General features: G+C 53.5%; 5 protein-coding genes across 7 annotated transcripts; 3 read left to right on the forward strand and 2 right to left on the reverse strand.

Annotated features, from left to right (window-relative positions):
* Positions 1-1,368: 1,368 nt before the first annotated feature.
* TPGS1 (tubulin polyglutamylase complex subunit 1) lies at positions 1,369-6,983 on the reverse strand (the record flags this gene model as incomplete). The annotated part of the gene is made up of 2 exons (XM_080935345.1): positions 1,369-2,255; positions 6,610-6,983. 2 exons carry the CDS (start codon positions 6,981-6,983, stop codon positions 1,718-1,720), a joined length of 912 nt encoding a protein of 303 aa, XP_080791471.1. The 3' UTR covers positions 1,369-1,717.
* Positions 6,984-8,131: 1,148 nt separating this feature from the next.
* MADCAM1 (mucosal vascular addressin cell adhesion molecule 1) lies at positions 8,132-11,030 on the reverse strand (the record flags this gene model as incomplete). Of its 2 annotated transcripts, XM_080935904.1 has the most annotated exons (5): positions 8,132-8,262; positions 8,915-9,346; positions 9,908-10,234; positions 10,479-10,745; positions 10,976-11,030. In XM_080935904.1, 5 exons carry the CDS (start codon positions 11,028-11,030, stop codon positions 8,132-8,134), a joined length of 1,212 nt encoding a protein of 403 aa, XP_080792030.1. The 2 variants fall into 2 exon arrangements, with proteins under 2 accessions (XP_080792030.1, XP_080792031.1); XM_080935905.1 differs by lacking the exon at positions 8,915-9,346.
* Positions 11,031-26,173: 15,143 nt separating this feature from the next.
* Positions 26,174-31,495, forward strand: CIMAP1D (CIMAP1 family member D). The gene is made up of 4 exons (XM_080935781.1): positions 26,174-26,416; positions 27,306-27,413; positions 29,173-29,286; positions 30,629-31,495. Exons 1-4 carry the CDS (start codon positions 26,290-26,292, stop codon positions 31,111-31,113), a joined length of 834 nt encoding a protein of 277 aa, XP_080791907.1. The 5' UTR covers positions 26,174-26,289; the 3' UTR covers positions 31,114-31,495.
* A 487-nt stretch (positions 31,496-31,982) lies between these two features.
* On the forward strand, positions 31,983-54,627 carry SHC2 (SHC adaptor protein 2). 2 transcript variants are annotated; one of them, XM_080935531.1, is made up of 13 exons: positions 31,983-33,568; positions 40,313-40,383; positions 41,766-41,826; positions 41,952-42,071; positions 44,711-44,764; positions 44,867-44,918; positions 45,012-45,138; positions 45,520-45,685; positions 45,784-45,847; positions 47,993-48,157; positions 50,179-50,489; positions 51,546-51,679; positions 52,620-54,627. In XM_080935531.1, exons 1-12 carry the CDS (start codon positions 33,167-33,169, stop codon positions 51,672-51,674), a joined length of 1,722 nt encoding a protein of 573 aa, XP_080791657.1. In that variant the 5' UTR covers positions 31,983-33,166; the 3' UTR covers positions 51,675-51,679; positions 52,620-54,627. The 2 variants fall into 2 exon arrangements, with proteins under 2 accessions (XP_080791657.1, XP_080791658.1); XM_080935532.1 differs by lacking the exon at positions 41,952-42,071.
* Positions 54,628-58,994: 4,367 nt separating this feature from the next.
* On the forward strand, positions 58,995-60,263 carry C2CD4C (C2 calcium dependent domain containing 4C; the record flags this gene model as incomplete). The annotated part of the gene is made up of 1 exon (XM_080935205.1): positions 58,995-60,263. One exon carries the CDS (start codon positions 58,995-58,997, stop codon positions 60,261-60,263), a length of 1,269 nt encoding a protein of 422 aa, XP_080791331.1.
* Positions 60,264-69,506: the final 9,243 nt, after the last annotated feature.

Genomic DNA, 69,506 nt, shown 5'->3' on the forward strand with positions numbered 1-69,506 from the left:
AGGATGAATACAGCTGGAGGAATGTGTACTTTGTATCTCCAGGGGTCTGGTTAAGGCTCTGAATACAGTAATCAAGGAGCCTTTGTGTATGCTTTGTTTGTTCCTTAACTACTGTTTCTGCCTTAGGACTGACCTTATTCTCTGCTTGTACTTAGAATGGTATAGACTGGAGAAAGACAAGCTGGCTTTGGCCTTAGAACAGGCTGGGGTCAAGTTCCAGTGCTGTCTAATTGTCTTGAGACCCGGTGGACTGAGCTGGCTCGGTCAAAGTCACATGTATTTTGTAGGAGTTTCTGTTGTGCACCTGGAACTGGACTGATTATTGCCTGGAAACTTTTTCCCAAATTGTACAGTTACACATTTGCTGACAATGAACCACCTGGCATTAGACTTCAGGAAGTCTGATTCAGAGTGATGAAGTCAATCTGTGACAGGTTCGCACTGTCTCTCTACTGGTTCAATTCCGTGTTTGACACCTGCAGAGGCCCCCTTAGATAGCTGGGATTTTAGGGTGTCAAAGAGATCTGGGTGATTTGTGACTACTACAGAGGAGGTGGAGGGTCCTTCCATAGGAAGCTATGGGTTGGGATAACTCCAGGCTTGGCTCACTGCCCCGTCTTTGCTCTTAATGCACTTCTCCTACAGCCCCAGGGCTTCATCACAACAGCCCAGTCCGAGGGATAGATTGCCTGAGCTAGCAAGGCAGAGAACACAGAGCCTCACTCTGGTCCTGGCCCATGGGTAGCTTCTGCGTGGCGGGGGCAGGGATTCTCCCTGTTACCTGCTTGGTGAGCTCCCAGAGGAGTTTCTAGAAATCTCTTTTCTGGTCAGTGTTGATTGGCTCATGTCCCAGTGCTGAGAGGTGGGACAGGTCCAGCCTGTCTCTGACCAAACATGGGATTTAGAAAGCACAGATGTAGCTGGGCCTGGTGGCTGATAGAAAGCTGAGGTGGAAGGATCAAAAGTTCAAGCCAGGGCTGGAGAGGTGGCTCAGAGGTTAATAGAACTCGCTGCTTTTCTAGAGGTCCCGAGTGCAAATCCCAGCAACCACATGGTGGCTCACAACCATCTGTAATGACTTCTGGTGTGTCTGAAGACAGTTACAGTATTCATATGTAATAAATAAATCTTTTTTTTTAAAAAAAAAAACAGTTCAAGACAGCCCAGGCAACTGAGACCTTGTCTCAAAATACCAAGGGCAGGTGAGATGGCTCAGCTGGTAAAGGCACCTGCTTGACCTGGGTTTAATTAGTGGAAGGACAGATCTGATTTCTTCAAGCTGTCCTCTGACCATCACAGAATAAAGGTTTAATACAGAGGGCTGAGGGCCTGGCTAAGGGCGTGGTCAGGGGGTAGAGTCCCAGCCTGGAATCTCCCATAGAGCTCAGGGGTGCACTGTTGGGCTCTACCCGGAAATGTCCTGGTCTCCCCTCAGCTTTGGTGATTCCAAGGGCTCTTGGGTGACCTGCAGCATATGGCAATGGCCAGGGCGCTGCACACGGGTGACCAGCAAGGCCGGGTCTTTTTAGATTTTATTTCTGCGAGTGGGGTAGGCAGGCCAGTACAGAGAGGGTTGAGCTGCAGGTGCTGGTCCTGCAGGGTCCAGGTGGGTTCTCCTTTTTGGGTGATAACCCTGTGCAGGATGTCGGGACATCAGTTTACAGGTCCCAAGTCCACGCCTTCCTAGGCGGGTAGAGGAGTGTGGGTGCATCGTGTCTTAGCCCACTGGCTTGACCTTGGCAATGAAGAGGGCTGCAGCTTTCTCCAGAAACTCCTCGCGGGCCATGGGCGCGCTGGGTCGTCTCCCGGTTGCTGCCCTGTCCAGGGCACGCGCCAGGCTGTCGGGGCCCAGGCGGGAACCAGCTTCCAGGTAGTGGGTGGGCGCCGTTGCCAGGTCTCCTGCGCTCAGCGCACCCTCGAGCGTGTCCAGCACAGCCTGGCCCACACGCCGATCGGCCACCGCTAGACCAGGGTCCTCCAGTAGCTGGAAGAGGGCGCTAGCGCGCGCCACGAATTCCAACAGCACAAAACAGGACAGCATGCCGGTCCGGAAGATGCCTAGAGGCACAGCCTCATGGTCCCGGCACTGGATCTTGCGCAACAGCGGTGCCACCACCTCCTCAGGCGCCCCTCCGTCCCTGCAGACGCGCTTCAGCAGCTCGCTGTATGTGCGCCCATCCAGCCCCGGCTTCTTCTTGCGGCCGCTGGCACTCAGGCACTCATAAGCCACGCTCACGTTGTTGTTGAAGGCCGTCCTGCAGGGACATTGGGATGTCAGCAGCCCTTTCCAGACCCACCTCAGCTCTTCCATTTGTCTGCCTCTCCCTTCAGAGCACTAGGCACCCCAAGTGTTGGCTTTCTTAAAACTGATTTGAGAGGCTGCAGAGATGGTTCAGTCGGTAGGCCTGCTCTTATTGATGACTTAGGTTCGATTCCCAGCACCAACATGGAGGCTCACGACCATCTGTAACTCAGTCCCAGAGGATCTGATGTCTCTTCTGATCTCTGACACAGTCGTCAGGAGTGCACTCGGTGTGCAGACACGCATTCAAAGTACCCACACATAATACAATTTAAAAGAGTATCTAAGATAAAAATGGTATCTCTTAATCCCAGCACTCAGAGGCAGGTGGATGTCTATGAGTTCAAAACCTGCCTAGTCTATAATAGTGAGACCTTGTTTTAAAAACAACCATAAGCACAGATGTGTTTGTGATGGTCTGAGGACATCTTTCTTACCCTGTGTAGTCCTGGCACCCACTCTGTACACCAGGCTGGCCTCAAACTCACAGAGCTCTGCCTGTCTCTGCCTCTGGGGTGCAGGATTAAAGGCCCGTGCCACCACACCTGGCTCAGAGGACAACTTGGAATTGGGCCCCTTTTATCTTCACACGAATTCCAGGAATTGAACTCAGTTGAGTTCAGCAAACACCTTTACTGGATAAGCCACTGGAGGTTCTGTCTGAGTCTGTCTGCAGCTGGGGGATCTCGAACTCTCCATGATACTACAGATGTTCTTGAATTGCTGATCCTCCTGACTCTCCCTCCTAAGTGCCATCACCATCAGCTTAAGGAGAACTTATTATATATGAGTACACTGTAGCTGTCTTCAGACACACCAGAAGCTATCAGAACCCATTACAGATGATTGTGAGACACCATGTGGTTGCTGGGAATTGAACTTGGGACTTCTGGAAGAGCAGTCAGTACTCTCAACTACTGAGCCATCTCTCCAGCCCCAGGATCAGTTGATATGGTGCTGGAACCAGGCCTTTGTGTATTCTGCCAGCCGAGCCCTGCCCAAGCTCAGTTCCCACTCAGACTGGCAGGCATGTTGCTGGCATCTATGAAGGAATCATTCACTGTGCCCGCAGCACAAGGCCTGGGGGACGAGTGCTTACTGCCACCCTTACACACTAAGCCTTAGTGTGCTGTCTTCATGCAGTCATCCTGTGGCAAGCTAGCTCTTTATTTTGAAGCAGGAGCTCTCAGTAGCTGAGGTTTGAGCCCATGACCTTTCTGCCTTAGCCACAGTGGCTGGCTTGTAAATAGTTTTATTGAGACAACGTGGCCAGTTCTGACAAGGACCTGTGGCTAAATCCCATTCTCAACTAAGAGCTAGTGTGCATAGGGAGCGTGGCTTATTCCCTGGCCCAAGGATGGTGTCTTCCTTGTGGACCACAGATATGAACACAGCCTTGTAGAAAATTAGACTTTGAACAGGCTGATAGTCTGAGGGTGGGCTGCTAATCTCGAGGGGCCTCCTTGGATGATTCACCTTCTAGAATTGTGTATAGTAGATGTTTAATAAATATCATTCAGCTGAAGCAGATGCCCAGAGGATAGACTGTGTCTTTTGTGAAGGTCACTCAGTAGGGTTCCAGCTGTGATGAGAGCTATAGAGATGCTGGGGCTCTTTGTTACAGCAGCACAACATAGCTCTTCCTGACTGATACACCTGTTCACACACCTAGGCATCAGCTCTCTTGTCCTGATTCTAGCTTCTCTGACAGTGACAGCCAGGGGCACAAGGCCTGGGTCCTTGAGTAGTTCCTGTACCAGGTCCAGATCTGCCTTCTAGTGTCACTGGCCTTCTGGCACTGCTTCTGCGAGCCTTGGTCTGCTCACCTATGGAATGCAAACCCCAATTCTGCACCTCCAGATTCTTGGAAGGGTGACATACATAATCTTGTGCTGGCACAAGGGGAGGGCCCCGCCCACCTTGCCTTCCTTACCTTGGGCTGTTTACAGCCACAGGATGGATAATTATGGCCTGGAACAAGGACACCTACCTCTCAGGTGGCTCACATCCGCTCCCGTGAATCACCATTGAGTCACTGACATGTGAGTGAGGCAGAGACAAGATGGTGAGCTCCAGCTTTGGGAGAACCTGGTCTGGGGCTCCACTTAGCACATCTCTTTTTGCCTCAGTGCCAAGCACTGTGCACACTCAGTGCTCCCCCCTCCTACCCCCTGGGACAGAGTCTCTGTCCAGCCCTGGCTGTCCTAGAACTTGGACTACAGACCAGGCTGGATTTGAACTCACGGAGATCTGCCTGCCTCTGCTTCCACAGCGCTGGGACTAAAGGTGTGGATCAGCACCGTCAGACTTCCGTCCCTCTTCCTGCCAGTGGTTTTCCCTGTGGCAGGGCTGGGATGATGTATGGGGAACATACCACCGTTCTAGGTCTTTCCACTCAGGGAACTCCTAGCAAGGACCCTGTATGGTCTGGGGTGCCTCACAAGGAATGGCTTGTGGCAGAGGGAAGCTTAGGCTGGGTAGCCTTTCAATGTGACCAGCTGGTAACTCATTTAAGTCACAAAGTTTTGCTTGGTTAAAAGAGCCCTAAGAGAGTCATGAAAACTACTCCCTAACAGCTTCAGAACAGTTGGGTCAGTGTCTCCCCTGCTATCATCAGCAGTGTGGTGGCCTGAAAGGTTGGCAGAGGTTGCAGCCCATGGCTGTAACTCTTGGCTTGGCTTCTGGTGGCCAAGGCTTCAGTCATCTTCCAGGTTGAACAATGACCCTGAGTGACTCTCATAAGCTGACAGGGAGATAGGATGGGACTCTCCCCAGATCTGATGCTATGTTGGCCTTACAAACTCAGCCCCTCAGTGGCTTGGCTTCTGCTGACAGGCTTCAGGGCAGGACTGCCAGGTGTGGAGACTCACACTCTTTTCATTTATTCACAGGGTCTGAAATGGGGAAGAGAGCCTAGCTCTGTGAGCCACCAGAGAGACATGGCTGTGTCTCATGGAGTCACACCTGGATGCATCTTTGGGGATTTCACCTGCCTGCTGCCCCCTTCTTCCCATGCCCCTTGCCCTCTTATGTGGCTGACAGTGGTACCACACTAGGTCCTGGGTAATGACTTCAAGTTTGTGTCTACACGGACTGTGGTAAACACACAGCTCTCACTTTTTCAGCTGGTTAAAGTGAGGCCCTGCCAGAGGATGGCAGGTATGGGTCCAGTGACAGGCAGGGTTAGGATAGTGGCATGGAGGTCAGGTGGTGAAGGACAGACAGACCTGAAGACATGGTCACAAACCCTCCCTCAGATCCTGTGACTTTATTCTCTGTGAGGCTGTGACTTCAGCTCACAGAGAACACTTCTATTTTAAGTCACTAAGCTCACTGCTATTCATCCATCCCTGGGAGAGCATTCTGGATGCCCCAGGAAGCAGTTTGTTCCTTGTCCCTCCTCCTGTGGGACACCTCAAGGTGCAGTCCTGTGTGCATGGTCTCCCCACTCATACCCCCCATTGCTGTCCCAGCTGAAGACTGTGCCCCTCCCACCCTGGCCACATCAGATCACCATGCCCCATCCTCCCCTCCCTGGCTATCATCTTGGATACTGAGCCCCTTCCCCCTGATGCAGAGATGTCTCGTCGGCTCAGCTGAAAATGTTTGATCTCTAGACTTTCACTTCCCTAGGGAAAGCCACTGTTGCCCTCCTCCCCTACCCTCCAGAGTCTTCCTCCATGCACCCTTTGTAAAGCCACTCCCATGCTGAGACTTCAGGCACCAGCTCATCCCTTTAGTGACCCCCCTCCCCCGGTGGATGATGCCTATTCAGCACCTTCCCTCATCCACTATGCAATGAGAAAGTGTTCTAAATCATCTACACTGGACTGCTCTCACTGCGGAGCTCCTGCAGGGTTCACATCTGGTTCTAGACCAGCCTGTCCTCTGCGGGTGCATCTCAGTAACTTCTGTCTGTGGCCTGGGCCACCTCCTGTACAAGCACCAGAGCTATTTATGCTACCTCGCTGGATTTCTTGACCTCCAAAACCCTGAGCTGTGAGGACAAAATGGACACGGGTTCAAAAGCAACCCCCTCCAGGCTCTAATCATCTGGAGGCTCATGCAATGGATGGACTACAACTCCCGACACTTCCTACCAGGACCACAAATTCCAGTACACCCGCGCTCACTGCGGCCGAAATCGACCCGAGGCCTGCCGGCGCACCCGACCACCTCAAGCCGACCAGGCTCGGGAAAAGACAGACCACTACTCCCGGAAACGCCCCGAGCCGGAGCAGAGTTGTGCCCTCGCGGGGCCTGTCGGGAGTTGTAGTCCTGGCACCCCGCCCGCCATCGGTCCGCACCTCTGCGAATGGTGAGCCAGGCGAAGGTGCCACAGCGCGCGGCCCAGGCGCTGTTGTTGCAGGAGGAGCTGGCCCGGGGGCTCCCCGGCGCCTCCGTTGGCCGGCGAGCGAAGACCCATGTTTTCGAAGTAGTGCGCCAAGAAGGCGATGGGCTCCTCGGGTCGGGTCTCCAGCACCTTCAGGAGGGCTGCGCGCAGCATCTCCGTCACTCCGACTTGCCGTAGGAAGTCCTCTTCACTCTCAGCCGCCACCACCGCCTGAGACACCGACGTCCGGCCACTGTCCGGGAAATTGGCCGCTGGTGCTACTGCCAGCCGCCGTTTCTCCACTGCCGCCATCTTTGCTAGGGGCAGCGGGACCGGAAGCACCGCCATAATTCACGGCGCGAGGAGAAACCCTCCCTGGACGGCCATTTTTGTTAAGGGCAGAGGCAGCTGCGCCCTCTCTGAGTGTCTAGCTAATAACAACCGCAGGCTACCTTTACCCCTGTGCCCCAACTGGCCTTTTGTGTTTGTGTCTCTCCTGCTACTCCATGACTGTATCTTCTAGCTGCAGTCTGGAATCGTGAGCTTGCCAGACTTCAAAATGGTCCCCCAGGAAGGACCTGGTTTCTGGCTTGAAGCGCGATACCTTGCCATCTTGCTAGTGGGCAAGTCTTCCTAAGCATGGTCTCCTAGCAACCAGGCACTCTGGGTACCAGAGAAACCCCACAAAGCCCACCGGGAATCTAGGGCTGAGAGTGGGGTTCAGACCGTTTTCTGTGTTTGCGCTCAGATTCGGTCTGGGCTCTCCTGGTCTTTTGGCCTCACTTCGTCTCCTTCCGAGAGTTTAGCGATCCTGGAGCGGAGCCTTCGATTCCCCTTCCTTCCCCAGACTGTTACCGTTCCTGACCACCAGATGGGGATGTTCTCGTTCTAACGCTGAACTGCTGTGGCTCTCTAGTATCTTCACCGCCCTCTTCTGTGTTATCTTTGGCTGTTTATTTACTGACATTTTTATTCCCTTGTTCAGCATTCTTACCGCTCTCCAAATACTCCTTTGTTATACTCTTTTTCAAAAAGATTTATTTCATTGTGTGTGTGTGTGTGTGTGTGTATGTGGGTTGTGAGCCACCATGTGATTGCTGGGATTTGAACTCAGGATCAGGACCTCTGGAAGAGCAGTCAGTGCTCTTAACCACTGAGCCATCTCTCCAACCCCCTTTGTTACTCTTGTTAAGTGCAGGAATTTCCCGGTCTAGCATCCCCCTGCCTGTTGCTCGGGCCTCCCAAGGTAGACTGGGATGTGTGCCTGACTCCAGGGACTTTGGGTGTAGAGCCAGGAGATGCATAAAGCTTCCCTACTTACAGTAAGAATGAATACACCAGTGCCTAGATACAAGACCTTTATTTAGTTCTGGGCCAGCAGGCAGGAAAGCCCAGTATCTGGGAGGAGCTTGTAGGTGTGCTGACCACCAAGGAAAGAGGCCCCCAGCCCTACATCTGGTCATCCTCTGCCTCCCTTAGTCTGGCATAATCGAGCTTTATAGGAGTGTGCATGAGCCGGTGTCTGGGCGAGGACCTGGCCGGTAGCATTTCCACAGGCGGTAGGCAAGGAAGGCCAGTGCAAGCAGCCCCAGCACCAAGCTGCTAACCCACAGGCTGGCTATAGAGGCTGAAAGAGTAGGAAGAAAGGCTGCCATCAGTCCCAGTGCCTGCGGCTCCACAGAGGGAACTGCACACAGGCCCTTTCTCAACTACCCAGCCTCTACTTGGGTAGAGAACAGTCACCCAACCAGACATACTCAAAGACAGCATGGAAGCTGGAAGACAGAATGAAAACGTACTTAAAGGGAAGGTTTATGTTTTTAAATTAGGGTCTCATTCTGTAGCTTAGGCTGACGTGGACCCTTGTGCTACTGTACTGAGGCCTTAGCTGTGAATCATCATAGTCTCTATTTGTCCTTGTCTGCTTTTCTGAGACAAGGGTCTTCTATGTAGTCCTGGATGGCTGTTGTGAAACCCACTCTGTAGACCAGGCTGGCCTTGAACTCTGCCTTCTGAGCACTGAGGAGGCTCAGGCAAGAGCATCATAGTTCTTTCAGCTGTGAAACAAGTTTGAAGCCAGCCTTGGGCATATAAAACTGATGTTAAGAAAGCTTTTCTTACTGTTGGTTTTCCCTGAGCTCCCTGTCTCTAAAAGTCTGCAAGGTGCTTCAAGTTCTAAGTGGTCTCACAGACAGGAAAGCATACTGAACGTGGGGAGAACGGAGGCTAGGCATGGCACAGACCCATTTGTCCAACCCTCCCAGGGCCCCAGCACTCACAGGGATTTGGGATCACCTGGCCAGGAACATACAGACTGGTCACCTGCCCGCCAGGGTACAGGCGACACTGGAACCAGCCCTCTGGAACGGGACCTGGGGGTATCATGCTTAGCCAAGCCTGGGCCCCAGCCTCCCTCTTGTGGTAGGCTGACAGGTTGCCAGGAGCTAAGGTCCAGCGCACAGTCACTCCAGGTCCACAGGATGCTTCACAGAGCAGTTCCCAGCCTGCCTCCAGGTCCTGGTGGATTTCAGGGTGGCAAGGTCCCTCGGAGCTCAGAGTCCTAGGGCTAAGCTTGGGGTATGGAGGGGTAGAATGTAGGGCCATGCTGTTGAGCCCAGTGGAGACTACCTCAGCAGTATGTGATGAGGTCAGGGTGTAGGCCTCAGCAAAGGTCGTGCTGGGGGGCTCTGGTGAAGTCTGGCTCTGTAGGACTGCAAACAGAATGAATGTTCTTCCCGTAGCCTTACTTTTCCTCAACCCAGCATTGGTCCAGAACCCATCCAACACCCTATCCCACCACTCAAGAGACACAGGGCATCATAGTAGTTGGGACCAGGAGCTGATGACACAGAACAGTTACTGGGTACTGCGTCCTATGCAAGTCTACCAGGCCAGTGTTTGTTTGATTTACTTTGGTTTTTCAGAACAGGGTTTCTCTGTGAAGTTCTGTTTTGGAGCTCTCTCTGTGCATTAGGCTGGCCTCAAACTCAAGAGATGCACCTGTCTCTGCTTCCTGAGTGCTGGGCTTAAAGGTCTACACCGCCACCACCCAGCTAGGCAAAGCGAAGCATTTGTGAACAGGAAATGACAGAAATATCATTTTGGGGCTAGGGCAGAGTAGGCCCTTCTCTTTTGAATGAATCTTTTCTCTGGCTGCCTTGTAGGATGGACATTGGACAGTTTTGTTGGGGATTTACAGGTGGGAACAAACAGTCATGGTTCAAGCCTCAGAGCTGCTGAGCCTAGAGGTAGGTAGGACCCAGTGGCCTTACCTGGAATCTCCCTTTTATAGGTCAGCGCCAGTTTGGGCAGCTGCATGGTGACCTGGCAGTAAAGGGCAGGAGGGGCAGGGGTCCCCAACGAGGGTAGCAGCCAGCGTTGTGTCACTTGGAACAGCGGTGTGCCCTCAACCTCTTCCATATCCTCTTCTTGCTCTGGTTCCAGGGCCTGGGCGCCTTCCAGTCTCCGTTCTCCCAGCAGCAAAGAGAAGGAGAGACTGTCCGGGCTCGCGGGCAGGATGTTGTGGGCTGTGCAGGACACCACCTGGTCCTGTCCAGGTACAAGGAACTTCGGGGACACTGCCAGCTGGTCTGGGAAGGCTGTGGATTGATAGTGGGGCCCAGGGCTGAGCTCGGAGGTCAGGGCTAGGCCAGGCAAAGGTGAGTCTGGAGTGAGTGCAGCCATGGCCTCCAGAGGTTGGGACAGGAAGGGTGGGTATGTCAGCCTTGAAGGTCTGCAGTGTTGGGGAGGCAGTGGACTGTGGGGACTTGGGGCATCGGTATGGCGCAAGGTCCTGGACTCCCCTTGGGTAGGTGGCACCTAGAAAGGCAGAGTTGGCCTCACCATACACAAGGATCCTCATGGAGTGCTGGAAGCTTTGATTCGCACAGGAGCCCACGCACACGCGAGTGCCTGCGTCTGACGGCATGCCGTGAACAGAGAGGATGCTGCTGCCTGGGAGGGTCTGCACACTGCCCAAGTTGGTGTCCAGGCCATGCCAGTGCACCCGGGCTACCCCCTTGTCACAGGACATGCTGCAGTTGATCTGGAGGGATGTGCCCATGGCCACAGCTACCTCAGGCTCAGAGGGGTTCACCTGGAAGGACTGGCCTTAGGAGTAAGAGCATTAAAACTGTTGGGATGACGGGGACCCAGATTCCAGCCATGACCCTGGGTTGAGACCCCAGGGCTCTAGACCTTTGCTCCAGGTTCCTGGGCCTTGATACGAAAGCAGCCAGAGTCCCACTGTCCCAAACCCTGGATTTCTGTAGCTTTCCCCAAATCTCCCTTGTATCCGGTCATCTCTCGAAGCTTCCTTCCCTCCCCACATCCCTGCTTACCTCTGCTGAGCTGGAAGGGTACCAGGGCCAGCAGGAGGGCCAGGATGGACTCCATGCCTTCCTCTCTGGCTTGTGACCGCCAGGGGAAGCGGTTTAAATAATAGTGGGCTGGCAACTTCCTAGTGTCTGAGACCCTGCCTCTCCTCCCTCTTCTGACTGCCTGCTTTGTGGGAATTTCCCAGGGGGCTTTCCCAGCCTGACCCCCACTTTGTAGGAGGCAGAAACGTGGAGGCTAGAGGTGAGGCAGGTACTCAGGAACACAGTCGTTACTGATGGGCACGGAAGGTCTGGGAAGATTTCAGGTCCCAGTTCTATGGACAGGAAGGCTGAAGCTAGAAGCTGGAGGTGGGTCACCATGGTGGGTCAAGTGCATGGAAATCTGCCAGTCCTAGGTTGTTCCTCCCACCCAGCTGGCTAGAGCTGTGCCTTCACCTCCACATGTGGCCACATGCAGGTGGCAGAGAGGCCTGTCCTGGTTCTGGATGGTGGGGGTCCCGGGCCAAGTGCACCAGTGTGGGAGTTCTGAGGCCTGAGTTCTATGTGATATGTGTCTGGGATAAGTCACCAGTTTCCCCCTAAGTCTTTATCTTTTCATTGCAGGTCTGACAGAGCCTAGGCCGGGGGCTGGCTCACGCTGACTTGCAATGTCTCCACATTAGCTTTGGTAGATTCTTGTGGGACAGTGGACCTTGCCAGGAAACTTGGTAAGACTGAGTGGGTTCAGAGTTCATGGTCCCGAGGCACCCACCATAGACGGTAGGCAGCTCCCTGCTCCCTGCCGTACTTCCCACATAGGAAATGTGACCTGTTGTCCTGTAGCCCAGAACAGAGTTCTCCATGCTAATGAGGTATCTAGAAGCCCTTTCTGGACATTCCTTCCTGCAAAATGTATTTAATCTCTGGTCTACCCTGGGGAGGTGGTACGCACCCATTTTCCATGATGTAAATTCAGTAAACAGTTTGGAACGAAGGACTGTCTCTTTCATCAAGAGCGCTGTGGAGGAGAATGGAGAGAACCTTTGTCTGTAGAGCTGCCGCCTAAGGCTCCTGTAGAAGCCCCTCTAGACTCCCAGACAACTGTTGCTAAGCTAAGGACTATTATCAGTGAGCTTGCCCTCAGCCCCTCAATTTCATTTCTAATGCCCTGAGACACAGTGGCATCTGCATGTACAAAGTTTGGGAAGTCCCCTGTCTCCGGCTCCTCTTTGCAGACTCGGGGACCCACAACTCTCCATCTCTGAATCCTCTGTGTGGTTTTCCAGCAGTGACCGGATACCTGGGAGTCAAGGAACCCCAGCTTTGGCCTCCCACCCCTGAGCTGTGTTTGGACACATTGCTCAAGTCCAGCACCTCACAGCAGCCGTGCGAGGTAAATGCAGTCTAGTGTTTCTCAGTTTGCCTGCCCAGCAGTGGGCAAAACGTGGGCCGTAGATCTTGGGCCTCAATGTGGAGTTCTGAGAATATCATCCATTCTTATGAGTTCTCACTCACTTTCCTCCAAGGTCAGCACACCATCTCTCCCACAGTTCCCTCCTGGCCCAGACCCTTAATGAGGAGCATCAGCTGCCTATCAACACCCCCGGGCTTGAGGGGCTTTTGAGAAAGCAGGCTAGTTTCCTGTGTTCTCGCCTCAGGTCACACCTTTGCAGCACCTCTCTGTCCTGTCCAGTCTCCAAGACCCTCCCCACCTCCCTTTTCGGCCTCCTCTGCCTTCCTGAGGCACCTGTGAACACTCGAAGTCTGTCTCTACTCAAGCATGGGGAATGCTCTTGCACAGGGTTTGGCAGCCTGACATCATCAGCAAGGTCATTTAGGAAGAGGGAACTTCAGTTGATAAAAATGTTCCCACTAGATTAGTCTGGAGGCAGGACTGTGGGGACTGATGTGGGAGGTGAGCCTTCTGTGGGTGGTACCACTCCTGGGCTGGTGGTCTTAGATGCTATAGGAAAGCCGGCGGAGCGAGCCATACGGAGCAAGCCAGTAAGCAGCATCCCACACGGCCTCAGCATCAGCTTCTGCATCCCTTCATGAAGGGCTGTGATCAGGATGTGTAAGCTGAAATAAACACTTTCCTCCCTAAATTGTTTGTGGTCATGGTGTTTTATCTCACTTAACTGTATAGGGTGAGGTCTTGTCTGCTCTGGCCATGCCCCCTGACCCCTGCTCAGCGTGCAAACTGTGGGGATCTTTCACAGTGGGGAAACCGAGGAAAGAGTAGTGGACACCAGGTTCAGGTGTGTGTGTGTGTGTGTGTGTGTGTGTGTGTGTGTGTGTGTGAAGTCAGGGCTATGGTCTTCTGGGCCCCATCCCCCACCCCTTGCCCAGCATGCACCAGTGCCCGGAAGCTGTGCAGGAAGATGACTTTGAGACAGAGGCCCTTCCCGGGAAGCTGGCCTCTTAACCTGGGTGGGGGGCAGCAAACCTGGTGAATGGGCTACTTCCCCACCCCTGACCCAGCTTCCTGCTATACCAGGGCCAGGTGGGGAGGGGTCACCAGGAGCCTGGCATTGAGGGCTGAAGGCGTGGTTCCTGCTTTCCCTGAAGGTCTTAAGGGGCACTCTTCAGTCCTGACTCCACCTGCAGGACAGTTGCATCCTGTTCATGGTGAGGAAGAGAGGGTAGGAGCTGGAGTCACAGTGCAGAGGGGACAAGCCATGGGAAGGACAGGGCTGGAGGAATGGGGGGGGGGGACAAAGAGACAGGGAGAGACAGAGATATGACAGGGGTGGGGGAGAGAGAGACAGAGAGGAACAGAGGACACGGAGGGAGAGGGACAGAGATAGAGAGACAGAAAGAGACAGGAAGACAGAGAGGGACAGAGAGAGACAGAGAAAGACAGAGAACAGAGAGAGACAGAGACATGAAGAGAGACAGACACAGAGACCAGAGACAGAGAGAGACACTGAGTCAGTGAAGGCTCAGGGTGACCTAGGGGCTATTTGTCCCCAGCAGGGCCAAGAGCCAGCAGGACACTGTTGTGTTCTCTGGGGCACCTCCTGTCCTCGACCCCCCTTCCCGCCATTGTCCTGCAAGGAGGAAGTCCTCCTGGCTCCACAGGAAGCCCCCCTCACCACTGAGGTCCAACCTTCTCAGGAGACCTGACATCCTGGCTCCCCTACCCACAGCAGGAAGGTTCCAGAAAGTAGCTTTGCTCCAGCAGTGGCTTTTTCGCTCACCCTCACTCGGTGGTGATTGTGTACGCTCACTCTTCCTGGTAGTGTGGCTCCCAGAGGTCACGGTGACAAGACACTGTCTGAGAGTCCTGGCCTGGCGTGTTGTCCAACCCTGTGGAGGTTGGGGGTGGGGTGGGGCCAGGTAGAGGTTGGACTTGAAGAGGACAGTGTGTGTGGGGGGGGTGGTAGTGGAAATTGCTCAGTGGCTAAGGAGACTGCCTGCCCTTCAGAGGATCTGAACCCTATCACGTAGGTCAGGTAGCTCACAACTGCCTGTAATTCCCAGCTCCAGGGAGATCAGACATTTTCTTCTGGCCTGTGAGGCCATTTGCATTTACATGGGATGTAATGCACACACACACACACATACACACACACACACACAATTAAAAAAAAAGTGGATATAGCAAAGCACATCTTTAATCTGGTCACTCAGGAGGCAAAGGCATGTGAGTTCAAGGTCAGCTTGGTCTATATAGTGAGTTCTAGGTTAGCCCGGGGTTATGTAGAGAAGCCATGGGTCTGGAGACAGAGGGGCTTAGCAGTTAAGAGTACCTGTGGCTCTTCCAGAGGACTGGGGTTTGATTCCCAGCACTCACATGATGGTGAACATCTGTAATAACAGTTGCAGGGGGTCTGATGCCCCCTTCTGGCCTTCATGGGCACTGCATGAATGTTGTGCCTGGAACATACCCACATATAAGATAAACAAACAAACCCGGAAAAAAAACGACACACCACCATTGCATTGTTGAGATTCACAAACGCACTCCCTCCCATACAGACCACCCACAGAGGTACGGCTAGACCTGGTTACCTATCGTCCACCGTGGGACTCTGCTTCAATCCACATGACCTCGAGCTCCCGAAATCACTGTTTTAAGTTGTGCTGAGGATGCTGTGAGGCCCTATGGGAAGGCAGGACCCAAAGGCAATAAATCATGAGCAACAAAAGAAGGTCTGCTCCGGCTGGCTGACTCACAGGGACGGTTCAACAGTTAAAAGCACCTGCTGCTCTTCCAAGAAGACCTGAGTTCAACTCCTGACACCCACACAGCAGTTCACAACTGAGTTACTGAGTTACGATTTGTAACTCTTGTTTCAGGGGATCCAGCACCCTCACAGACATACATGCAGGAGAAACACCAATGTACAGAACATGAAAACAAAGCACTAAAAAAAAGCAAAAAGAAAGCCTGTTCTGCCAGTCTTAGGGCCTGGCGGCCTGAGGAACCTCATGCTGCCTTCCATCTGGAGGACAGAGAGGAGAAAGTCACCTGCCTGGCCTCGGACTGGCAGAACTTGGAGGTGTCAGGAATCACAGAGGCTCCGGGAGGCTGGAATTCTGGTTTTGGGGACTGTATGAATGCCAGCCGGCAGGCCTGGGTCTGGACGGCTGGGGTGACACAGATTCCTAGTCAGGCTCATTGCGACACCTGCTGGCCTACAATAGGGTAGTCGGGCTGCCGGTTCCCTGTGCCTGGGCAGGTATAAGACCCCCCTCACCCTTCCTCATGGCAGATGACACTGGTCTGGGACCTCCAAGGCAGCTGGATATCCAAGACAAAAAGCATCCCACATGGGGACATTGGTCTCTGAGGAGAAAGCTGAACAGAGAGACAGGGAGCCTAGGGGAATTTCTGGTGGCCCCTCACACAGCTGGAAGGTCAGAGTGCTCTTTGGTGGCTCCTGCCTCAGCTCTCAGGAGAGGGGCCAGCTGCAGCGGGCAGGCTGGGAGTCAGGGTGGGGGGGTCACAGGTGTACTGGGGCCCATGAGCAGGGTTAGGGTTCTAGAACTGCCCCTCCTCCTTCACTGAACAACTTGGAGCCCTGACCTCAGGTCTCTTATTGTTAAGCCGGTGGACACTGCGCTGACTCCCTCACCTGAGCTACAGTGACGGGTTCAGACAGGGTGTCTGCTTGCTCAAAGGACTGATTTGGTTGGTTCGTGTTTGGTGCCTCCTGCCTAGAGGATCGTATTTGAACTGCTGCCCAAGAAGATTGAGCTCAGCCTAAAGAACCATTGCTGAACAGGTCCACTTCCCCCCACATCCTTTTCTCTTCCACTACCTCTGCTGGGTGGTGCGCCAGAGGACAAGTTGAAACCTTATTAAAAGTAGTTTGCGGGTCGAAGAGATGGCTCAGCAGTTAAGAGCACTGACTGCTCTTCCAGGGGTCCTGAGTTCAATTCTCACCAACCACATGGTGACTCACAGCCATCTGTAATGGGGTCTGATGCCCTCTTCTGGTGTGTCTGATGACAGCTACAGTGTACTCACACACATAAAGTAAATAAATATTTTTTAAAAAGTAGTTTGCAAGAAACGTATGCTACAGAGAGGCATGGAAGGGAGGCTCAGAGATGGTGGCCAGGTGTGGCTGGAAACCAGAATGTGCTCCTCCTCCGAAGGGTTAAGGCTGGAGTCGTATTTCCCCTCCTTCACCGTAGGTCCATGTGTCTGCTATACCCAAACACCCTTTCTCCTGTGTCTGCTTCTTGAAAACAGTCTTTTCCCTGTTTGCTTTAGCAAGACATCCATTCCCTTGTGTGCCCCAAAACATCATTTGACATAACTAACTTTCCAAAGAACTACAAGTTCCCACTTCCTCCTGCCCTCCAGCAGTCAGCCTTTCCATTTCTGGACTCCACACTGCCATCAGAGACTGCCTTTCTCTAGCCCTCCCTCCACCAAGGACATACCTATGGGCTCAGCACCTTCCCACATCTCCATGCTTGGCCCCACCCATGCAAGCTTAGCCCTTCCTTCTGCTCTCAGCCAAGCCCACACTTCCCTGGGGTCCTATGTCACCCCTACAGATGAACTCCAATCCCCATCATGCAGTGGGCTGTGTCTGTAGCCCACCAACCTATGGAAGCCAGGTACCTGAGTGCTTAGTCCTTAGCAATTTCAGTCAAGGATACTAGAGCTGTAGGGGGCTTTGCAGCTGAGGGAAATGTGGTTCTCATTTCCCTGCCAACCACAAATCTTGCTTAGGGGGCTTTGGCCAGTGCCCAGGTGGAGAACCTAGAGACCAGGGATGCACCCGTGGTCTCCCTGTGCGGGGATATATGTTATCACTGTAGGATTTGGCTCTGTTGGCACCATTGGCTGGGACTGTATTGATTGGATGGGCTCCTGTTGCTAGGGGCAGGAATGATGTTGTTAGGCTAGGATGCTGTTACTAGGGGCTGAGACTGGGTTGCTAAGCTGGAAGTCTGTTGCTAAGGTCTGGGACCAAGGTTTGGGATCCTGTTGCTGGGGGCAGTTACTGTGTTGCCAAGGGTGGAGACCTGCTCCTCAGCCTAAGGTCTTGTTGCTAGGGGCTGGCTGCATGTTGCTAGGTCTGGGGTCCTGTTGCTAGGAGATGGGTTCAATTTCCTTGTGTCAGGGTTCTGTTACCAAAGTTATGGCCCTGTTACTAGGGGCTGAGATTATGATGACAAGGTTGCTTAGCAGCAGGTCTTGTTGCCAGGATAGAGTCAAGTGCCTCACTTTCTGGGGATGAAGATGCTGGGGAAATACGATGTTTCACTTATTGAATTTTTATAACCCAGCCTGGTCAGGAACTCACTTTGTAGTCCAGACTGTTCTCAAATTCAATTCTCCTGCCTTCACCTCTGATTCCTCCAGTGCATGTGTGGACCACTGTATGCAAAGGCAATGTTTTGTTTAAGGTTGCCGAGTGTGTCTGGGATGAGACATAGTGGCACTGGATGCTAGGGTCCTGTTTAATATGATAATTTGTGGCAGAGCCCTGAGGTCCTGGAGAATGAGAGGAGTTACTAGGGTAAGGGACCGTCAGTAACTCAGTATGAATATTTTGAGTGATATTATGTATGTGATGTTCTAAGTACCACAGAGACTCCTGGCCCAAAGAACTTAGGTCCTGTGGGTAAAGTGACAGAGAGGGCTCTGGGGATTAACTGAGGACATCATGTGTCATAGGGAAACTGCTATCCTTCTACACCCCAACCCTCACTGCGGGACTCCAATGAGGGTCTTCACTCCTGACCACACCCCCTGCCTTTCACTGGGGGATTCTAAGCGGGGCCCCATCCCTGACCACACCCCCTGCCTTTCACTGGGGGATTCTAGGCGGGGGCCCCATCCCTGACCACACCCCCTGCCTTTCACTGGGGGATTCTAGGCGGGGCCCCATCCCTAAGCCGTGCATCCAGCTCCTCAATGGAGGATTCTAGGCTGGGGTTCTCTCCCTGAGTCACACCTTTCATCTTGGAGTTCAGGTTCTAGGGAGAGGAGTCTGAGCTTGGTGGAGTCCTGGGAAGTGGCTTATTTTGGCTCACAGCTTTGGGAGTTCAGATCAGTGAGTTTGAGCTGAAGCAGGATGTGTAGGGAGCATCCTAGTCACCTCTCCTCTGAGAGCCCGAGATTGAGAGCCGGGGTACCTGTTCACCTGTCCGCCCACCATAAGGTGCATGGAGACAGAAGAATGAAGTTGAGCCTAACCTGTCAGCAGGGCATGGAGTCACATGCTTTGATCTTGCGAGGCAGAAAAAGGAGAATATCTGAGTTCGAGGCCGGCTTGGTCTACAAAACAGGACAAAGTTCCAGGACAAAGAGGCCCTGTTGCAAACCGCCTTTTCCCCTAAACCAACCAACCAACCAACCAACCAACCAACCAACCAACAAACAAACAACTAACCAACCAACCAACACAAAATAAAGCAAAAACAAAACCTTATCTCAAAAACCAAACAAGACCCAAACGGACAGAGAGCAAGGAGGAGACAGGAGTCCCACAAACCCCTTTCAGTGACTTTAGGATCAGTCCTAGGCCCAGTCCTTAAAGTGTGCACCACCTTCCTATGCTGGTACTCAGGGGTCTTTTGGAGGACTCCAGGCGTAAGCCACAGCTTGATTCTGGCCTGGACACAGGAGCTGTGACAAGGACTTGGTTAGGTTCTTAAGCTACAGCTTGGGTGAGTCAGCAGGAAGTGAACTGTAAGATAGATTGGAGTCAGGACGGTCCCTCAAGTGGAAGCCGACAAGTAGAGGCCTGAGGGAGGGAGAAGAGGCAGGAAGAAGGCCAGGCTAGGACTGAGGTTATGCTGGCTGGATTTCTGGTGTGTTCTGGAAGAGCAGGAAACTGGAGGGGCGGACAGAGAGGAAAGAAAAGATTTTTATGGACACAATTGAATCTACTGGAACCTTTCTTCAGACACCACAGCTTCTTAGCATGTGAGCCTTTCATTGCTTGAAAGGTTCATGTCCTGTCCTGTCGAAACTGGGTGTTCTTAACTGAGGCTGGATTCCCCACCAAAGCACGACCAGTTCTGATCTGTGTGAAGGGCAGCTCTTTCTGCGAGGGAAGGGACAGTGACCAGTTCGGGCAGGACAGGTCTCCTTTGTTAGAGTTCCCATGGGATAAAGCTAGAAGGTTGTTGTCCGGCTGTGTAAGTCAGCCGGCGGGCCTGGGATAGAGAACAAGATGAGAAGTATTAGGAAGGTAAGGGGCAGCTCCAGGTGGTCTTGCAAACATCCAGCCTTCTGAGCTGCTGTGGTCCTCACAAGGCAGGGACACAGAAGAACAGAACTGGACACACTCAGTCAGGCAGTCTGTGTCAGCTGTTGTCACTCTGCCAATCAGCCGGAGTCTGTGGAAGGGGCAAGAAGCCACCGCTATACCACCAGGAGGGTTTTAAAAGTGTGTTTGTCTCTGTGCAGCCACTACAAATGGATCTTAACAAAGCATGTAAGGGAAGCAATAAGTGTGTGTCATTAACGGAGGATCCTTCATCAAGTGTCCTTTCAGGTGCTTGCTCCAGCAAAACACCACCCAACACAACCCAAAGAAACCAGAAGTTTCCACTTCAGTTCAGGCTAAACCAGCCAACCTCCTTGAATTACATTTGCATAATCTTCTTTTGCACATTGTAGGAATAGCTGGGCGGGTCTTGTCCTGAGGATGCTACTCCCTTAATTCCATTTAGCAGGTTAGCCTTCAGCATTACACTCCCTGATGCTCTCTCTCAAACAAACAATACTTTTTCCTTGCTTGCTCCTTTTCACTGCGTAAGAGTGATTACTAAAACCCACATCCCAGTCAGCACCAGGCAGTCTTGAAACCTCTCCTTTGCCAACAACACTGATCCAAGACGCTTCAGTTTAGCCTCAGGTAGATTTTTAGGGCTATGGCAGGAAGCAGCCACATTCTTTGCTTACACATCACAAGAATGGTCTCTGCCTTGGCACTGATATCGTTCTGATGACTCGAGCTGGGCCTCCCTGGGCCATGGTGCTCTTAGTGCTCCTGTATTCAAGTTCCTACTCACAGCATCCAACTGGACACCATTCAGTGTCCAAAGTCCACACTCGACCGGCAAATAACATTGTCACAGCAACACCCCACTTCTAATACCAACTTCTGCCTTAGCTTACTGTTCTATTGCTGTGAAGAGACAGCGTAAGCAAGGCAACTTACAGAAGAAAGCATTCACTGGGGGCCTGCTCAGTGTGAGGAGCCCATTACTGTCATGGCAGGGAGCTTGGCAGCAGGGAGGCAGGCAGGGTATTGGAGAAGTAGCTGAGAGCCTACCTCTGATCCACAAGTTGGAGACAGAGAGAGGCTGAATCAGGTATGGGCTTTTTAAACCTCCGAGCCTAACCTAGTGACACACCTTCTCCAACAAGGCCACACCTCCTTCAACAAGGCCACAGCTCTTAATCCTTCCCAAACAGTCCCATTAACTAAGAACAAAGCATTCAAATACATGTCTCTATGGGAGCCATTCTCATCCAACCAAAACCCTTCCCTAAGCTGCTGCTAGTCATGCTGTTTATCACAGCAGCAGAAACCATATGTAGGAAACATTACCACCTGGTGGGTCGCACATTAGCACTTGCAAACACACACACACACACACACACACACACTCTTCTCTACCATCCCCTACAATCCTGCGTATCCCTCACCATCCCCACCATCCCCACCATCCCCCACCATCCCCCATCATCCCCCATCATCCCCCATCATCCCCCATCATCCTCCATCATCCCCCATCATCCCCCATCATCCCCCATCATCCCCACCATCCCCACCATCCCCATCATCCCCACCATCACCCACCATCCCCCATCATCCCCCATCATCCCCACCATCACCCACCATCCCCCATCATCCCCCATCATCCCCACCATCCCCACCATCCCCATCATCCCCACCATCCCCATCATCCCCACCATCCCCACCATCCTCCACCATCCTCCATCATCCCCACCATCCCCCACCATCCCCCATCATCCCCACCATCCCCACCATCCCCACCATCCCCACCATCCCCACCATCCTCCACCATCCCCACCATCCCCCATCATCCCAACCATCCTCCACCATCCCCACCATCCCCACCATCCTCCACCATCCCCACCATCCTCCACCATCCCCACCATCCTCCACCATCCCCACCATCCCCCACCATCTTCCATCATCCCCACCATCCTCCACCATCCTCCACCATCCCCACCATCCTCCACCATCCCCACCATCCTCCACCATCCCCACCATCCTCCACCATCCCCACCATCCCCCACCATCTTCCATCATCCCCACCATCCTCCACCATCCTCCACCATCCCCACCATCCTCCATCATCCTCCACCATCCCCCATCATCCCCACCATCCCCACCATCCCCCACCATCTTCCATCATCCCCACCATCTCCCATCATCCCCCACCATTCCCCATCATCCCCACCATCCTCCACCATCCCCCACCATCTTCCATCATCCCCACCATCCCCACCATCCTCCACCATCCCCACCATCCCCACCATCCTCCACCATCCCCACCATCCCCACCATCCCCACCATCCCCATCATCCTCCACCATCCCCACCATCCCCACCATCCCCCATCATCCCCACCATCCCCACCATCCCCCACCATCCTCCACCATCCCCGCCATCCTCCACCATCCCCCATCATCCTCCACCATCCCCACCATCCCCACCATCCTCCACCATCCCCACCATCCCCACCATCCTCCACCATCCCCACCATCTCTCACCATCCCCCACCATCTCCCACCATCTCTCACCATATCCCATCATCCTTCACTACCCCCCACAATTTTTCAGCATCTTCCAACATCTACTTATCCATCCTTTTAAATGGATTTTATTTCTTCACCTTATTTTCTCATCTTTCCTTTCTAAGTACATCTTCACAGACCTGCACAGACCTGCTAGAACCTGTTCTTCTTTCATCCACCAGAGGGTAGCAGTGAGTTCTGTGCCATGGCCGCAATCTACCAGTCCTCAAGGCTTTCAGGGGCTGTCTGGTAGCATAGGCCCAGGAAATGGACTTGGATGGGCTTGAGAGAGTTTCTCAGACCTGGTCCTCTCTCTCTGCCTGGCTCTGGGTTATGGCTGATATCAGGAGTTGTATCTTTTTGCCTTTCTTACTGGTTTTGGCCACTGTAGGGCTTTGGTTGTAGGGAGGTGGAATGGGGCTCTGTTTAGCCTGTGCCCTAGCCTAAGTTACTCATTATATAAGACAGTAAAATTTCCCTGAGACTGTGTTGGGGCTTGTATATTGTGCACTGTATATTCAGATGTACACTGAGTATTCTCTCTCTGTCTCTGACATTGAACTCAGAGACCTAACTGCCTTTGCCTCCCAAGTGCCTGGATTAAAGCAGTGCACCACGTGTCCACGTCCAGCTCAGATGCCGATTTCTGTGCCTGGAGATCTGGTTACAGTCTGACATCAATGTCATCATAATTATTGACCCATCTCCTGTATCTATGTTGTACAAAGAATGTTCACAGTTCAATAAAGAGCTGATCAGCCCATGATTGTGCAGAGGGAAGAGAAAGGCTGGACTCTGATCCTAGCCAGGGGTCCCAGGTAGAGAGGAAGAAGGTACTGAAAAGAGGATCATGAGGAAGAAAGAGGAGGTGTGGTCAGGCAGCAGGTCCAGGAAGAGTCTTGATGAGCAGGTTGCCAAGGGATGCTCAGTGAGGTCACAGTGAGAGGGCAGCCATAAGGACACCCACGGATAGAGTGAGCCAGGGTGAGGCCAGATGGCAAGTATCAGGACATTTATCCGGGTATCAGCAGACGTACAGGGTTAGAATAGCTTAGGACCTGCCCAGTTTAGGCTTGTAGCTGGTCTTCGGCTAGAGAGATTGCTCAGTGCTTAAGAGCACTGGCTGCTTTTCCAAAGGTCCTGAGTTCAATTCCTAGCAACCACATGGTAGCTCACAACCGTCTATACTGGGATCTGGCGCCCTCTTCTGGTGCGCAGGCAAACATGCAGCAGAAAACTGTATACATTAAAAAAAATAAATCCAAATAAATAAGCCAAACCAAACCAAACCAACCCAAAAGCCAGGTCTCTGCCAGTTACTATGTCAACTAGAACGGAGACAGATAAGGCTACCTGTATAATTACAGATGTTAGGACTGTGTGTCGCTCTAGGTGACTGCCTTTGACTTCTTTCTGAGGGAGAAGAATGATCATAGCCACTGGGTGGCCCCAGAAGCCACACCATCTATGTGGGTGATACATGGTTGGCATGACATATTTCTGGTACTTGAAAGGGAGCCATCTGTGTTGATCAAGGGTGAACTGAGACTGTGGGGCTTACACAGACATTTCAAGATCACACCAGATAAAACAGGACCAAGAATTTACCAGACACATCTGACTGAGGGTCCCAGAAGAATCCCATAACTGACGGACACTGTGGGGTCATGACCCCACAGCAACCCATCACCGGGATACCTGGTGTGCATGTCGAGGACCAGCAAGCTGAGGACTTCCTGACTCCCCTGTCACACGGGCTCAGTTCCGGTCCCCTCTCTGATACTGCTTATTGGATTGGCTGCCAATCCACTTGTCTGCTCATCTGGTCCAGGATTTGAACCTCCATTTTCCCTTCTTCAGACACAGCTTGGTCTGTAGCTTAAAATGTTCTCAACCCTATTTTTAATAACAGTTCTTAAATGTTTTAACCCCCCTTATAGCCCACAACCCACCAGAGGTGGGATCTCTATGGAGTCACGACAAACGGTGCTCAGGTACGGAGTGTAAGGCGAAGCAATACAAGCGCCTTGTTAGCAGAGAACCCTTCATCACGTGTCCTTTCAGACACTGGCTTTAGCAGAACATCCTTTCACCTGCTTCAGCAAAACACTCCTTCACGTTTGTCCCAGCAAAACACCGTCCATCGCAACTGACTTTCCGAAGAAACCGGAAGTTTCCACTTCATTGGTCTTTCACCTTGTGGCAGAAGGCAGCAGCTTCACCCTCCAACTCTGACCCCAGCAGCCCCAAACTGGCCCTGCCTGGTTATCTTCCCAGTGTTGACTCGTTCTCAGCTCCCCAAACCCCTTGAACTGTGTGGCAGCCCCCTTAACTTCTATCTGCTCTGTAGACCAAGTACAGTGCACATGGACACCTGGGTGCACTCACCATGTGCTGTGTAATGTGGAATTACCTGTTAACCACCCGCCAGACTCCTGAGGTTGGTGGGGTGTGTCACAAGCTGCTGTCAGCGGAACCATTGGGCATCGTGAACTCATTGCTTTTGGGCACCTTCTGACATTGTAGAAAGACATGAGTGTATTTGCCTAGGTTTCTGTCACCGTGAGCACAGGACTCCCTGCTGCCCAGAGTATTGTGTGTTGGGAACTGGTGGGCTAAGGGTCCAGGTGACCAAGGAGTGAGCTATGAGCTACTTCAGCTGCTTGTGTGACTAAGGAATCCTTATGGTGGGAGGACCTGGGGCTGAAGCGGCGGGTGTTAGTTGGGGGGTTCAGGACCAGCCATCAAATCCCATGTGACCAGGGTGGGGCTGAATAGAGTAGGCCAAGAGGACAAGGACGTGCATGTTGGGCTTGAGACTCCTGAATCCAGGCTTCAGGGACCCACAGGAGCCAGGGGCTAGAATCCAAAATGGCCGATGCGAAATTTGTTGGAGAGCCCAGGGCTTGGGCCTTTTGGTGTTTTTCTGAGGGACACTGAGAATCTTTTTTTTTTTTTTAAACGATTTATTTATTTTATATTCATATGCTGTATGCTGTCTTCAGACACACCAGAAGAGGGCATCAGATCCCATTACAGATGGTCGTGAGCCACCATGTGGTTGCTGGGATTTGAACTCAGGACCTCTGGAAGAGCAGTCGGTGCTCTTAACTGTTGAGCCATCTCTCTGACCTGACGCCGAGAATCTTAATCATGTGAGTATCCACTGTCTGTGACTAAAGAAGGAGGTAGTTCTCAGTCATCTCCTGAATGCAGTCCTAGCACTGGGAAGGCAGAGGCAGGAAGATCAGGAGTTCAAGATCAACCTGGGCTACATTGTGAATCCTTGACTCAAACGAAACAAACTGAAAGAGATATCTGAGTTTTATTCTGCCAGTCTTTCCAGAACTCTCTGGTGGGGACACGGTGGTAGCCTTTGGCAAAGGTAAAAACAGGATCATCCTGGCCTGCTCTGTCCTCAGATCTGCCTCAGGACCTTTGCAGAGCTGGTCTCTTATCCTGACATGGTCTTCCTTCTCAGGGTGGTTCCTATCAGAACAATCTGTCTATTAAACTTACTGTTTAGCTTCTCTCTCCACCCCAAGAACACTCCCCCTTTACCAGTCTGTCCCTGTTCTAGTCACACCACTCTGAACCGAGTCTGGGAGACATCAGGTGTTCAGTACTTGTTTGCTAATGACTGAGGGAAACTGGTACCAATGAGTTGAGGACATACTGTCCACAACCCTGGCTCTGTGGAAATGAGGCTTTGCTCCCTTCATCCATGTTCCTTTGGGTGTCCTGTTTGCAGTCTTGGCTCCCTAGGGCCTGCTCTGGCCCCGTGGCCCAGCTCAGCCAACTCCCTGGGGACCTGTTCGGCTGACACTGAAGTCTTTCCTGGACCATCCAGCCACCTGGCTGACACTTGATCTCAGCTCCACTTCGGGGCCAGTGTCCGGCCGACCAGCCTGGCTCTGGCCAGGCCCTGAGATCCTCGCTTAGGGACAAGGAGCCGTCTGTGTGGTGGGGAGGGTGTGGTGAGGCCAGGCTTCTGCCAACACTGTCTGAGCTGTGAGGATTGGGGACAGTGCCTGGTGTGTGGCACCAGAGCAGTTGGACGCAGGAGCCCATACGAGGCCCTGTTCACCATGGGGACCCTCAGCTGCGACCCAGCGGCTAAGCTGGCCACAGTGCCCCTGGCCCGGCGAGTAGCTGATGGCCACATTCCGGAGACCGGGCTGAGGAAGTCCTGTGGAATGGCCACTTTGGAGAATGGTTCGTGCTGGCCTTGTTGGGGAGGGATCCTTCTGTCTCCTTACTGGGGCTCCTGGATGTTCAGTAGAGGCAGTGTCTGCAGGCAGGTCCTGTGGGATCTACTGGCCCTGCACACTTGCCCACAGGGGGACAGGTTGAACACAGTATAGCAGAACCTGACGGAGGAAGTTAGAGGGAGGGTGGATGGGGGACTGCAGAGCTATGGAGTGTGTGAAGGGGCTGAGGCTGGATGCTCAAGGGTGGGCATTTGTATAGGATGCAGGCTACAGCCTCAGTTTCCCATCCTACAATGAACAGTGGGGTCAGATCTATACCTGGCTTCATGTCCCCACCTCCAAGATGGTGTTTCTCTTGTGACTGGCCTCAGTTTCCCCTTTAGAACCATCTCTCTGTCCTGGCTCACTTTCCTCATTTACGCATACAACCTGTGATCTCTCTACTCTGGTTTCAGTCCCCCTCCCCCCCTCGATAGTGTCTGTCTCCAGCCTCAGTTTTTCTACCTGTAGACGTCTCTTCATGTTGGTCCTGGATTCCTCTCTTGTTATGGTTTCTCTGTTCTGGCCTGTTTCTCCACTTGTGACAGTGTCTATGCCTTTAGCTTTAGTAACCCACCGTGAGACAACTGCTCTGTTACCTGCCTCAGTTTCCCCCACCAGTGGTGGTCTTTGCTCCCAGCTTCTTTCCTTTCTGTATTAGCCTGTCTTCCTGGGTCTATTTTCCAAGTCTCCACAGACCCTGTGATTCATGATTAGCTCACAATGTGGGTGTCATCTAGTCCTCCAGGACATTTTCTTTACTCAGACTTGGAGGTGGCAGGGGTTCAGGGTGGGGCTCTACCAAGCCCCTCAGGGTTTCAAGCACTAGGCCTGATCTGGTCTTTGGGTCTCAGGCTCCGGACCTGGCTTGTATGTTCTTCCGTCCACCGTTGGCTACGTCAATCACGATTGTACCAAGGCAGCCAGTCCTGCCTACTCACTCGCTCGGAGGCCCAGTGAAGGTAAGACCAGCTGAGGGGTACAGGGTACCTCCCCAAGCCTCCAGAGTCTCTCTGAAGTAAGCCTCAGCAGCGCAGACAGGTCCACATCTGGCAAATTGCTGTCTTCTCATGTAGCTCAGGCTGACTTTGAACTCCTGATCCACCTGCCAGCACCCCCAAATTTATAAACGTATATTACTACATCTGGCTAGATACCAAGATTTTAATGTGTCAACCAATATTGGGTGGCGGGGGTGCAGGATGCACCTCAGTGGGTAGAGCTCTTGTCTACAATGTGTGAGGCCTTGGGTTTGGTTTAAAAGAAGAAGAAAGCAAGCTGCGCGGTCCTGCCCGATGTTCCAAAAGCTCCAAACCAGACGCGCGTGCGCATTGGTTGTCCTGAGAGTAGGGCGGTCTTTAGTGGCAGGCAGAGGTTCTGGTGAGCAGGCCCTGGGGCCTCTCCCTCTTCTCTGACATTCTACACGGTGACATCTAAGTCCCACAGCCAGCTTTGGGTTCTCAGTGATGGGCAAACACACCAACTAACACCTTAGTGCTTGTCCTAAAGCTACTCTAAGTCCCCTTTGGGCTGGGTGGAGGCTGTCTGGGGTAAAGGGCTGCTGCCACCATGTAGAGGTCATGAGTCAGAAGGCTGGGGGAGTCAAGCAGTAAGAACTCCTAGGAGCTGAACCATCTCTCCAGCCCTATCCTACCAGAATCTTACTTACCTTACTGAGCCCAGATCTTACTCCCTACTCTGGGCCCTTACCTGACCCAGCTTGGTTAGAGGCTCAGTAGATTGTGAGAGGCAGGTGGACTCTGAGTTCAAGACCAGCCTGGTCTGCATAGTAAACCAACCAGAGACACATAATAGAGACCCAGCCCATCCCCCTAAACAAGACAACACAAACCAAAAATATATTTAAAAGATGTTTGGTAAAGAAGGTCCCAAGAGACAGGTACACCAGGTGCGGCCTGTGGGTTGGGGGTGGGGGAGACACAGGTCCTGATGAGCAAGCTGAGTTTTCTTATCTCAGGGCTGTGTGGGAAAATGGGCTGGGAGGTTTGCCCATGCAAGCTGAGGTGCTGAGGGACAGGTATCTTCCTGGTGACCGTGACCCAACCCTCCTCCTATACCAGAAGTCATTTAGCTTAGCTCTGAGCCGGAAACAGATTCTTGTCAGCCATATGGAGGTATGGGGTGTTTCTGAGGTGCATTTAACATTAGTGAGCACCAGAGAGGTGATGGGAAGCCTGTGGTGTGCAAACCCTGCTTGTGTGTCTTTGCACAGAAGATCACGCCTAGGTGGTACCTATGCACATCCTGGCTCATCAAGGCGTTGAGAAAAACTTGGTGAGGTTTACCATTCACCTGCCTGGTTCAGCACAAACCCACCAACACTCCCAAGCCTACTGAACTCATGTTTGCCATCAACATGCTAGCGTGCCCAAAGTCCAACAGTCAGAGCCAGGGAGCTAAAGTACCATGTGAGGGCCTGGGCTCCGTTTCCACACAGACGTCTGTAAAACATCTGCGACCTCTTCCTTCCATGTTGATGTGAAAATGTGGGTCAGGCAGGCTGACGAGCCTCAAGGGTGACTGGAAGTGACTCCTGCTGGTGTCATGTCCCACCACAGTCCCTCAGCTCTATCAGCCCTTCCGAGGCTAAGTCTCCCACGCTGAGGTGCTTCAGGCTCTCAGGGGGCTCTGGGCCTATTGGGATTGTCAGGGGAAGTCCTTACCTCAGAGTACCTTTGGGACTTTGGCTCCTTTCCCCAGCACCCCTCCAGGATTCCAGCCCAGGTCCTGTCTACTTCTTGGACCCCAAAGTTACTCGCTTTGGCCGTATCTGTCCTCCTGCCTATTCCATGCAGGGCCGCGGCAAGACTAGGGGTGAGTATGTAATGTGTGTGGTGGGAAATGGCCTCTTAGGAGCTTGGGGACCCTCCTCTCCGCACCACTGGAGCTCTGAGAACTGTGCTTGCCGTATAAAATCCTCGGATCATTACTCTAGTCCCTTAGACCATGAGCTGAGGTGGCAATGTGGTGACTCCGCCCCCCAGCCTGGGGGCAGGGAGGCCTGGTTCCTGTGCTAACAACCCCTTTGCACGATTCTCTTCTCATGTTATCAATCCACCTATCCATTCATTTATCAATTCATCAAACCCACCCCCACCCCCAACCCATCCATTCATCCACCCCCTCCACACACCCCCACCCCCACCCCCCACACCACCCACCCACCCACCCACATACCCACCTACACAACTATCCACCCACCCCCCACACCACCCACCCACCTACCCACATAACTATCCACCCACCCACACACCCCACACCCCCATCCACCCACACACACCCCCACATACACAACGATCCACCCACACACTGACCCCCACACACCCACCCACACCCCCCACAGCTACCCACACAACACCCTCACACTCCCACATACACACCCCCACACCCCCATATACACACCCCCCACACACACCCACCACCCACTCACACACACCCACACCCCCCCACACCCATCTACCCACACACCCACCCCCCCCACACACTTCCACACACCCACCCATACACACACACACACCCCCACACCTCCACACCCACCCACACCCACCCCCCCACACCCACACCCCCACACACCCCCACACACAGCCCCACACATACCCACCCACATATACATACACACACCCACACACACACCCACTCACATACACACACACATACACCCACACACTCATCCATACGTCCATTCACCTATCCACTCATTCATCCACCCTTAAGTCTGTCCCCTACTCACTCAGCCATCCATCCATTCTGTCCATCTGCCCACACATGCTTCTCTCCCTGCCCTCCATCATCTTCCTACTCACCCGCTCACCCATCTCCCAGTGCTCCACGGCCTCCTCTCACTGCCCTTTAATTGTCCTGATGCTGAGTCAGATGCAGGGAAGAAGCGGCTTACACAACTTTGCCTTCCTGAATTTCCCGGTGGATTCAGGCCCACCTGGGGGGGTCCATCTCGGGGTGCCCGGGTCTTCAGAGAGGATAATTCAGGTGGTTGTGGGGCCCTGGAGTGAGTGTGGAAGCGGGAGGGGGATGGCTGTGGTGTGGTTGGAGGTGGGAGTGTGAGAAGGAGAATGCATGTGTGGAGAATGTGGGGGTGTGAGGGTGGCACAGGGTTTGGTCAGGTGAGGCCTTCATCTTGTGTCTATTCACTCTCCAGGTCTGGAGGTGACGCCAGGCCCTGGGGCCTACAGCCCAGAGAAGGCACCCCCGGTACGCCAGCGGAACGCCCCAGCTTTCACTCTGGGCTCTCGCCTCCCACAGAAGCCCCCGGACACCTCCGCTCCTGCCCCCAATGCCTACACCATGCCACCTCTCTGGGGGTCACAGATTTTTATCAAACCTAGCAGTCCCAGCTACACAGTTGTGGGCCGCACGCCCCCCGCACGCCCCCCTCAGGACCCTTCTGAGACTCCAGGCCCTGGGCAGTATGAGAGTCCTGACCCCAACACCTACCGGCAGCGCAGGCCGGCCTTCAGCATCCTGGGGAGACCCCGAACACCACGGCCCCTGGAGGACACACCTGGTCCTGGTACCCACAACCCAGAACAGGTCACTGTTAACCGTGCCAGGGCCCCGGCATATACCATGGGCATCCGTCACTCAAAGAGGGCATCCACCATGGCAGGGGACACCAAATGCTGACCGCTGCAGGACATAGGCTGCTGGGACCCCTCCTGGGCCCCCTTTTCTCAGAGTGGAACAGAGGAAGCGCCCCCCTCTCCTCCTGCAGTCTGAGGTCCTTTGAGGCCACCTTATCTTTCTGTCCCTGGGGCCTGTGACCCAAGGCTCCATCCAGGGTGAGGGCGAGCCTCCTTCCAGGGCCCTAGTTTCTTTTCCCAGGTCACACCAGGCCAGGAAGACGTGTCCCTTTCCCTGGCTGGACAGGGAGTTGTGTGTCCTAGAATTCAGTGTCCAGGCCACTTGGGTTTCTGCAGATGAGGCCGGAGAACTCTCCTAGAGGGTGGTCCTGATGCTTCTGCCCTTCTCACCCCACCCTCTAGAGTTGCTTGCCAATAAATCATCCCTCCACCAACAGCTGCTAACATTGTGCACATTGGTTTATTTAGCACTTCTAACCACGCCGCAAAGAAAACATTAAACTCTGCAAGCCTCATTCAGTTCTGATGGGGGCAAATGGGGGACCCCAGCAGCAGGAGGCCGGGGACAGAGCCCGGGTTTGGATTGTGGGTACTGTGAAGCTGGGCTTTGCAGGATATGTAGGAGTTTGTGGAAGTGTTGTTTACTGTCCTTTGTGCTGCACGTTAAAGAGCAGAGCTTGCCCAACAACCTCCATCTGTCAAGGGGATGTGCGCCCAGACCCGGAATACCATTGTCCACATTGACACCGCTAGAACCCACAACCCCTTCTGACTTCAGCCCCGTGGCGCCCCTCCTGCAGCCGACAGCACCAAAGGCGACCTGGCTGGGCTCCTTCAAGTGCCTGTGTTGAGGTTGCCGAGAGCCCCGGCGCGCGCCCCGCCCCCCTCCCAGGCAGTGATCTAGTTTCCCTCGGCATCGATCCTGCCAGCCTTGCCCCTCCTCCGCACTCTGCCCCGCCCAGCCCTCTTCCCTTTGTTTCCGGGCAGGGCTGTCCTGGATAGGGCTGGGGACAGAGGCAGGGTGGGGATGACAACCCCTTCCCTCACGGAAGGAATCCCCTTGGGGTCTGAGTAAGGCCTCTCCGAAGTCTCTTGAGCCTGGGCTGGGATTGGTGGCAGGCCTGAGAGTTCTGATCCTCAGGTTCCAACAGGAACCCACGGGTGTCCTTTGCTTACAGCCTAGGAAATAGGCCAGCAGTCAGTAGAAGAGGCCTATGGTCACCTTTAGACCGCTCCAGACGCAGCCCCACCCGCGGTGTCCTGGGCACTTGCTTCACTTCCAGGCCTCAGTTTCCCTTTAAGCCTCTGCCCTGCTCCAAGATTCGGTTTTCCCACTAACCAGTAAAGTAGGTTCAGTTGGAGAAGGTTGGTTGGGGGCTCTAAGTCTTGTCTTGGACTCCAGCCTCTGCCTTGCCCTAGGCCCTATTTGGGATCCTATTTAGAAGTAAAGTTGGGCAGGTTGTGACTGAAAATGTCAAGGACCGGGACAGTCTCATCCTGCCTCTACCTACTTTATTCTGACCCTAGCCCTCGGTTTCCTCATTGAGCTACTGCTCTACCCCGGCTTCCGTTTCCCTATGTGGTAAAGCAAACACCGTGGAACAGTGACTTAGGGGAGGATTTAGGGGCCAGAGGATGCTATTCATCACGCCTCTACAAAGCCAGGCCTCGGTTTCCCAATTTAGAAATAAAGAAGGGCAGGATGTTGCTGGAACGGTGGTGAAGGGTGACCTCGGGGTTAGAGGATCACTCCCTGCACCTGAGACTCCAGGCCTCAGCTGCACCATTTAGAAGGAAAGAAGGGAGGATAGGATTTTGCTGGCGCTAAGTTGAAGAGAGACTTGGAAGTTGGAAAATCGCGCTTCGCGCCGTGTCTGCGATCAGTTTCCCCATCGGCCAGAGCCTGACAGGACAGTCCCTTGGGGGAGCCCCTGTAGTCGGCGCCGGGTCGGGGGCGGCGCTGCCAGAGCAGGGTCGGGGTCCCAGGAGCATAGCCCCCTGCGGCTGCGCGCTGCGCGGAGCGGTGACATCACTCGGCGGGGAGGAGCGCACGGCTCGGGGCCAGTCTCAGCCGGGGCTCCTCGGCGGCCGCGGCCATGACGCAGGGTCCGGGTGGCCGCGCGGCCCCCGAGCCCGAGGCGCCCACCACCTTCTGCGCGCTGCTGCCGCGCATGCCGCAGTGGAAGTTCGCGGCGCCGGGTAGCTTCCTGGGCCGCGGTCCGGCGGCGGCGCGCGTGGCGGGGGCGGCAGAGGCGCAGCCCGAGCCCGGGGTCCCCGCGTTGGCCGATGTGCTGGGCGCCTGTGAACCGCGCTGCGCCGCGCCCTGTCCGCTACCGGCTCTCGGCCGCTGCCGGGGCTCAGGGGCGCGGGGCGCGCGGGGGACTCCCGACGTCGCCGACGAGTGGGTGCGCAAGGGCGGCTTCATTCACAAGCCCGCGCACGGCTGGCTGCACCCCGATGCCAGGGTCCTGGGGCCCGGGGTCTCTTACATCGTTCGGGTGAGTGCGCCTAGCCTCCTTCCCGGCGCGCCGGGGTCGGGGACCGGCCCCCACCCCCAGTTTGGTCTCTCAGACCCCAAGAGTCAAGTGAGCTCTCCCCACTTCCCAGAAACCCGGTCTCCAGTGCGCGCGCTTCTTGGCCGCCCCCACCTGCAGGCGCTGGGGTCCGGGTTCCCATGGCGTCACGTGGGGAGGGGCGGGGAGAGGGTGCAGGTGGGGAGGGGACACACGCATGCGCAGGCTAGCTTCCCCGCCCCCACCCCCCGCTGTTGCGTGGGAGAGTCCATAAGGTGAGGACTAGGTAGCCGAGGGTCCCCTCGCCCCGGAGAAAGCAACTGTCTTTTTTTTTCTGTAGTTGGGACCCAAGCTCAGGGTTCCAGATTCCACACTAGAGTCGATGAAGAGAAGGGGCTTGGATGTGCTTATGTCCTTTATTTTGGCAGATGGAAGGGTGTAGGGATTTGGCGAGATGATTTCGATCTCCAGTTGCAGGCCCTCATTCTGCCTTACCAACCTCCCCAAACATTGGGATGTAAGATGTGTGTCACCACTTCCAGACCTTTATTCTTTGCTTTGTTTTTGAAACAGGGTCTTACGTAGCTCTGGCCTGCCTGGAAGTCATTATGTAGCTGAGGATAACCTTGAATTCCTGATCCTCCTGCCTCCACTTTGCAAGAGCCAGGATGACAGTCACGTACAGCCACACCCAGTCTGTACGATGCTGGGGCTGGAGCGAGCTCAGTCCTCTTTACGCTAGGCGAGCTCTGTGTCTGCTGAGCATCAGCCCCAGCCTCTACCCAGGCTTTCATTGTGACCTTTGCAAGGGATGAGGTGTGGGGGATGGTCTACCACGTGCTCTCAAGTCACTGGGGACGGCTTCTCTGCTCCAAGCATCTACCCCTGTGTGTGCCGTGGAATCGGTCGCTTGAGAGTAAGCTGGTGTGTGATGCTCACCTTCGCCACTCTAGTCTGGCTTCCTGCCCACCACTGTTTATGAGATGACAGGTGACCTCAGAATGCTCTTTGACGGATGTCCTGGACCAGGATGCTGAGAGGATATAATATCTTCTTGTTTTCTCCACCAGGACCCACCATGTCATTTCTCCCTTCCCTGGGCTCTGCTGAGTCTCCAGTATCCTTTGTCTTGGGGATCTACAAGTAGGGCCTCATGTGGAACTGAATTTACTGGAGCACACCTGTAGTCCCAGCATTCAGGAAGCTGGAGCAGGAGGATCGCCAATAGTTTAGGCTAGCCTGGGCTACATAGTCAGACTCATCTCAAAAGATAAAGAAGGAAGGGCATGGTGGTGCACACCTTTAATCCCTGTGCCTGGGAAGCCGAGGGTGGAGGGTCTGTATGAGTCTGAGGCTGAGCTGGTCTACACAGCAAGTTCCAGATCAGTCTACAGCAATCAAACACACACACACACACAAAGACAAAAACAAACAAAAAGGAAAATATATATAGTGACAGTTCTGGAATCTTTAAAAAACAGAAGCATTATAAGAATGTGCTTTTGTTTTAATGCCAACTGTCGGGCTGTGGGGCTGCATTGGACGTCTGCAGCAGCTGACTGTGAATTGCCTCGTGCTCTAGCAGAGGGGTGGTTTCTGCGATTGTGCAGTGTTTGGAATTCTGGGGACCTTTCAGAGGGTTTATGAATGCCAGGCCCCAGAGGCTGGGGTGGTTGTTCAGTAGGCTTGGTTGCTGTGTGTAGGTAGTCATGATCAAAACAAACAAAAGCAAAGAATTTAGATTCAGGGATGTCTGTCTCTCTCTCCTATCCTGTTAAAGGGGATGAAATGGGGCAGGAGGAAGAAGAACCCACAAAGTAGCAAAGAACATCTACAAGTAGGTTTGAGTAGGTGTAATGAATTCAGATGAGGTTGTATAGGCGCAGGGTGGGTCCTCTTGCAATGACATAAAAGCCAAAAAGGGGCCAGGAATGGTGGCACACACCTGTCATCTCAGTACTGGGAAGGGGGAGGCAGGGAGAATAGAAGTTTAAGGTTATCCTTGGCTAGACGTGAGTTTGAGGCTATCCTGGGCTATGTGAGACCTTGTCACAAGACAAAACAGAGCAGCTAAGAGAAGAGGTACAGGCTGGAACAAAAGACAAGCTATAAGCCAAGAGCCACTCTGAGAGCTCCCAGATGCTGGAAGAAGGGGACCCTCTGTGGAGCCTGGGTTGTGGCTCTGTGCAGTATCTGCCCGTTCATTAGGTCTTCCTCCAGCTCCTTGGCCCATGCGCATGCAGGCTCTGGGTGTCCTCTGAAGACAACACTGACATTCTGGGTCTGGTTTATGTCTCCTTTCTCCTGTGTCCTGATGATTTGCTCTTTATGGTTTCTGGAGTCACACTGTGAGAGAGCACCCCACTGATGCTGCGGTTGGCTGCCACATACCCAGTCCCTCCAAGTCCTTGTCCTGTCTTGTGGAACTTGTTGAGAATCCAGATATTGTCATTGTTGGGGCTTCAGATGTTCAGGTGGTGTTTGGACCGGCCTCTGTGGAGCACCAGCCTTGTGGAGGAAATGGGAAATCTCTGGTCCCTGCCTGCCAAGGCTTCAATTGCAGTGAGAGAAATGGACAATAGATATACAAGAAGACAGTCATGGAAAACTGCTGGTCTTGACGGGCCAGGGATGCTAAAATAGTGAGATGTAAGTGGGCATTTGTATGGGTGGTGGGAGGTCTTCCTCTAAATTCAGTTGTAGTTAGTGGGGACAGGCTTGCACCAGGAAAGGTTAAGTTCCAAATCTGATGACTGCTGTCCTTAGGAATCCCATAGAAAGACCCAGGGAAGGAGGCTGTGACAGTTCAGCAGAGTGAGCAGTGTAGCCACAAACCAAAGGACTCAGAGGACTGTGGCCACTGGATGTCAGGGAGAGGGCCCTGTGAAGCCTCTAGACCTGGGTCCTGGTCTTTGGCCACTAGAATGTGGATGGAAGTATTTCTGGTGTTCTAAGTCTTATCCCTGTGGGAATTGTCATATTGTCCCTGGAGACCTACTCTTTGGCTGTGCTTGGATAGCTCCTCAGCTGGTGGCTGTGGTCCTTGTGGAAAGGGCTTCACTTCCTGTGGGCTGTGTTCATGGTGCTTTTCCTGACTCACCAGCCAGAACAGAGCCTTATTTATGGCCCTGGAACCACACCGACTGGGGGCCCTTGCACATTTGTGTCCTGTGGCACGTCAGCTGATGGTGACTGTGTGATGTGGTTGCTTGATCTGTCCCCTGTGGCACAGTGCTCCTCCCCTTAGTATGTGTGCTCGAGTGCTTAGTGTGTGTGTGCGTGTGCACATATGTATTCTCAACCAACTGGGTGGAGCTGGCCAGCAAGCAAGTCCCAGGAATGCTTCAGCCTGTCTTTGATTGTGTATACTGCAGTGCCCCACTTTTTATGAGGGTGCTGGGGATCTGAACTCAGGTCCTCACTCTTGCGTGGCAAGCATGTTGCTCACTGAGCCATCAGCTCCCTAGGTCCCCAAAGCACTGTTCTCATCATGTTGACATTGTGGGACGTCATGGAGCAGCAGTTGCAGCAACAGGCATTGTTTATGTACCCGACTCCCTGGGTTGAAGAGAGGACCCCTTCCCAGGCCTTTACTGCCCTGTTTGTCGGAGGCTCCACCTCTGTCTCCTGCCATGCGTGGTGGAGAAACTCCTTTCAAACTCTGAGAAGCAGAGAGTGGCCCAAAGTCCCCACAACATGTCTCATGTCTCCTTGGGGTACTCTTACTAACAGAGACAGAGGCTAGGAACAAGGGATATGGGAGCAACTGGACTCTTTCAAAGCAGGGAAGTTGGCTGATGCTCTCTGATGTACCACATAGTGAGACATGCCAATCAGAGTCCACATTGCTCTATTCACCTGTTCCTCTTCTTTATCTGTGGACAAGTTCGCCATCAGTCATCAGCCACCTACCCACCTACTCATCTGCCTACTGTCCATCCACCCATTCACCCACCCACCCATCCATCCATCTATCCACCCACCCACTCACCCACCCACCCACCCATCCATCCATCTATCCACCCACCCATCCATCCATCTATCCACCCATCCACCCACCCATCCATCCATCTATCCACCCATCCACCCACCCACCCACCCACCCACTCACCCACCCACCCATCCATCCATCTATCCACCCACCCACTCACCCACACTACCCACCCACCCATCCATCCATCTATCCACCCACCCACTCACCCACACTACCCACCCACCCATCCATTCATCTATCCACCCACCCACACCACCCACCCACTCACCCACCCACCCATCCATCCATCTATCCACCCACCCACTCACCCACCCACCCATCCATCCATCTATCTATCCATCCACCCATCCACCCACTCGCCCACCCACCCATCCATCCATCCACCTCATAGGTGAGGCTCAACTGACTTCTGTCTGCATCTCTCGCTTACTTCTTCCGAGCCCTGTAACATAGTGGTATCAGGGCTGGGTGGCCTTAGCCTACTAGCCTTCATTTGTCTTGTCTCTGTCCCAGCCACACTCTGGCTCCCACTTCTTCCCTGGTACTGCTGCTTCATCTGCTTGGCTCCTTACTGCTCCCTTCCCTTGGTCACTGTCCCATGGGTTCAGTGACATACAGGCTGTCCTTTCTGGTGGCTCTGAGCTGGGCTTGGCCTGCATTCTTTGTACCCTTTTGCACGGTGAACAACCTGGCTTGGGACTCAGGTCCCTTCCTCTAGCTCTGGCCTTGCACCCTGGACAGTCACATCACATTAGGTAACTACCAGGGTCACATTTAAGGTCTATGTGCTTCTGAGACTCTGTTCCCTTCACTGATATTATATTGGCAAAGTCATCGCATGGGTGATATATCACAGGGGTGACATATTATCACCCCTAACTGTTGAGTCCATGGATCTGCAAATGTGAGCTGCGTGTGAACATGTGTCACGTGTTCCTTCATGTTGAGTCACTTGGATGATCTCATGATGACTCCCTCTTCCCACATGTTATCTGGCAGCATTTGGAAATAATTTCGTATAAATTCATAAAAATAACACGTCTCCTTACAGCAGCTGGCTGTGTTCTCCCATGTGCCACGTATGTTCAGCCTTTTCAAGCAAAGGGCAGCTGGTGTTCATGTAAACTTCCAGAGCGCACCAGCAGATCTTAGTGTCCACGTATCCCACACGAGGGTGTCTACTTGGACTGCAGAGCTATTTGTTTGCTTCTTGTGAATCCAGCTGTCATAGGGTACCCTGCCCCCCTCCACGTGACTGTGGAACTCGGTCCTCCTGGGAGTAGGGGATCCTGTACCAGCACCACGAGGGCTGCTACCTCTTCAGAGAAACTGAGGCAGGAGTTGCAAGAGCCGAGCAGAGGTGGCAGGTGCTGTGCTGGAGTGTGGGACAGAAGGGGCCTCAGCCAGGCTCCTCTTCCCATCCCAGGGAACCTGCCCACATGGCACAGGGCTGTGGGCTGTGGCGTAAGAGTCTAGAAATGGAGCCCAGGGTGAAAACATACTATGCATCAATCTTTTTATTTAGTTTTAATCCAGAGCAGGTCTTGCTGACACGTGGCTGCAAACCCAGCACTTGGAAGTGGAGGCGGGAAAATCAAGAGTCATACCTGGTTCTATAGTGCATTTGAGGCCAGCCAGGGTCCCCCAAACAACCAATTACAAAATAAGTTGGTTTGGTGGTGCATATATTGTCCCAGCACTTGGGGAGTGGGGAAGCTGCAGAATCTCCCAAGCCCAGGAGTTTGGGGCTAGCCTCTACAACAAACAGGATGCCAAAATAAATGAATGAAAGAAACATAAATCAGCAGCAGGCTAGGAGATGCCTTGGTGGATTGTTAGGAGCCTTCCTGCCCCTGCAGAGGAAACTGCACCCAGTTCCCAGCTCCCAGGGTTGCTTGGCTCCCCACTGCCTGTAACTCCAGCTTCAGGGTGCCTGTTGCCCTGAAACCTCATGTGCACAGACCCACACGTGCTTCCTCTTCTAGCTACATTCCTCCTTTCTGTCTGAGTGCTGGGATGACAGGTGTGCACTCCCATTCTGGCTTCCCCTCCAGCTTGGAAGCTAGGTGGTGGACATGCTAAAGGTTCCACGTTGGTCTTCCTCTTATGCTGCTCTGACTGTGTGTTCCTTTCTACTGTGTGTTTTTCTAGTCTACAGAGTTTCCTTTTCTTTTGAGGCAGAGTCTTTGTACCCCAAGTTGACCTCAGACCCCTTTTATAGCTGAAGGTGACCTTCACTTTCTGACCCCCCTGTCTTTTCCTCCACCCTGGTGTTCAGAAGACAGGTGTGGGCCACCATACCACATTTATGGGATACGGCCCAGGGCCTAATACATGCTAGGTAGGAGCTCTCCTAACTGAACTGTCGTTTCTGCCCTATGAGGTTCCTATGGCGGGCAGATGGCTGGTGTTTGCATCTTTGCCAGCCATATGGTCTCTGTCTGGATCGTCTGCCAACCATGTGGGTGGCTACTGGACTCATTGAACATGGATGCCACTATCCAGTGTCACAGCTTGGACACTGAAACTGAGGCCCGGGATTGGGCCTGGGTGGTGCTCAATGCTAGGTGAGAGAGTTCATCCAGGACATCAGGCGCAAAGGTCCTGGGGCAGTGATGGTAGCTGTCGGGAGGAGAAGAGCCCTGAATGCCTAGAGAGAGAGAGAGTGGTGTCATTTGAGGGACAGCTCCTGGGCTGGGCTCTGCCTGCTGGTTGACCACCCCCTCTCTCCCCAGTACATGGGCTGCATTGAGGTGCTCCGATCCATGCGCTCCCTGGATTTCAACACCCGAACACAGGTGACGAGGTGAGGCCTTAGGATGGGGGTGGGAGCCCGGGTCTCAGGTGGACCATTCATGAGGCCTCTGAGAGCGGTATGGTGGGTTGGAGGTGACCTGCCAGGGTGGACTGGGCTCAACATGGGCCATACTTGAGGTCTGTACCTCAGCTCTGTCCCTGAGTGTTGAGCTTGGCTGTGATGGACACTCCCCAGACTCAGTTTCCCTTCAGCCTTCCCTACAGTGGGATATGAGTTCAGGAGAGGAAGAGGAAGGGCTTTGTTTTATTCCATGAATTTAAAATCCAGGACTTTGGCTCATACCTGGAATCCCAGCATTTGGGAGCCAGAAGCAAGAGGTTAGCCATGAGTAGGCTAGCCGAGGTGATAGATTGTCCCAAGAAACAAACAGAAACAGTAGATTTCTTGCCTCAACATTTCAGTTCTGTCCACTGCAAATCTTTGCTTTTGCAGAGTATTTTATAGCCACCTGATCCGAACATTGGATCTAGAACATTCCAACACCGTAAACTGAAGTCCTGTTCTAATGAGCAGTTATCCACCCTCCAACCTACCTAGCACCTACAAATTCGTTTCTTGTCTCTGGGCATTCCTTAGCATGGAGTCCCACTGTGTGGCCTTGTGTCTCTGTCTCAGCCACTCTTTGTGCTACTGTGATAAAACCCTGACAAAAGCAATTCAAGGGAGAAGGTTTTATTCAGCTAATTCAGTGCATCATAGGAAGGCAGCTTGAGGAATCTGCTCATAATAATAAAAAGTATGTAATTAATAATAAATAATAAAATAAATTAAATTTGCTGGAGTGATCATGTTCATAATAATAAACAGAGAGAGATGAATTAGTGTAAGCATGTTTATGCTCAGTTTGCTTTGTCGACTCTTACACAGTCTAGGTTCCCCTGCCTAGGGGATGGTACCACCCACAGTGGACAGCCCTTCCTACCTCAACACATCAAGACAATCCCACACAGATATTTTCTGAGGCCCACCCCTGAAGTGGTCCTATATTTTGCCACATTATTAACACTAACCACAGTGTCTCACTTATTACTGTCCTTACAACACTGCTATATTGTAGTGTATATCAGACCCTTGTTCCCATTCAGGGCTGAGTAATACTCCAGTGGGTGGATGGACACTAGGTATACAGGACTTTTCACTTCCCGTCAGCCCTGTGTCCTATTCCTGCTGCCAGCCAGATTTATAATAATTTGTTACCCTGCTCTCACGAAGCCTAGGTTAGCTTCTAACTTTCTATGTATCTCAGGCTAGCTTTGAATTCATGATCTTGCCTTTGCATCATGAGCAAAGGGATAAATACGCCTGGCATCCCACTGTTTGTTTCTTAGCGCTAGCCCTGCTGTTTCTAAGTAGGTCTCATTCTCCCACAGGGAAGCCATCAATCGGCTCCACGAGGCTGTGCCAGGTGTCCGAGGTTCCTGGAAGAAGAAGGTGGGTGTGGGCTGTGGTCCTGCAGAGCTGGTATGTGTCTTGGGAGGCTGAAGGGAGTACTGTGGCTACCCAGAGTCCCTCTGGTCCCAGGCATCTGATGCAGGTGGCTCACTGTACCTTCCCAGGCCCCCAACAAGGCGCTGGCCTCCATCTTGGGGAAAAGCAACCTGCGCTTCGCTGGCATGAGCATCTCAGTCAACATCTCCGTGGACGGCCTTAACTTATCTGTTCCCGCCACCCGCCAGGTGCGAGCCGCTGCCCTCCTCTCTGCACACCACCCCTCTGGTACCCTTACCCATAACCCACCTTTGCCCCGCCCACAATTCTGCCGTCGACCCTGCCTACATCCTGATCTTGGCTCCAACTACAGCTCCACCCTCAGCTCCACCCACAGCCCCATAAGCCTTTAAGCCCAAAGCAAGCAGTAGCTGTTTCAGTCCTATACTTCAAGACAGGGTTTCTCTGTGTAGCCCTAGCTGTCCCGAAACCCACTCTGTAGACGGGGCTGGCCTCGAACTCCTGCTTCTGCCTTCAGAGTGCTGGGATTAAAGGTGTGCAGCACCATTGCCCAGCTTCAGACGTATGCGTATGTCCCTAGATGTCGGTCCTTCCACAGACACCCGCCCAGTAGGCCTCGCCTATACGCTGCAGAACCCCTACAATGTCCAGAAATATCTGATGCCTACTGAGGTGGAGCCAGAGTGTGGGAGTCGCTATGGGAACAAAGTCCCCAGTAGCGGGGATCCAAGTGGCCTGTTTGCCTTTATGCAGGGCAATGCCACCACTAGGGCAGATCTGTCCGGAGTGATCCAGAAGTTTACCTGGGTTGGAGTGGGTTGCAACCAGGGGCTGTTCTCAGCACCCGGCGTTCCCGTCAGGAGGACTTGGAGTGGGCTTCCCCTGGATGTGGGGATAAGGGGGATGGTGCCAGACCCCCCGGGGAGAGGCATCTCCTATGGGAAAGGGCAGCATGAACCTGGGAGAGGCCTTTGGGGTCTGTCCCTAGAGTAGAGACAATAGCATTGTAGTCTGCCAGGCACTGAGGGGGCAGTGCCAGGGCCAGCTGAGCAGTTGTCCTGGCAAGAGGGGCCATGGCCAGGTCTTGTGGGGAAGTGATTTCAGTAAGGACACAGCTGAGAGGCAGAGTGGACAGCCCCTGCTGAGGGGCTTACTGTGGGGTGCACAGCTAAGATGGCTGCAGGAAGACTGACCGCAACAAGAACCAGTATCCCAATTCTACCCACCCATCCCAAAGCCCAGCCTTTAATTCTGGTTACCTTAGCTCCAACCCCCACCTCAACCTCTGCGGAGATTAAAGGTATGGGCTACCATGCTTGGCTTGAACCTGGCTTCTAACACTAACCTCAGCCCTTAACCTGGTCAGGCCCCAGTCTCTCACTTTGCCTTGGCTGATCTGGAATTCAAGGAAGTCTGAGCTGGAACTGTATCAGCTTCATGGTGCTGCCTGTGGCTATAACAGTGGCCCAAACTGTCCTGCAGGAGTCTGTTGATCCACGTGTCTGACGTTCCTGCCAGTGCTGGTGTAGGCGCATGCTGTGGGGCAGGAGGCATCTCACATCAGACACGAGACAAGACTGGCCTTACATCAGATCTGGCTGATGCCAAAAAAACATGCTTGTGCCTGGGCTTAGCTGGTAGTGTTGGGTGTGGCGTCCTGGTTATAGGGGGTCCTTTTTGAGCAGCTCAGCTGGAAGTGAGTCTCCCCCTGTACTAGCTCCAGAATCCAGGGGGTCTGGAAGGTTGGGGGGCTCTGCCCCACCAAAGACTGGGAGTCCACCACATGGAAGGAGCTCCCCAAACTGCTGCTGCTGATATCAGTGGAGAAGGGGGACCCACTCTTGGCACCTAGGGATAGTGTGAACAGGGCAGTGGGGGGGTCGCCAGAGCCTGGAGCAGAGGCTTCAGTCTGACGCCCAAGCTTCCCAGCTGGTGGAAGGACATCATTGCTGTTCCTGCTGTTCCGGCTCTTCCTGAGCCCAGAGTCCAGCTGGGGAAGATGCGTTCACTAAGACCACCGGTTCAGCTTCCTGAGGCTTATACGTGTTGTTATTTTGAATCTTAGGAACCTCTCTCCTCCCCACTCTTCCTCCTCCCACTCCTCCCCATTTTCCCTCCTCCCCACTCCTTCCCCTTTTCCCTCTCTCCTTTTCACTCCTCTCTGCTCTCTACTCCTCTCCATTCCTCCCTCCTCTCCTCCCCACACTTCTTCTCTCCTCCCCACTTCACCCTCCTCCTGACTCCTCCCTCCTCCCCACAGCTCCTCTCTCCTCCCCACTTTACCCTCCTCCCAACTCCCCACAGCTCCTCTCTCCTCCCCACTTCACCCTCCTCCCAACTCCTCCCTCCTCCCCACAGCTCCTCTCTCCTCCCCACTTCACCCTCTCACCCTCCTCCCAACTCCTCCCTCCTCCCCACTCTCCTCCCTCAAGGAGAGAGTGTTTTAATTCTGAGGAAATAAAATCCCTATACAACTTTAAGCTGAGTGACGGGCCACAGGTGGGGTGGGGCCGTGTAAGTGAATGCAAATGAACACATACCTATATCGGGAGACCTGAGCCTGGGATAGGCTGTTTGGAGTGTTTGTGTATATATGTGTAAGGGTGTTTCCATGTCTACACTTAGGTGGGTACACAATCATGTGACCCCAAGAACTGTCCTTCCTGTCCTCTCCTTAGGCCCTGTCCAGTCCTCATGGGGGCTTGATATGCAGGTGAGACTCTCAGGCCTTAGCTATGTTAGACAGACAGCAGTCAGAGAGAAGGACACACCTCCCTTCCCACGTCCACCTCTCCTGTGGCTGTGGTTCACCTGCCAGGGCTATCAGTGACTGCATGTGACCACGCCTGCCTCCCTGTCCTCACAGATCATCGCCAACCACCATATGCAGTCTATTTCCTTCGCCTCCGGTGGCGACACGGTAAGATGGGATGGGTGGACCTCTGTGCCCCGTGCCCCTGCAGCCCTCCCAGGCCCCTCTAGGGAGCTGAACCCTGTTAGCTTCTCCTACCTGTCTCTCTAGGACATGACTGATTACGTGGCTTATGTGGCCAAGGACCCCATCAACCACAGAGGTGAGCTGCATTGTGGAGGGAGCTCTGGGCCCTGGGCAAGGAACAGGGCTGTGCTGGAGGGTGACGGGCATACTGACACTGTGACCTCCCCAGCCTGCCACATCTTGGAATGCTGTGAGGGTCTCGCCCAGAGCGTCATCAGCACTGTAGGGCAAGCCTTTGAGCTTCGCTTCAAGCAATACCTGCACAGTCCGCCCAAGGCTGTAGTGCCCCCTGAAAGGTAAGGAGGCCTTAGGTTTCCTGGACCAGGCTGTGTCCTGCCTTCCGTTTCCCCGTCCCTTGTGTACCTCCATTTTCATTTGTCTGTTTAGACCAAGGGCTGGCAGGGGGCAGCCCCCTAGTGCTCTTGAGGGATGAGTCTCCTGATTTCAGCTGAGAGTGGGCTGTCTCACATCTGGGTGCTGCCTGCTGCTTTCTGACACTGGGTCTAGTAACAACAGCTGTTGGCTGTGCCAATATTCTGGACAGGGCACCACTTCCCACCCCGCAGGTCATGGTTACTGTCAGCAGTGTTACCTGGGGAAGGCCCGGCTGATGGTGGGGGTGGGGGTTGGGAAGGGAGGGCCCAGTGCTCACATAGACCCTCCCTCTGTGCCCCCAGGCTGACTGGGCTGGAGGAGTCGGCCTGGGGTGAGGATGAAGCTGCTGCAGACCACAGTTACTACAACAGCATTCCAGGAAAGGAGCCACCCCTGGGCGGGCTGGTGGACTCCAGACTGGCTGTCACACAGCCCTGTGCGCTGGCAACACTCGGGGGCCTTGGACAGGTCAGCCTCCTGTGGGGCCAGAAGGGACATAGAGCTGTCTTTGGGGTGGGTGGGAAGTGGGCCTGGGACATGTCAGGGTCACCACATCTCTCTTGCAGGGAATGTCACCGGTGTGGAGAGATGCCCGTGGCTTGCCTTGGGACATGGGCCCTTCTGGAGCAGGTAGGTTGTTTTAGCTTCACAAGTCTACCTCCTGCTACCCCCCAATGTCCCATTTGAAACGAACCTCCCAGCATGTAACTGTGCCCTGCAGGCTGTGCACTCTGCCCTGTCCCCAGTGAAGCTCTCTGTGTGCAACTGTGCCCTGCAGGCTTTGTGCGCCCTGCACTGCCTCACGCGATGAGGTCATCGCAGTTGGAGATATATTGAACTCATATCTCTAAACTCCAGGAGGCATTGCCCCACTACAAGACTTTGTCTGCTGCCCTGTAGCCTGGCCAGTGGCTAATTACTCTGGAGCTTTCCAGAATTCTCTGTGTGCACTCAAGCACTTTGCTTATGAGTTCCTTCCCTGTATGTCCCGATGGGAGCGCACACACAGTTGGCACACTGACCTTTTGTCCAGGTGACAGTCCTTTGTGACGTCTTCCCACACCTGCACGCTGAAGGCCTCATACGGTTCCTCCTCACTGGGCCATGTGACTTCTCTCTGCTGTGAGGAAGAGTGGGAAGGGTGGCTGTGGCTCCTGTGTATGTGACAGGGATCACTCAGTGCCTTCCTAGCCTTCCATCCTGGGGCTGTGGCTTTGACTGGGTTCTCCCTCCGCACCCACAGGTCACTGTTGTTCATACAGATCTCAGGGCTTCTCCGTCTCACACTCCGTCAGAGGCTTTTTATTTTTATTTTTATTTTTTTGGATAGGCTCTTATGTAACCCAGGCTGGCCTTGGATTCATTATGTGGGTGAGGATGAGATGACCTGAACCCTTGATCCTCCTGCCTCTACCCCCCCCCCCCAGGTTTTGGGATGACAGGTGAGCACCACCACCACACAAATAGTTTTGTTTTGGTTTTAAACAATAACAAAACCCAAGAAAAGGCCTCTGAGATAGGCACTCAGTCTGCAGTGCAGCTGCCCCTCAGCATGCCGCATTCTGCCAGCTCCTGGGTTTGCTTTTCGCTGCCATCAGTAGTTTATGGTTAAGCTCCTACTCTTGGTTTTACAGAGGCTATGTGACATGTCTGGGTCCTTGGAGGGCAGAGTCATGGTGTCCACACTGTTACAGAAAGGCATGTGGTAAAGCAGGGCTCATTATGACCCCAGAGGGCTTGGTCACAGCTAGTCCCTTCCAGTTCACACTTCCTGCCTGGGGTTCTGAGAAGTACCTGGAGCATCCCTGGGCTCTGAAAAATCTGCTCAACTGAGCTTAGATGGGAGACATGAAAGTCGAGTTGTTTATTTGGTCGGCGTTACCCCTAGCAACCCCAAGGGTGAGGCTGAGGGGACAGGATATCTGCTACCCCTGGGTGGGGGAGGAACAGCCTTCAGGAGACTGAGAGCTTGGTTTGAATTTGATTGCTGAGCTGAAGGCTGACACCAAGGAGGCAGAAGGATCTGGGGCTCCCTGGCCAACCATCCTAGCCCAATCGAGTTTCAGGTTCAGGGGGAGATCTTGTCTTTAGAAAGAAAGATGAAGGTTTATTGAGGAAGACACCTGTGTTGATCTCCATCTCCAGCTCCCAGTTTCCTGTGCATGGATGCATGTAATCATGTACATGCATGCATGTAAGCACATACATGTGCATTCCTACACACACACACACACATACACACACATACACACACACATACATACACACACATACATACACACACATACACACACACACACACACATACACACACACATACACACACACATACACACACACATACACACACACACACATATACACACACACACACATACACACACACATACACACACACACACACACACACACACACACACACACACACACACACAGAATGAGAACGAAGCCTCTGATTTTAAAATAAGAGTAAGATCGGTAATAGCCCAGCCATGAGGCAGGTCACACAGTGGCCTGAACCATGACTGTGACTAAACAGAGGGTCATCCAGCTCTTTGGAGCCTGGAGCTCTCCCCCTTGGCTAGAGAGCTGCCCACCTGTGGCATATCTGGACTCTGTCCCCAGCTGGAGCACTGTGTGGCTCTTGACTCCTTCAGGAAGCCTCGGCTTGGCCTGTGGAGTGACCTCTGGGTCCTGTTTGACTCACTGTCCTCACTCCCCTACCCCCAAGTCCTCTGGGTTTCTGCCTGACGTGTCACCATCTGTCCTTTTTAGTCCCGCCTGGGGATGGCTACGTGCAGGCAGATGCTCGAGGACCACATGACTATGAGGAGCATCTATATGTCAACACCCAGGGCCTGGACACCATGGAGCTTGACGACACCTCTGAGGCACCTCTACAGCTTGAGGACAGTCCCAAGAAGGACCTGTTTGACATGCGTGCGTGGCCCATCCCCGTCTGACCTGGGATTGCATGGGGGAAGGTCCTTGGGAATCTGAAGGGCGGTGGGGCTGTGAACCCCGGTTAACTAGGGATAGACTTCCTGTGGCATACCTAAGCTAGTCTGGGCAGCCCGGCTTCTGCTCAGGGCAGAGCCTCAGTAAGCGCCTGTCAGTGGGGCCTGTCAGTTCCCATCTAGCTAGTTGGCCAGGAGATCCCAGGTTGTTTTAATCTCACCTCAGGGTCTCCTGTGGGTGTGGGAGAGCTGGTCTACCTTTTTCTTTTGGGAGCACCAGCCAGGAGGGCAGTCCACTCACTAGAGCACCCCATCCTGACAGACGAAAGCTGGTGTGTTTTCCATATAGTGGCCTGGGCTAATTTTTCCTTCCAGAAGGGTCTGCGGTTGTGTGTCATTTCTACCCCTTCCCTGGACACTGTACGGTGCTAACTCCCTCAGGGCCTCCCAGATGGCTAGAAGTTTCTTCCTCCAATCTTTACAGAATCCATCCCTTTTACTGTAATTTCTTCAGTGTATGTGTGAGCATGTGGGGGCTAGAAGACAACCTTGGCGTGTGTCACTCAGTGCTTATCACCTTTCATTCAGTGGCTTGGGATTTACCAACTAGGCTAGTTCTGTCTGCTATTTGAGCCCCAGGTGCTGTTTTTGTAGAATGTTAGGAAAAAGATGACATCCGGGGTTACAGCACCAAGGTTAGGAAAAGGATGAAGGGGGTGGGGGGACATGCTCCATGGAGGTGCGGCGAGGCCTGAGGGAGATGCCTCTGGGGGAGCCCATGTTGGGAATCACTTCCCCCTGAGGAACCAGCCACACGGTGAATAGTTTATTCAGGGTATGGGGGGAGTTAAGAGGATAGTAGAAGCAGAGAGAGAGAGAGAGAGAGAGAGAGAGAGAGAGAGAGAGGTGGAGGGAGGGAGATAGTGAGGGAGAAGGGGAGGGGAGTAGAGAAGTAGAGGCTGGCCATGAGCACGTGGAGGGGGGGGGGAAGGAATGGGGAGAGGAGGGGAAAGGGAGGAGAGCAAAGATTGGGAGAACAAAGAGCAGGAACACAAGAGAGCAAGAGAGGAAGGGGCAAGCAGCCCCTTTTATAGTGCCAGGCAATTGGGGCAGAGCATACTCTGGGGTGGGGTTTACAGAATCCCAACACCAGGTATCTTCCTGTCCCCACTTCCTTGGTGTTGGAGTTACTAGGACATGCCATTGTACCAGCTTTTGACCTGGGTGGTGGGAATCACAGTGGGAAAGCAGGTTGGGCCTGAGTGACAGCTCACAGGTCGGATGTGAGGCAACCTTCCCTTACCAACAATCAGCCAATGGCATAGATGTGGTCTGCAGTGAGGCATACATGGGGTAGAAGCAGTGCAAATTGGGTGGGGATGGGGAGTCCGGTTCAATAGTGGGGGGAAGGGAGTGCTGGTGTGCCTCAGCTTCCCCTGAAAACATCTTTGACAGTGAGTGGAACCAGTAGACTTTGCTGATAAGTATTAGGCTGGCGTTGCAGAGGCTGTGCCCAGTACCAGGTTGGGCCTAGAAAGTCCCAGGGCCTGGCTTGTGCTGAACACCTGTCATTCCAGCTAAATGAGAGAATTGGGAAGGAAGACAGAATTCAAGGCTAGCTTTGGCAAATTTGTGAAACCTTGTCAAAAAGTAAAACAAGGACTGGGGGCATGATCAGGGGTGGAGCTCTGCCTAGAATTCCCCAGTGAGGGTCTGGGGGCGTGGTCAGGGGTGGAGCCCTAACTAGAATTCTCCAGTGAGGGTCTGGGGGCATGGTCAGGGTGGAGCCCTGTCTAGAATTCTCCAGTGAGGGTTTGGGGGTGTGGTTAGGCGGTGGAGCCCTGCCTAGAATCCCCAGTGAGGGGCTGAGGGCGTGGTCAGGGGTGGAGCCCCTGCTTAGAATCCCCTAGTGAGGGGCTGGGGTAGTGACTCTAGAGTGTGCCTACATGGCAAGTTTGATGGCCTGGGTTCTGTCCCAGCAATAGAAAAATAAATGACCTACAGGACCTTTTGAAGATGCCCTGAAGTTGCACGAGTGCTCAGTAGCAGCAGGCATTACTGCAGCCTCACTCCCTCTGGAGGACCAGTGGCCCAGTCCCCCTACCCGCAGAGCCCCCATTGCACCCACGGAGGAGCAACTGAGGCAGGAGCCCTGGTACCATGGACGAATGAGCCGTCGGGCTGCAGAGAAGCTGCTTCATGCTGATGGAGACTTCCTTGTGAGAGACAGCATCACCAATCCGGGACAGTATGTCCTCACAGGCATGCACGCTGGGCAGCCCAAGCACCTGCTGCTGGTGGACCCCGAGGGTGTGGTAAGTTGGGCTTCAGGGTTGGGGTCGTGTTTTTACATAATGGATCCTTTAGTATGGAAGAGGGTGGTTTCTTGTCGAAACCTTTTTCAGTTAAAAAAGAATGTCTTCTCCAAGGGGTTTGACTCACATCTGTCATCCTAGCACTTAGAAAGATGATGCAGGAGGATTGCTATAAGTTTGAGGCCAGCCTGGAACTTCAGGGTGAGAACATTGTCTAAAACCAATCATGAAACCTTTTAAAGGAATTTCTCCTTTGCATTTTGGGGTTTGTAGAAGCACCTTCACCCCTCCCCCACCTCACCCGAGGTGCTTTGCTCCTCACAATGCAGTATCGCAGTTGGGATGTATTTATCTGGGTCTCTAAGTTATTTATCAAGTCAGGGCCTTTCCAGAATCAGTCACCACTACCCCCTTAGTCAAATTCTCGCTATGTAGCCCTGTCTGGCATGAAACTTGCTCTATAGACCTGGCTTTGAACTCAGATTTCCTCCTGCCTCTGCCTTCTGAGTGCTGGGACTAAAGGTGTGAGCTGCCACACCTGGCTCTGGTCATTTTTCTCTTTTCAGATGTGTTATTATTGTTATCTTGTGTGTATGACTGTGTACTATCCGCACGTAGTACCGTCAGACGCCAGAAGAGGGTCCCAAAGGACTGGAGTTACAGATGGTCATGAACCTCCCCTGTGGGTGCTGGGAATCGAACCCCCGACCTCTGCAAGAGCAGCCAGAGCACTTAACTGCAGTCACCTCTCCAGCCCTCATCTATTATGTTTTTAAACCGCCTACTGCCTCTTGAATGGCTGCGTGGCTAAACTTGGGTTTCTTCCTTCGTGTTCCTCGTGGGAGTTGGGGGTTCAAACTCAGGTCCCCATGGTTACTCAGCAGGCACTTCCCTGCCTCAGCTGCCCTGAGCCCTGTGATTATGGGACTTGGGGACATCGGGCCTATGGTTCTGGAGTCTTGGGACTGGTTCTGGGGTGGAGTCCTCTCCTCCCCTACCCAGCGGGTCTGAGTTGGTGGGGACGTGGCCTGTGGGTGCTGAAGTCTCTGTTTACAGGTGCGGACAAAAGATGTGTTGTTTGAGAGCATCAGCCACCTCATAGACTATCACCTGAAGAACGGGCTGCCCATCGTGGCTGCTGAGAGTGAGTTGCATCTGCGGGGAGTGGTCTCTCGGGAGCCATGAGCCAGGTGCGTAGTAGCCAGATGCATCAGCTACGTCTGCCAGTTACGGGGTTCCTGTGCTTAAAGGCTGAGCCACAGTCAGGAAAATCATTCTGTTGGGCAGCCATCGCAACAGCTAATTGCAGAACATTTTATCATCCAAAAGCAAGCCTAGCCTCTAGAAGCAGCTACCCCGACCTTCAGGGGTTGTTGATTGAAGTTGTCTGAATCTGCCTGGCCCCACTCTGTGCCTGGCCCCACTGTGTGCTGTTTGGTGGAGGGTGGCTTTGGTTTAGCTTTGGGCTGCCTGTTGGTATTGGGGCTGGAGGGTTGGCTGAGGAGGGAAAGCGGAGCTGGTGACCTCAGTCTGGGCAGAGTAGGAGGAGGGAGATGACTGGTAGGGGAGGGCAGGAGACAGCAGCTGGATGTGGGGGCTGGGTTGGGGGGAAGTAGGGGGGGCGCTATGGAATTTTCCTGGAGCTGCTGGCCAGGTCAAACTGTTCATCATCCCCATGACAACGTCTTCTTCCTGTCCCCTTCTGTATTCCTCCTGCTTGGGGGCCAGGGCTGCAGGCAGAACTGCTCTGTGTTTACATGGAGGATGTGGCCCCATCAACCTCTCAGATGTTCCTCTGCACAGTACTGGGCCCAGCGCTTGTCACCCAGGCAAAGGTTCTATCCTAGCCTCAGGAGCTTGTGAGCCTAGGGTGAAGCTCAGGGTCGCTATGGTATTATGCACATCTCTTACATCTCTTAGACCACACAGTTCTGAGACAGGCACTGAGGCTGGCATCTTTGCCTGCACAGAGAGGTTAAGGTTAAGATGTTGTCCTGGGTCACACAGCGGCAGCTTGGCCTGAGGCCAGTGGTAGCCGGATGCCCATAACTGCTGAGGCTCTTTCTGTTCAGTGGACACTGATGTGGCTGTTGTCATGGTCACCCTGACTTCACCTCTTTCTGCCCACAGGTGACAATCCTCAGCCTAACTTCTACCCCCAGATGCCCTTGCTGTGGCCTTGAGGCCTCAGCCTTTTTCTCAGACCCCAAAGCCAAGAGAACCAGAACGGTTATTACCACTCCTTCCGCATGAGCCTCAGGAAGCCACCTTTTTCCAGTTGCACTTGCTCGGCTGGCTGGGCCAGTGAGACGGAGGTGAGGCTGTATAAACCAAAGACAGACCGAGTCGCCTTTAACAAAGACATCCAAATGCAGGCCCTGTACCTCTTGTCCCCAGTGGGGGTAGAAACATCAGGCTGTGTCCACAGAGTGACGTGGACAGCCCTGTGTGGGCAGGCGTAGCGTTCTGCCCTAGCTGGGCTCTGAGGACCTAGATGCACTGTTGCTTTGGGGGAAATTAAGGTGCTTTTGAGTCCAGGTTCCTGATGGGGAGCAGCCTGGGGGCTCACCTAACATAAGGGCATCCAGGTGAGTAAGAGACAGAGGATCCTCAGTGAGGTGTGGTATCTCAGCACCTCCCAGCTGTCACCTGCCTGGACCGTCAACTGTAATTAAACACAGGGTTGAGTATGGGCCTGCTGTGCCAGCTAGGGATTCCCAGGTGGACAACCCAGGCTGAGGGGGAAGCTGTGTGGTGCCCAGGGCTTGAGCAGACAGAGGGCTAGGTGGGCCCGTGGGTTCTGACCTCCCCCAGAACCCCAGTCCCTGTACCCCAACAATGAACAAGCCTCTGGTTTTACTCCAAGATAAATGGGCCTCTTTCTCTGGCGTTTCTCCAGCCCCTTCTTGGAAACACTGTGGCTTATCTCTGAGGAGCCCCACCTAGGGATTCCTGCACACAGGGGCTCCTGGGGGACTGGGTTCCTCTGTGTGGTTCTGGAGTCCATGCCAGGGTCGGCATGGGAGCAAACGCTTCCATCTGACCCAAACATCAGACACCATTAAAGTCAGAGTTACAGGTCACTTTGATTCCCTCTTCCTCCTAATACAGAAAGGCTCAGAGTCCCATCCCTACCACCCACCTTTCCATCCCCCACTGAAGTGGAAACGTACTCGGTCTCTTTAGAAAGTCAGTTGTGTCGGATGGTGTTTGGTTGGGACAGACACACGAAGGACTGTTTCCCTGAAACACACAGGCAGAGGATGTCTTGCTAAGGCAGACATGTAGAGGAACGTTTTGTTGAAGTGAACACAGATGAAAGGATGTTTTGCTTAAGGGGGACACGTGAAGAAGTGTTTTGTTGAAGCAGACACAGATTAAAAAAATGTTTTGTTAAAGCAAACACGTAAAAGGACATACGATGTTAAAAAAAGACCCAACAGACGGTGGGTGATGCTGGATGGTATTAGTAGGCCCTGTCATTCTTAATGGTCATTGTTTTTTGTGACTATAACACACACACACACACACACACACACAACTTCTGGTGGTGTTCTGGCGGCTTCTTGCTGCTTCCGCAGACTCAGGCCGATTGGCAGAGTGACGTCAGCTGATAGAGACTCACGTAGGAAGGAGGAGATCTTGGAGAGACTATAAATAGGACCCAACAGACAGAGACAGGCTTACATAGCCGGCTTCGCAACACATACCTGGGATCCAGTCTTAGTCTTTGCTGATCTTTACTTCGTTGAGAGGCACTGCAGAAACTTTTCCTGGGGTCCCTGCTGGTCCTGGTCACTCTGCTGACTTGTGCTGATTTGGCTGAGGCCTGGCTGTTTCTGCTGGCTCGAACTTGCCATCCTGACACTACTGAACTGGTGTATATCCTGACAGCACAGATGGAATTGCTCTAAAGAACTATTTGTAAATGGGTCCACTTTTCCTGTATCCTAATGACATTTCTTTCCCACTACCTCTGGTGGGAGATGGGCTAGAAGAGAGGTTAAAATATTTAGGGACATTTATTAAAAATAGGTCTTAAAGGGACTTGAAAGATAGCTCAGTGAGTTCAATTCCCAGCAATCACATGGCTGCTTATAACCATCTGTAATGGGATCCGACGGCTTTCTGGTGTGTCTGAGGACAGCTACAGTGTATTCATATACATTAAATAAATAAATAAATAAATAAATCTTTAAAAAACAGGTTTTTTTTTTTTAAAGTCAAAGCCTACTCTAAACATCCACCTCTTAACTCATCCACATTTGTCTTTCTAGCTAGCCACTCATATACCCGCCAATCCTTCCACCCACCCATCCAACTACCCACCCACCCATTCTTCCATCTACCCGCCCATCCTTCCATCTACCCGTCCATCCATCCACCCATCCATCCATCTATTCATCCATCCATCCATCCATCCATCCATCCACCTACCCACCCACCCACCCATCCATCCATCCACCCATCCATCCATCCATCCATCCACCCATCCATCCATCTATTCATCCATCCATCCATCCACCCATCCATCCATCCATCCACCCATCCATCCATCCATCCACCCATCCATCCATCCATCTACCTACCCACCCACCCACCCATCCATCCATCCATCCATCCATCCACCCATCCATCCATCCATCCATCCATCCATCCACCCACCCATCCATCCATCCATCCATCCATCCATCCATCCATCCACCCACCCACCCATCCATCCATCCATCCACCCACCCACCCATCCATCCATCCATCCATCCATCCATCCATCCACCCGTCCACCCATCATCCACCCACCTACCCACCCATCCATCCACCCACCATTCTTTTATCTCCCCACTCACCCATTCATTTATTTACCCACCCCACCTTCATTCCACTCTTCCTCATCCACCCATGTACTAGCTCATCCGCTCATCCCACCATGATCCTTTGAGCACCTCTCATCCACCAAGACTATCCCAGATGTTGATCAGCAAGTCACCACTGTGTATTTTCCAGATAACATCTACAAAAAGAAGAGTTCTGGAGCTCAGGGATCCCAGAGAACCTGGAGGGCTTTGTTGAGGGATCGTTGGTGGTTCCCCAGGAGGAGAAGGAGAGTTCTGGGCAAAGTGAGACCATGCACAGACAACCATGTATGTGGAGCTGGCTTGCCTAGGGACTGGTGAAGGACACAGGGCCGAGGAATGCTGGAGAAAGCTGCTGGGCTTCTTAAGCCAAAGTCATTAACTTGGTGTCCAGTGAAAAGAACCACTATGGTGGGAAATGTCCATTGGCAGAACAGGGATATTTGAGGGCCAGGAAGAGGAAGTGTAGTTAGATTCAGGGGCTGGGTTAAGGAGGGTCTAAATGAGCCTCACTCATTTGTGAGTCCATCCACATCCTTAGCCTTCCCACAAGTCCTTGTGGCTGATGCTGCTCTGGACATGTCTGGGTGTAGGGACTCCAGATCTCACTGTGCAGTTAGGAGATGCTGGGAGAGCAGGTGACTTGCCAAAGGATGGCAGAGTGGCCAGGCCCCATCATCTCCCTGATCTCTGAGCCAGGGGAGTCTAGGGTGCCCAGGTGTGATAGGGGCAGGCACCAAGAAGCCCACATGCATGGTTCTGGGGAGGGGATTCTATCCACAGCCCTACTTTATCCACAGCCCTACTGTTCACACTATCAACTACTCAACACACAAACATTTACCCCGAGGAATTTTGGGATGGCTGTAGGAGAGTTGTGAGTTCAAATTCTGGGTTTGTCATTCCTCTGAAGTGTCCATAGCTCCTTACACAGTGATGGGAGATGCAGCTTCCTGTGGGCCTGCCGAATGCTGACACTCTGGAAGTGAGTAGGCTGTGGGGGAGGAGCAGTCAAGGCCCTGTGCCCACAGCCTACCATTCTGAGTGTCCTTGCTAGAGCTGTGTAGTCATAGGATTGGCACTGGATCTTGAGCCTTGATTCTATAGTATTACACCTGGATCCTCTGAGAGCAAAGTTCTCTTAAGCACTGAGCCATCTCTTCAGCCTCAGATGGGAGCAGAATGCCTCACAGACCTTTGAGAAATACCCCTCCCACTGGCCCAGGGGCAAAGGTCACACAGTAGGAGGTGGCACAACTCAGGACTGCAGGAAGAAGCTGCTGGATCAATAGACCTCTAATCTTGGAGCTCTGCAGCATGAGCTGAAACTGAGTCCGGGATAGGAGGGGTTTGGCCACGGCTGTCTTTGCCAATGGCTCTGCGCAGCCCAGAAAGCGGCAGACGGCTTTGTTGACCAAAAGGCTCCTGTTTGCCATCTGCCAACTAGAAAGGCCAGGCTTCCTCCCTGCAGGGTGGGGTCCACAGAGGCCAAGTGGGTGGGTTTGGGGACCCACTTCTAGATAGGTCCTTTGTTTCTAAGCTTCCAAGTATAATGGTGCAGGAGCCAGCAGTTGAGCTTAGTTGTGGGAGCCAGCCTCTGGGGTCCTTTGCTGCTTGAGTCGAGGCCCTTGGCTAAGATGCTTGCTCGCCTATAGAGGCTCAGAGTGATTGGGAGCTTGCCATCATCACACAGAGGGAAGTGAGGTATGTACAGCCACGGAATTGAAGAGCCAGCTGAGCAAGCCCTGGCAGCCTGGTTTCTGGGGGCTGTGTCCTGTCGCTACCCTTAGTTTGAGCCCTGGCCTTACCCTGCTAGGCCTCCTCATCTGCCTTTTGAGACAGTCTCACTATGTAGCCTTGGCTGTCCTGGAACTTAGTATGTAGACCAGGCTAGCCTTAGGCAGAGCCTGCCTCTCCCCCTCCCCCATCCAAATGCTGGAATTAAAGGTGTCACCACTCCAGGTTTGTTACAGGCACTCCTGGAGAGCCACACACCTATACTGCCATTCACCTGTGTGTTGTTCCATGGCTACCTGTCTCCAGGTCACCAGGAGAGCCATCAGACTGTTTCCAGCACCTGAGTCATTTGGCCGTAGATGGGTACCAGATAAATGTAGACCCATGGAAGGTGTATTCCATCAAGGACCTGATGCTGAGCTCTGGAAACCCAGCTAACAGTGACCAGATCTTTCTCTGGGTGGGTTCTTCTAGAGAGAAACTGTCACCTCATCTATAAAGGCTGAGGATGACCCCTTGCTGGGTGGCCATGGGAACCGAAGATGGAAAAGGTCATGTAGAGGCTGACTGGGACTCAGTTCCCAATCCAACCATTAGAATTATTGTTACTGGTTGAAGATCAGCTGGCTAGTGAAGGGGCCTGTTGTGCTCCCCAGAGCTAAGGGGAGAGGCCCCGGGAAAGTGGTACAGCTTGACTCAGCTGGATCCAGCCCCGCCCCTCAACTCCGGACCAGATTATGGGTATTCCACATACGGGTATTCAGTCTACATCAGGAGGCCTGGATCAGTAGTCTGGGTCCTCCTCAGGACCACAGGCTATACAAGTTGACCCCGCCAAGAACCCGACCCACCTCACGAGTTGGACCCGCTCCTAACCCTCACAGAACTCTTTGTACCAGGAGGGTTAACCCTGTACCAGGCAGGTGGTTCCTTGCTACCATCCCTGCCCCGGGCCGGAATAATGAAGTCCTGCCACTCCTGCCAGCTCCGCCCCTTCTTCAGGCCCCATCCTATTCACCAGTAGCTCCGCCCATCCCCAGCTTGAACCAGGAGGCTATCTCCTAGGCCCAGCTCAGCATGCAGACCCCGCCCTCTTTATACTAGGAGCCCCGCCCCCGTTCCCCCCTCCTAGACCTGGGAGGCCCCGCCCCTCTCGGATTGCGGGGACGCGGGCGCGCGGCCGCATTCCCAGGAATACGGCTTGGTGGGCGGTTTCCCGCGCCGAGCGCAGAGCTGGCCACTGCGCTGCCGCCTCGCTCGCAGCTGCGCCGGGCCGTAGCCGAGCTCCGTGTTCCAGAGTCGCCTCAGCCCGTGCGGCAGGTGAGCCCAGCGCGCTCCGCGGTGCCCATACCCGGCGCACAGGGAGTCGGGGGCGCGGTCAGTTCGCTGCGCCGGGCCCAGGGCTGCCGCCGCCGCCGCCTCCCCCAACGCAAAGCGCAGCAGCTGGGTGAAGCCACAGGTGGGTGGCAGCTGGGGGCGGGGCCGGGACTGCTCGGCCCGTGGTTCCCCGGGGTGGCGTGGGGACCAGAACCCTCGAGGTGGTGGGTGGGTGTGCAGGATACAGGCCGGGCCCAGCTCGTGTGGGAGGGAGACTGATCCTGCTCAGGGCGCCCCAAGGGCTCAGCGTGACCCTACACTACGCAGGCTTCGACCCTGACAGGTGGTGACTCCTAAACCAGGTGTCAACCCCATGGGACCCTGGCAGATGACCCCTGTGTACAGTACCACCTCTGACTTCCCTGACAGTCAGTTGATACCTGGGGTTAAATGTCAACCTCTTCATAACCCTAACAGGTGACCCCTTAACACAGGTGCCACCTTCTGATAGCCCTGACAGGTGACCTTTGAGCACAGGTGTCATCTCTGACCCCCTATTTCTTTTCCCAGACGCCCTGGTCTCCTGCCTGTTGCCCTCATGAGAAAAACCAACATGTGGTTCTTGGAACGACTTCGGGGGTCTGGGGAGAACGGAGCCAGCCGTGGGGTGGGTGGCGAGGCTGGGGACAAGGCCTCCAAGGGCCCTTTGTATAGTAACGTGCTGACTCCGGACAAGATCCCCGACTTCTTCATCCCGCCCAAGCTGCCCTCAGGCCCCACAGAGGCTGAGGGGCAGGCAGACTTGGGCCCCTCCACCTCAGAGCAAAACCTGGCTTCACCTGGTCCCCGTCGAGCACCTCGCAGCCCCCGGCTGCCGGTCAAGTTGGCCTCAGAGAGCAGGAACCTGCTGAAGGCAGCCACACGACATGTGATTCAGATAGAGAGTGCGGAGGACTGGACAGCCGAGGAAGCCACCAACGCTGACCCCCAGGCACAGAGTGCCATGTCTTTGCCCTCTGTGCCCAAGGCTCAGACATCCTATGGCTTTGCCACACTGGCCGAGAGCCCCCACACCAGACGCAAAGAGTCCCTTTTCCACAGCGAGCACGGGGCCCTGGCCCAGGTCGGATCCCCTGGTGCTGGCCGCCGGCGAGCAGGGGCCAAGGCCAATGGGGGTGATGGGGGATCCCGGGAGGTTGGGGGGACCCTAATGAGCCCTAGCCGCTACTTCAGTGGCGGGGAAAGTGACACGGGGTCCTCTGCTGAGTCGTCCCCCTTTGGGTCCCCTCTGCTCTCTCGCTCTGTATCGCTGCTCAAGGGCTTCGCGCAGGACAGCCAGGCTAAAGTGAGCCAGCTGAAACAGTCGGTAGGTCGCCATGGCTCCCTGTCTGCGGATGACAGCACACCAGACACCAGCCCAGGTGTCCGTCGCCGCTTGACCCGCAGGGCTACTCCGGAGCCAGGCCCGGAGTCTGGCCAGGCACCACGTGGAGAGCACACAGTGCGGATGGGCACCAGGGGCAGCGTGAGGCTGCTGGCGGAGTACGAGGCTGCTCAGGCCCGCCTGCGTGTGCGCCTGCTGGCGGCCGAGGGCCTGTATGACCGGCCCTGTGATGCCAGGAGCATCAATTGCTGCGTGGGGCTGTGCCTGGTGCCCGGGAAGCTGCAGAAGCAGCGGAGCACCATCATCAAAAACAGCCGCCATCCCATCTTCAACGAGGACTTCTTCTTTGACGGCCTGGGGCCAGCCAGTGTGCGTAAGCTGGCCCTCAGAATCAAGGTGGTCAATAAGGGTAGTAGCCTCAAGCGGGACACACTCCTGGGGGAGGAGGAGTTGCCACTGACCTCCCTGTTGCCCTTTCTGTGAGGTCACTGGTTCCTCCTCTTCATACTGAGCTCAGCTGAGCGGGGTGGGCGGGGCCTGTGGCCCTGCGTTCCCTGGGTTTCTTAGTAGATCGCTCTTTTCTTAGAAGAAGATGGGCTGCAGGGGCAAACACTGCTCTGTTGATCGGGACACCTTCCCCCTCCATCTTGGCCCATCCACATAGAGCTGTGGGGTTCGTAGCAGTCCCAGGATCCTGGTACCTAAGGCAGCTGGGACCCAGAGCAGAGTCCCTGAGAGTGGAACTTTTTTTTTTCCTCGCTGCATGTGGGTGTTTTCCCACACAGTCTGGTTGCTCAGACGCTCTGAGAACCTCTTTGTGACATCCCCCAGTCTGTGGGAGGTCATCGACCCTGGCCAGGCTGGCTTCAGGTAGGCCTAGCTTCCCCAGTTCTAGGGCTGATGTTCTATCATCCCCACAGGAGGGCTTGGTCTTTAGGCTGGAGCTGGGGAAGACAAGAAAGCCAGAGCGCCCAGAGTGCAGAGGCAGGCAGTGAGTCTTGGCTGATGACTCTTTTGCACTGGCTTCCTTCCACTCCTGCTGACCAGCCAGAGCCACCTGTAACCCAGGATCTTCTGCCTCAAACCTGTGGCTCTCTCCCCATCCTGCAAGCTACAAACCACCTTCCCAGGGTACCCCTGGCAAGTAGCCCTTTGCTCAAGAGTGTAAATAGCCTATAGCTGCGGTGGGTGGGCTGTTTTCTCTCTCTCTCTCTCTCTCTCTCTCTCTCTCTCTCTCTCTCTCTCTCTGTCTCTCTCTCTCTCTCTCTCTCTCTCTGTGTGTGTGTGTGTGTATGTGTGTGTACATGCATACCTGAGTGTTGGGGAGCGGGGTTCTGGGCTGTGAATGTGTGTGTCTTTCGTGGGATGGGATACATGGGTTCCTGAAAGGCTGTTGTGTTTTGTACAAACTCTAAGACTCAGAACAGAATAGGCTGTCTGTTGGATACTGGTGGCCAAGGGAGGGTCCAGCATCCGTTTGCCCTTTGCTGTCTTCTTAAAGTCCAAAAGCCCTTGTCCCTCTAGGAAAAACCTAAGAAAGGGTTTTGGGGCTGATTGCTTGGGCTCTTGAGGTGGACCCAGGAAGCACCCCTGTCCCCATGCCTGGGTCCCCATTGCCTGTGGGACTAGGGCACATCTAGGACCTGGGCTGGTCAGTTGGAGTGGTGGATAGAGGGTCCCAGGGGTCTCCAGCTGTTTTCTGTCTCTCCTCCCTGTGCTCTGTGGGGCCCTGTTCTATGCCGTGCACTGTTTGGTATCTGTTTGCAATTGACTGTGAATCTTCTAAGGCACCTCCCCCAAATGTGTTTGTTTATAATGCTGTTTTTAGTGCAGTAAAGGTGTTTGGGGAGTGCGGGGGTGCAGGCCTGCTTGATTTGTGTTTAATAACAACAGGAGTTTCACTGTGGATGGCTGGCAGGGTGGGGGAGCCTGGAGGGAGGAAGACCTTTCTTACACTCCTACTGGCTGCTGCCTGGGGATGAACAGAAGACAGAAGAGAGGGAGAGCCTGGCTGTTGTGATGAGGACCCACAGGTTCCAGTGTTGGGCTCTGTCCTTGGTCTCCATCCACTCGACTCAGCTTATCCTCACACAGTCCGCAGAGCATTGTGGGTATCCCATGAGGCGCTGGAGGGCTGTGGACTCTGCTGAAGGTCCAGCTCTCTGCTGGAGGTCAGGAGGGGACGCAGGTTGTGCAGTCCCCGGAGACCTATCTCCATTTTCTTTCTAAGTTTTGCCAACTTGTGATCTCTTTAGGTACTGTCAGTTACCTAAACCAGGAACTGGCCTGGACCTGTCTGGCCCAGGGAGACCGGAAGACAGGTCTAGAGTCTGCAGCCTAGGTGGTAGGCACTTCCTACAGGAAGCCCTGTAGGGCCTTTCAGCTGGAACAGGGTTTTCTTTGCAGTGAGGAGCTATGTGGGATGATTGTGACACTGAAGTTGGGACATCTGGTCCCTGGATGTCACCATCGTCATGCACACATGTTCAGCACACCCAGGGTGCTGGGTGAGGATGCCACTCTGGTGGCCTTCAACCTCTGTCCTGTGGGTGGGTTGGACCTATGCTAAGGGGAAGAGCTGCTGTACTGTGATGCCTGTGGCCTTCTGCCAACCTGGGCATGGGTAACAGCAATGGGGAGAAAAACTGGGAAGTCTGAGACCACGTGGGAAGGGCTGGGCTAGCTGTGTCCATGGCTACAGGGGAGAAGCGAGCAGAACGCAGCCTGGGGGCTGTGGTGATTGGAGGTTCAGGTCTCCTAGGTGTCCAGGACAGGATACAGCTCCTGCTGTCCACCCAAGGCCTTGTGGCCTCTCTGATCCCCATCAAGGACCCCACATCCCTCTAAGCCCAGGATAGGACCCTGTGTCCCTCTCTGCCAAGGACTGGCCAGTTTAGGTCACTGCCTCAGGGCACATCAAGTCCTCATGTTGCCACTGGGATCCTCCTGGCTCAGGGTCCCTAGCAGCCCTTTCTGCCAGTGGCCACATGAATAGCACCACGGAGACTGAGGTCCTGGGATGTGTTGCCAGGGCAACTGGCCTTCTCCTGGGCCACATTTGTGCCATTCCACAGCTGATGTCATCTCTTCGAAGCAAGTGTTGTTCTGTGTGTCACACTGACACCCTGTGCGTATCTGAACACATCCCTGTCTTGGTTTGTACATTTCTTTGTGTGTGTGTGTGTGTGTGTGTGTGTGTGTGTGTGTGTTTACCCGTGTCAATATGTAATGTGTTTATGGGTGTTTCACCCCATGTCTTTGTGTCTGGCTGTGGCTTCCCTGGACCTGCATCATGATGTTCAATTCTATTGCTGCCCGAAGCTGCCCCTTGAGCCTGGGCCCCACTCGGCCTCATACTCCCTGGGAGGACATCTGAGGGAGCACAGACCGTGTCTGGCATTGCCTGCTGACATGAGTCCCAGGAGAACTTTTCTCTGCCTTGCAACAGTCAGGGGACTCAGGCCACAAGGTCTGTGGAGATGGCAGAGGCAGGCGTGAGTGTCCGCATGCATCTTGCCAGCGTGGCCTCCGTCTGAGTTGTCTTCCCTTGAAGATGCAGTGGGCAGCCAGGTGCTCATAGGCAGAAGCTTCTTAGTGGATTCCACTCACAGCTGATGTGCCTTCCTCAGAGGGAACCAGCGTAAGAAACGCCGAGCTGAGGGGGTGGGGGTGGGGTTACCTGGGCCCAGCTGTGCCTGCTGTCCGTGGCTGGGCATCCTTTTAACCCGGAGGTTTCCATTGAGAACGCTGGAACAGTAAAGCCTAAGGCTGAGGGGTGAGGTCCCTGTGCTGGGACGCCCCGGGACAAAGCACACGAGGGACACAGCTCCAGAAGCCTGGGCAGTGGATATTTGCAGAGCATGAGCCTCCTGCCTGAGATCCTAGGAAGGGAACAGAGGAAGGGGGTGGGGTGGGGGTAGGGGGGAAGGAAGGGAGGGGGAGGGGTGGGGCAGCTGGGATGACTCACTCATGCCTGGTATGCCCTTGCTGGCCCTACTCTTCAGCCATCCATGAACTCTGCAGTCCTGCCTGCCCTCCCTAAGCTCACTCACTGACTCAGTGGGGTCCTGTGGCTGTTTGAAGGGCCCCCCTTCATCTCCATGCCCCAGCTCAAACCTCTGTTTCCCACTTGACTGTGTGGGGCTCCAGCTGAGCACATGATCAGCTTGGAAAGCCCCTGTGTGTGTGTGTGTGTGTGTGTGTGTGTGTGTGTGTGTGTGTGTGTGTGTGTGTGTAGTAACCTTGGGCTCAGTCCTCATGCTCTGCAATGGTAATTAACACAATCACATTAGGTAGTAATTGCAGGTTGTCTAGGCAGTGGCTCCCTGGATGGTAGCCCCGCCTCCCTCTCTAGGTGGGAGGGGCCTCAGCCGGCTCTGCTGGGTTTGAAGCTGCTGGAGTTGAAGGGCAGGATGGCAATGGGCACCTTGGTGTTTCCAGGGTGTGGTGTGCTCGGTGAGCTGGCCGTTTGTTTACTCACTTCACAATGGTTGGTATAAGCTCCTGCCCTCGGGGTCACTGATGGTAGGCCGTGCTTCAGGGCTGCTCTCCTGAACCTTGGTTTGAATCCTGGCAGGTTGCACCTTCTCTGTGACTCAGTTTCCTCCCCAGCACCTTGCATTCTATGCTGGTGGTAGTGTGGGAGTGGGTACTGTTCTGCTCACTGGAGTGCTGACTCTTCACTGCCAGAGAGGGGGCTGGGTTGGGCCTGAGTCCTGGGAACAGGAGTCTGTCAAGTCTGTGGGGGATTAGCCTGGACTGGTCTGCCTCACCACAGGATAGCCCTGATCTAGCGTGATACCAAGAAGGCAAGAGTGATGTTTTTGTCCCTTTCCAAGTTCCTGGCTTTTTCTTAACCTGAGAAGGGAGTAAGTGTAAGACATGTGAACTGCTGGCCACGTGATAGAACTATTATTCAGTACGTTAGCTGTATACAGTAAGTGCTCAAAGCACCCTGGCTGCACACAGCAGACAATGCATAGAGGAGGTGCTCAGTGTTCATTATTTGGTGTTCAGATATGGCTACCAAGTCTATAGAAGGTGGGTGACACGTGTCCCAGATGACATCCACAAGCCTCTCTCAACTTGGGCAGTTTAGAGCAACAGATGTGTTTTGACTCCACAAGACCAGGTGACGTCAGGTTCCAAAGAAACCCAGGACACGTGGCTAACTGGTGCCCATTAGTGTCCCAAAGTGCAGGCTGGCAGCCAGATTCACACTCAGTACCTGTGACTACTCTCTGCCCGTCTCATCCCCCCCCCCCCAGCCTTCCCAAACTTCTCCAGTCCAGGGGTTTCTGATGCTAATCAGAACCTGCCATTTTGTCTACTTGTGGTCTTCTTTTCTTGCTTCCTTGTTGATCCTCTGCTCCTGGCTCTGGGTCCTCTCTTTTTCTCTTCTCTTATTCTCCCCAAACCAAACCTCCTCTTACCGGCCTGGTCCACTCTGCTGGCCAAGTTCAATCTGATACTTTCTCTCTCGGCTCTGGACTCTTCCAGACACCTCTGGCTGTTCTCTCCCTCATATCTACAATTAAAAACCTCCTTGGGGCTGGAGAGATGGCTCAGAGGTTAAGAGCGCTAACTGCTTTCCCCAAGGTCCTGAGTTCAAATCCCAGCAACCACATGGTGGCTCACAACCATCTGTAATGGGATCTGATACCCTCTTCTGATGTGTCTGAAGACAGTGACACCGTACTTCTTCCTATACATTAAAAAAAAAGGAATTAAGAAAAACACCCTCCTCAACCATGCCTCGGGAGTGGTCATGTCCTCATTTCTATCCGCTCTTCACTTTGGGAACTTGTCACCCTGCCAAAGGGAGGCCCAGGTAGCCAAGTGGCCAGCTGGCAGCCCACAGCAGTGTAGCCACAGTGAGACAGGGCAATGGTTCCTGGGCTCAGTCAAGGGCTCCAGCCAGGACATGGTTGTGTTATCATCAGGGGTGAGAATGGAGGCTTCTTGGAGGGGAGGCATCAGAAGAGGGAGGTGTGTGTAGTGTCAGGGAGTGAAGGGTGTGTTCTGCACACAAACAGGCCTGGGACTTTGTTTTGGGGAACAGGTTTATTTGTTTTAAGTTTAATTATATCACTGTTGTGATTTTACTCATGGGGCAGATGCAGGTGAATATGAGTTTGAGGTCAATCTGGTTTATACAGCAAGTTCTAGGCCAGCCATGGATACATAATGAGATCCGGTCTCCAAAAATTTTATTTATTTATTTAGTGTGTGTGTGTGTGTGTGTGTGTGTGTGTGTGTGTGTAGATGACAACCCATGGGAGTTGTTTCTCTCCTAACATATGGGTCCCTGGGATCGAACATAGGCTGTCAGGCCTGCCTGTGAGCACCTTATCCTTCTTGCCAGCCCAGGCAATGGGTTTGATGATGTTTTAGAAGGGGAACCCTCCCTGCACCTCTGCCCCTTTGAGCCCCATTGCCAAAGGTCTGTGGGGCAGGATGGAGATGGGGGGGATCTGACTGTGTGAGGAGATGAGGGCAGAGTTTGCAGGGCACACTTGAGAGACTGGAGTTGTAGAGGTCCTGAGCTATACAGCATTCACCATTACCCACTCTCAAACACACTGACCAGGGCAGAGAAGACACAGCTGCAACCTCATGGTATCCACAATGTGAAGGACCTATGAGGCCTGTGAGGAGGCTGAGGAACAGCTGCATTGCTCCTGTTTGACCTGAGAACCTTGAGGAAAAAGACCAAACCCACGATTGTCCAGTAAAGCAAGCTGTATTTGGGGGTGCATCTGGGACTGCCCAGCCAGCTGCCTCACCCTAAGTTAGGATTTGAGAGAGCAGTTCCTGATGGTTTTTTGAAGTCCCCTTTATAGGAGAGAGAAGTGTTCACAGGGGGAGAGAGGTGGTTATACATTGTTAGATATAACGGACGGGAAGGGACTAGAGTCCGTTATATCTAACTAGAGTACAGACATCATCATTGAAAGGTGTGGTGGTTTGAATACGCTTGGCCCATGGGAAGTGACTCTATTAGGAGGTGTGGCCTTGTTGGAGGAAGTATGTTGCATGTGTTGTGTGGTGGTGGGCTTTGAGGTCCTGTGCTCAAGCTCTATCCTGTGCAGAGGAGACACTCCTCCTGGTTGTCTTCAAATCAAGATGTAGAACTCTTAGCTCCTCTCCAGCATCATGTCTGCCTGGATGCTGCCATGCTTCCTGCCATGATGATAATGGACTGAACCTGTGAGCCAGCCTCAATTAAATGTCTCTTATAAGGGTTGTCTTGGTCATGGCGTCTCTCCTTAGCAGTAAAACCCTAGACAAAGGGGTTGCAAGCAGTTTACATCAGATCTAAGAAACAGGAACTTATTGTTAATTATAAATAAAAACCTTAACTTGCTAGGGCTTAACCTAGGACAAACAGGAACTTATTCTTAGTGGTTTTAACTGCAAGCAGAACCCGTAACCTGCAATAAATAGTTCCTCTGGTTTGGTCTCCAATTAACTTGTAAGACATGTTGTTTCTGGTCTCATACAACATGAAGTATGGGGTAGGCAAGACCAGGGTGGCCCAGGGTGGCCACCATGGGGACAGAGGCCTTTGGGGAGATCAGTGTTCTTATTCATAGGTGGTGGCCACCAAGGCAAGGCACTTGTACTCTCTGCTCTCCAAAGGCCAAGTGCCCAGAATCCATAAGAGGGGATGAATGAATCAGAACTGAGCAGCTAGCTGGATGTGGTGGCGCACAGCGTCAATCCCAGCAGTAGGGAGGCAGGGGCAAGTGGGTATCCCAGTTTGAGACCAGCCAGATCAATAGAGCAAGTTCCAGGACACTCAAGGCTACACAGAAAAACCATGACTCAAAAAGCTAAAAAGCCCAAAACCCTAAAAACCAAACCAAAACTGAACAAAGCAAGAACTGAACGGAAAATTCTCTATGCAGTGGCTCTCTACCTGAGGGTCATGACTCCTTTGGGGGTCGAAAAAACCCTTTCACAGAGGTTGCATATCAGATATTGTGCATATAAGATATTTACATTATGATTCATAACAGTAGCAAAATTACATTTACTAGGTAGCAACAAGGTAACTTTATGGCTGGGGTTTCCCACAACATAAGGAGCTCCATTAAAAGCATTAGCAGAATTAGGAAAGTTCAGAACCACTGCTCTGGAAGCTCAGACGGCTGGCATATTCACCTAAACTTACACTACCCAGGAAAACTCAAATAAAAATCCTGGGATAACGTGTCATAGCCATAGATGTCAACCAAAGAGGCTGCTGGGAAATTGAACCATCACAGCTTGGAATGGGACTGTCACATGGTACAGTTGCCTTGGGGCAATCTGGTGGTAGTGGGGTTCCTTAGAAAGATGGACCCAGATCCACACAAAAGAAAGGCAAATCATCACAAGGCACCGCCGCCCACACATCTTGTTCATACCTGTATTGTTCATATACCCAAAGGTGGAAAGACCTGGGCTGTCTGTACATGGATAATGGACACTTAAGTTGGTTAGTCCACAGGCTGCAATATTATTCAGCTGTGAACAGGAGCAAGGCTCTGGTGCACACAACATGGAAGGACATTAAGTGTGGTGTGTTACGTGAGAATCTGGTATGAAAAGTTGCACAGGATGGGTCTCCAGACATAGGACATATTGAGGACACAGAACTAAGGTTTATAAGTAATTTGATATTATTTGAAATTTACTGCAGTTACAAACCAGTTCTGTAACTTTAATTTTTTCAAAGCCTACTTTTAATGATGGTTCTTAAGCACTCTAACTTCCCTTCTAGTTCACCACCCGCCAGAGGTAGTAGAAAAGAAAGGATACAGGGGAAGTGGACCTGTTTGGAAGGGCTCTTTGGCATGAATCCCTTCCGCGTTGTCAGGAAATCAGCAGTTCAGTTCACAGGTCAGCAGCAGCAGCTCGACCCACCAGCAAACACTTCACGGATGTCCCAGCCGTCCGGTTCAGTAGTGTTAGGATAGTGGCAGTGGTGGCATTACCTAGCAGGAACATCCAAGTCTCAGCCGAAACAGCACAAATCGTCAGGAGGGTCCAGGACCAAAAGGAAAAGTTCTTACCTGTGATTCTCTCAGCAAAGATCAGCGAAGACATGAGACCCACAGCACTGCCCAGCTCGCTCTGTCAGCAAGCCTAGCTCAGTCTCTGTCGACTTACTCCCTCCAAACATCACATGTCCTTTGTGTGTCTCAGGGGACATCACTCTGTCAATCAGCTTGTGGAAGCGACACGAAGCTTCAGCACAGCACAGAGGCTTTATGTTGCGTTTCTCTCCCTGGAGTCTAAACAAATGGAGTCCAACTACTTGGACCAATACATGTGTGTCCTTAGCGAGAAACCCTTCATCACGTGTCCTTTCATGTGCTTGTTTTAGCAGAGCATCCTTCCACCTGTGTCTGCTCCAGCAAAATGTTCCTTCACGTGTCTGCTTTAGCAAAACCCTCCTTCACCTGTTTGCCCCAGCAGAACACCATCCAACACAACCGACTTTCCAAAGAACCCTTAAATCTCCATCCACTTCAGTTTACCGAGTCTGTACCGTTGACTGAACAAAGCATGTGTGGACTCTTCTCAGGCCCTGTGATGGTAGATGTCAGTCATCAAGTTGGATGGGAATTAGAATTACCTAGAAGCCAAGCCTCTGGCCCTGCCTGTGGGGCATTGTCTAGATTGGGTCGTTTGGTGTGGGAAGATTCACACTAATTGTGAGTGTCTTAGGCAGGGTCA

The sequence above is a fragment of the Micromys minutus genome (genome assembly GCF_963924665.1).
Source record: "Micromys minutus genome assembly, chromosome: 22".
Classification (NCBI taxonomy): domain Eukaryota; kingdom Metazoa; phylum Chordata; class Mammalia; order Rodentia; family Muridae; genus Micromys; species Micromys minutus.

Bases quoted from the DNA above. Each gene is read 5' to 3' on its own strand.
- CIMAP1D (XM_080935781.1), top strand. From the start codon at position 26,290: ATGGGGACCCTCAGCTGCGACCCAGCGGCTAAGCTGGCCACAGTGCCC. The intron at 26,417-27,305 runs GTTCGTGCTGGC...TTTGGGTCTCAG, and splicing joins AATGGCCACTTTGGAGAATG to GCTCCGGACCTGGCTTGTAT. The intron at 29,287-30,628 runs GTGAGTATGTAA...TTCACTCTCCAG, and splicing joins GGGCCGCGGCAAGACTAGGG to GTCTGGAGGTGACGCCAGGC.
- SHC2 (XM_080935531.1), top strand. From the start codon at position 33,167: ATGACGCAGGGTCCGGGTGGCCGCGCGGCCCCCGAGCCCGAGGCGCCC. The intron at 33,569-40,312 runs GTGAGTGCGCCT...CTCTCTCCCCAG, and splicing joins GGGTCTCTTACATCGTTCGG to TACATGGGCTGCATTGAGGT. The intron at 42,072-44,710 runs GTGCGAGCCGCT...CTGTCCTCACAG, and splicing joins CTGTTCCCGCCACCCGCCAG to ATCATCGCCAACCACCATAT.